The sequence below is a fragment of the Carcharhinus amblyrhynchos genome, chromosome 24 (assembly GCF_965287045.1).
Source record: "Carcharhinus amblyrhynchos chromosome 24, sCarAmb.v2.hapA, whole genome shotgun sequence".
Lineage (NCBI taxonomy): Eukaryota > Metazoa > Chordata > Chondrichthyes > Carcharhiniformes > Carcharhinidae > Carcharhinus > Carcharhinus amblyrhynchos.
Window position 1 is genome coordinate 43,566,062 of NC_137347.1, and position 53,660 is coordinate 43,619,721.

General features: G+C 42.8%; 3 protein-coding genes across 6 annotated transcripts; 1 reads left to right on the plus strand and 2 right to left on the minus strand.

Moving 5' to 3' along the window:
• Nucleotides 1-434: 434 nt before the first annotated feature.
• fabp10a (fatty acid binding protein 10a, liver basic) lies at nt 435-6,910 on the plus strand. Its single transcript, XM_080211176.1, has 4 exons — nt 435-501; nt 4,648-4,820; nt 6,047-6,136; nt 6,860-6,910. Exons 1-4 carry the CDS (start codon nt 435-437, stop codon nt 6,908-6,910), a joined length of 381 nt encoding a protein of 126 aa, XP_080067302.1.
• A 2,918-nt stretch (nt 6,911-9,828) lies between these two features.
• LOC145357736 (gap junction beta-2 protein-like) lies at nt 9,829-10,815 on the minus strand. The gene has a single exon (XM_080211177.1). It carries the CDS (start codon nt 10,804-10,806, stop codon nt 10,138-10,140), a length of 669 nt encoding a protein of 222 aa, XP_080067303.1. The 5' UTR covers nt 10,807-10,815; the 3' UTR covers nt 9,829-10,137.
• Nucleotides 10,816-13,678: 2,863 nt separating this feature from the next.
• On the minus strand, nt 13,679-21,856 carry LOC145357749 (gap junction beta-2 protein-like). Of its 4 annotated transcripts, none has more exons than XM_080211205.1 (4): nt 21,672-21,856; nt 20,763-20,873; nt 18,778-18,870; nt 13,679-17,019 (listed from the first exon to the last, which is right to left on the minus strand). In XM_080211205.1, exon 4 carries the CDS (start codon nt 17,006-17,008, stop codon nt 16,232-16,234), a length of 777 nt encoding a protein of 258 aa, XP_080067331.1. In that variant the 5' UTR covers nt 17,009-17,019; nt 18,778-18,870; nt 20,763-20,873; nt 21,672-21,856; the 3' UTR covers nt 13,679-16,231. The 4 variants fall into 4 exon arrangements, with proteins under 4 accessions (XP_080067331.1, XP_080067332.1, XP_080067334.1 ...); XM_080211206.1 differs by having other exon boundaries at nt 13,679-17,570; XM_080211208.1 differs by lacking the exon at nt 18,778-18,870.
• Nucleotides 21,857-53,660: the final 31,804 nt, after the last annotated feature.

Consider the following 53,660-nt stretch of genomic DNA (forward strand, 5'->3'; position numbering starts at 1 on the left):
GATGTTTGACAATTTGTAATCATATGTAATCATGAACCATAAGATCTCTCAGCAATCATACACCTTCTACAGTCAAATCATTGGACTTCTTAAAGATACAAAATGACTAGTACTAAGATATTACTTATTTTGAATCCAGCACTACTTTCCAAAGGGTATTGACCTTGAAAAGTGAACAATTTGCCAGCTTTCAGCATTGAATGAATTATAATCAATGTGAGGTTACCCACATCAAGAGCAATTTTGTGGTTTGCTCAGACAGGTCTCGTATTGATTACTTTTCAGTTAATGATTAGATCAGTTCAACCAAGTTATTAACAAATCTGGATCCACCAATAGATGCTGTCTGATATAAATACTGATCAAAAAAGTCAAATTCCACTTATCCTTTTCCCTAACCTCGTGCAGCCAAGAGGAAGATCAGAGCTGGTAAAATGGCATTCTCCGGAACGTGGCAGGTTTACTCCCAGGAGAATATTGAAGATTTTATGCGAGCTCTCTGTAAGTCACAGTAACAACAAGAATAATGACGAATGGTTGGGGGTATAAATGGGAATCTGGTCACAAATTGTATTCAAAATTGTGCTGGCTTTCTGAACTTTTTTTTATGCTTGGGTTACTACTTGAATTTATTTGCATGAACATAAATGAACCATCATAATTGGCAGCATATTAGAAAGAATGATTTATAAAATGCATTAAAAATATTTCTATTTAAGAGTGGTAACCTGGTGCAGTTTTATCAAAATAGGCTTATCACAAAAATTAAGCATTTTTAGTCAGTGTCCAATCAAGAACCTCAGAGGAACCTAATTTAAATGAATGAAAATGACTCTAAAATAATTATACAGAACCATCGATAAGTAACATCAGTGTCAAGTAATCACATTCTATGGCAATTAATAATCAACTTTTAATATTTAAAAGCTTAATTTTAAGAAAGCCTTGTTTTAAACAGATGAAATTAGTGAATCGCACTGTAGTGATTAGTTCCAACTGGCACAAGGCCAGTTTTTTAGAAAAGGGGGTAATTGCTCATGACGTTTTTAAACTAATGCAAAAGTTTGTGGAAACTTGCATGTTGCTGAATGTAATTTATGTTTGAAATTCCCCAATAGTTTGCAACCAGCTTCACTGGGAATGAATAGGACATACACTCACTTTAGCTTGATACATTCCCTTTCCAATGATAATGTGGAAGATCATTTTGGTTTTTGTTAGGCACAAAAACATTGTCAAAAAAGATGGCTGGAAGTTTGTTAGATCCAGCCAGACTCAAAGTCAATGGACTCAGGTGAGCCTTGTCCAAACTGAGACACAACATGCATATGCATTGCATCTGGATTTTGTTTTGTTTGTTCGTGGGCAAAACCATCTCAAATTTAAAAGGTGAGACACCTTGAATGACTATGGCCCACTTGGTGAAGGTGCTCCCACAGCACTGTTAGGAGGAGAATCCTAGCATTATGACCCAATGATAGGGAAGGAACAGCAATATATTTCCAAGTCAGGGTGGCGTGTCATTTTGGGGTGGTGGAATTCTCAAGTATCTGCTGCCCTCGTCTTTCTGGTGATGAAGATTGTGTGTTTGGAAAGTGCTGTCAAAGGCAAACCACCACCTGCAAGCTCCCCTCACCCCCCCATCCTAACTTTCCTTTGAAATTTAGTTAATGGGATGTGGGCATCGCTGGCAAAGCCAGTATCATTGGTGCATCCCTAATTTCTCTTGAAGCAGAGTGGCTTGCCAGGCCATTTAAGAGGGCAGTTAAGAGTTGTGGGTTTGGAGTCACATGTAGGCCAGACCAGGTAAGGATGGCAGATTTCCTTCCCTAAAGGGACATTGATGAACCAGATTTGTTTTTACAACAGTCAGCGAGAGCAGTCTTGGTCACTGTGACTATGATCATAGAATCATAGAACCCAACATGCAGAAAGAGGCCCTTTGGCCCATCGAGTCTACGCCGAACACAATCCCACCCAGGCCCTACCCCCATATCCCTACATATTTTACTCACTAATCCCTCTAAACCTACACATCCCAGGACACAAAGGGGCAATTTCTTAGCATGGCCAATCAACCTAACCCACACACCTTTGGACAGTGGGAGGAAACCGGAGCACCTGGAGGAAACCCACGCAGACACGAGGATAATGTGCAAACTCCACACAGACAGTGACCCGAGCTGGGAATCGAACCCAGGTCCCTGGAGCTGTGAAGCAGCAGTGCTGACCACTGTGCTACTGTGCCGCCCTTTTTAAAGGAAATAAACCTTCTTCCTTCCCATCTTTTAAACTACTCAAGAAACTAGAATCATAGAATCATTCCAGATTCGTTAATTGAATTTTGACTACACAAGCCTTGGTGGGATTTGAACTCATGTTACCACAGCCTGGGCCTCTGGATAGTCCAGTGAGATTGCAACTACACCACTATCTCTCTCACAGACTTGGAACTATATTACTGTTCCTTCACTACCACTGAGTGAAAATCCTGGAACTCCTTCCTGATGGCACTGTGCAGTTCTGAAGAAAGGTTGCATTGAACCCTTGAATAAGTCTGTCAAATTCTGCTGAAATGAGATGAAAGGATTGTTTTGAAATTAACAAGCCTCTAATTTGAACGCTAAGCAGCTCTCCTTCAGAACAGTGGACAGTGCCCACCTGGCCCTGGCACTGCCCACTGGGCACTTTGGCAGCAAAGTGGATAGTGCAAAGGTGGGCCAAAAAGGGTGGGGCCTGAGGTGGGTGGGGCCTGAAATGGGGTGGGGCAGTGCGGAGGTGGTGGGGGGAGATCTGCAGGGGAGGAGGGAAGGGGGCAGTTCTGCAGAGAGGAGGTTGGTTGGTGGGGGTTGATAGGGGCAGGAGGAGACATTCAGTTACATCATGGCTGAACGGTGGCCGAACTCCATGGAACTCCTGTCTCCCCACATATCACTTAATGCCCTGCTTAACAGAAATCTTACAATCTCAGATTTTAAAGGTACAATTGACCGTGTGTCAACTGCCATTTATAAAGGTCAGTTCCAAATTTCTACCACTCTTTTGGTGGGATTTTCTGGCTGCACCCACCCCAAGACTAGAAAATCCCACCCGAGGTCAATGGACCTTTGCATGGTCCTGTCCTGCTCGCTACGATTCCCATGGTGGGTGGAAAATTCCATCCCTTGTGTATAGAAATGTTTCCTAATGTTACTCCTCAAGGGCCTGACTATAATCTTTAGCCTCTGTCCCTGAGTCCAAATCCCAACCCAGTAGAAACAGTTCTTTTCTATGTCCTCTACTCCCTTCAATGCCTTGAAAACTTGGATCAAATTACTCTTCTACATTCGAGGGAATAGTCTGTGTATCTTTCTTTGTTAATTAACCCTCAGAGTCCAGATACCATTTTGGTAAAAGCTCTTCCTCCAAAGTCAGTGTGTCCTTCTAAAGCTGTGGTATGCAGAACTGAAACCAATATTCAAGATGTGGTCAAACCAGGCTCAGTATAACTGCAGCAGATGTGTAGTCTAGGTGGATTAGCCATGCTAACTGTGCAGTGGCAGAGATGTTAGCGCTGCAGCCTCACAGCACCAGGGATCTGGGTTCAATTCCCAGCTTGGGTGACTGTCTGTGTGGAGTTTGCATGTTCTCCTGGTGTCTGTGTGGGTTTCCTCCATGTGCTCCGGTTTCTTCCCAAAATCCGGAATACATGCTGGTTAGATGCATTGGCCTTGCTAAATTCGCCCTCAGTGTTACCCAAACAGGTACTGGAGTGTGACAACTAAGGGATATTCACAGTAACTTCATTGCAGTATTAATGTAAGCCTACTTGTGACACTAATAAATAAACTAAAACTAAATTAAACATAGGATGGAGGTTGGGGGTGGGCCTGGGTAGGATGCTCTTTCAGAGAATCAATGGGCCAAATGGCCTCCTTCTGCATGGTTAGGATTCTATCTTTCTATGACTTCTACCTCCTTATATTCTAGTCCTTGAGATATAAAACCCAATATTTCACCCATCTATTTGATTATTTTTGTACCTGGCCAAGACTTTTTTTGATCTCTGTTCCTTGAATGGTTAATGGTACTGGGAATCATAGAATCAAAGAGGCCATTTGGCCCAACAACAATCCCACCCAGGCCCTACTCCTATAACTCCACGTATTTACTCTGCCAATCTCCCAGGCATTAAAGGGTATTTTAACATGGCCAATCAACCTAACCCGCACATCTTTGAAATGTGGGAGGAAAACGGAACAGCCAGAGGAACGTGTAGACTCCACCAGCCCAGAATTGAATCCTGGTCCCTGGTGCTGTGAGGCAGCAGTGCCAATCACTGTCTGTGTTGACCAGCTCTTTCACTGAATAAACTTGGTGAGTCTTTGGGAAATCTGCTGCAGGTTGGATATTGGAACAGTTTTTAGTTGCCCCAGTTCTTATTTAAAATGCCAATTATTACACACAAGACAGATTAGTCATTACTCCTCTCACAGAAAATGGTATATGAATGCAGAGGTCAGGTACCAATGATAAGTGGTTTATTGGCAGCCTTAGCTGATTTGAAAGCCTTGGCCACCAGCATAAACTCTTTAAGTTGTATTTTACATATCCGGTAAAGATATTTTCTATTTCAGATAAATTGTTCTATTTTTTTCAATAATTCAGCTCTTCCAGAGGATATAATAAAGGTTGGAAAAGACATCAAGCCAATCATTGAAATCAAACAAACTGGAGACAATTTTGTTGTTACAACAAAGAATCCACGTGATTCGGTAACAAATCAATTTACCATCGGAAAAGAGGCCGAGATCATCTCAATGGATGGGAAAAAGCTGAAGGTATTTCCAGTCTCGTTTCACTAATGGTCACTCTGTGCTTATTGTATATCGTCAGACTTTTACATCTCTACACATTAGGATTTTACACTCAGGCGAGACTGGAAATTCCCACCCAAGGTGAATGGAGATTTCCATTGTTGGATCCTCACCTCCGCCATTTCCATGGCAGGCGAGGTGGTAGCGCTCTGGTCATTATTTCAAATTCAAGAGCGTGGTAGAAAATGTAGTTTAGACTGTAGTTAAATGGATAGAACGAGGGGTCACGGGCTTAGGGTGAGGGGGGCTAGGTATAAGACAAATATTAGAGGGCAGTTTTTCACACAAAGGGTAGTGGGGGTGTGGAATGCACTGCCGAGTAAGGTGGTGGAAGCAGGCACGCTAGGGTTGTTTAAGAGTCACTTAGACAGCCATATGAGCGGGCTACATATAGGGGGATATAATAGGCCTTACTAAACATTGTAGGCTTGGGAATACGTTTTGCCTCAGGGATATTAGTCTTTGCCTGTTTAATAATGAATTTTTTTGTCTCCACAGGCATTTAAGTCCAGCAAGGGGCATGCATGCGGCAGGTTGTAGTGGGCTGCTCTTGGACGTTGCTTCGGGAGTTGCCTATTGCTTCATGTCGTTAGTGTGCTTAAACTGGACCATCTCGAGGGCAACATGACAGCTCAGAGACTATCTCTGTTGCTGTGCGGACACATGGGTTTGGGCCTGTGTCTGTGGGAGTTTGCACGTTCTCCCCGTGGTTGCGTGGGTTTCCTCCGGGTGCTCCGGTTTCCTCCCACATCCCCAAAGATGTGCTTTTAGGCTGATTGATTGGGTACTAAATTGTCCCTAAATTGGACCTCCCTGATCCTCGCACGTTAGGCGTAGACTAAAATCATGAATAGGTCACTGAGACAGTGGGACGGCGGCGCGGGCTCGTTGGGCCGAAGGGCCTGTTTCCCATGCTGTGTTGTTCTTTGTTCTTTGTTCTTTGTTCTTTGACTGTCTCCCAATGATCTGTTGTCAAATGTGCCCCCAATCACAGGTATAAATAGCAGAGATTTGTTTTGTGAGTGAGTGCAAGTGTCCCTTAGTATCACCAAGATATTTCAATTAAATCCACTTGTAAACCAAGTTTACAGTCCCATGGCCCAATGGAAACAAAGATGTTTAATTCCCCAGCGTGTATTTCTCTGGTTGAGAATGGTTTGTTTATGCTTACAATAATTTTCCTTGCACAGTGTACTGTTCAAATGGAAGAAGGGAAGCTAATATGCAAGTTGCAAAACTTTCTCCATATCCAGGAGGTACAGGGATCTGAAATGATTGAAGTAAGTATTAGATTATATCACTCCTCTGTTTGCTACTTGCTGTGCAGCTTTTGACAAGTGCAGACTATCAGTCACACCTCAGAATGAGTTTTAGAAAGCAATAGTTACAGAAAATCCATCTAGAAATGACTTTGAAGTAAATTATAATTGGGAAAAAGACACATTACCAACTCCAAACGATAGTCCAGGAGAAACCTGGAAAATAATTGGCATTTTCTATCAAAGTTGTCATCTTTGTAGCAATGTGAACATTGGGTGGTTTCACTATCTGGAAGGTCTCGGTCTCTCGGCCCTATTACCCACTGGTTGCAATGAACATCTCAAGTTAATATGAATAAATTCCCTGTTAACTGCAACATGTTTCAGATCCATGCACTTGGTTGAACACTTGAAGAACAAAGTTGTTTTGTTCATTGTGGCAATTTTTATAGTTATTGCTTGGAAAGCAGAGTGGTAATTTTGAAAACTGTTGTCTTTATTCAATTAGCTCTGTGTATCTGAGACTCACCAGTGTCCATGGCATCCAATGTTGCAACAAGCCTAAAGAAGGAAAATGCAATTTCCTCGCTTATGTCACATTGTGATAAGCCCAGAACAATCTAATATATCTTGATTATCACGTATTGGATTGGTTCTATATTACAACATGTTAAAATGTTGTGTGCACATTGCTTTGCCATTTTGCAATTGCGTTGACTCATTTAACCCCTATTTTTTTAACAGAAGCTCACTGCAGGCACCACCACTATGATTAGAAAAAGCCGACGCATTTAACCAGAATGGAATGAATCTCCTGTGATCTATTGAAATAAATGAAAGAAATTCTGCCGTTCCTGTGTGTGCTTTTATTTTGGTTCCCAGAACACCAAGGATAGATTCGGTAAAATAACATTAAAGTGTAAAAGGTCACTGGAAAAGGATCCCAAAGACATTGGCCAGAATGTTTCCAGTCTCTCAGGCCCCACCACCACTGCCATCAAGGACAGAGAATTCGACGCTAAATCAAAGCTCCATTCACTGCAGCAGGACTGGAGAATCCCAGCTGCAGATGAGGTTGGAAAATTCCAGCCGTTATTTGTAGTTCTTTCAGCAATGATAGATTTGGAAAACCTTCCTCTTTATTTTCACATGATACAAATTTGAATACTGGTATCTATATATCTCTTATTGAAATGTTTTAGGAGCGAGCTTAACCATGGGATATACCAGAATGCAGAATGCCTTTTGAATTAGATAATGTAATGCTCACATTGCGATTGGATCTCTGATGTGGCCATCAAGTGGGAACATGTGCTAACGATCAACATATTGGCGGCGCGGGCTTGTTGGGCTGAAGGGCCTGTTTCCTGTGCCAGGTTGTTCTTTCTTCTTTGTTGTTCTTTATATTTGAATTGCACATGGCCTAGGCAATGGCCTAGTGCTATTACTGCTGGACTACCAATTCAGAAACTCAGCTAATGTTCTGGGGACCAGGGTTCAAATCCTGCCACAGCAGATGGTGGAATTTGAATTCAATAAAAAAGTATCTGGAAATAAGAATCTACTGATGACCATGAAACCATTGTCAATTGTCAGAAAAACTCATCTAATTCACTAATGTCCTTTATGGAAGGAAATCTGTCATCCTTACCCAGTCTAGCCTACATGTGACTCCAGAGCCACATAATGTGGTTGACTCTCAACTACCCTCTGAAATGGCCTAGCAAGCCACTCAGTTGTATCAATTAGTACAAAGTCTCAACAAAGAAATGAAACTGGACGGACAACCTGGCATCAACCAAGGCGCTAGTTGCATTGCGGGTCAACCCATGGCAATGGACTACAGCGATTCAAAGAGGCAGTTCCTCCACACTTACAACTGCATGACTGTTGACATTGTGATTGTTGGTAAGAACTGAGACAGGCTAGAATCACATCACGGTGACTGGACATTCTTCTCTTGACAATAAATTTCTAATGCCTTGCACAAGTAACAATCAGGGGGAATGTTCCCATCACAGAAATCAAAGCAGTGTGGGGGTGGGGGCAGAGCGGGGGCGGTGTGGGGGTGGGGCAGTGTGGGAGTGGGGGCGGTGCGGTGCGGTGGTGGGGGCAGTGTGGGTGTGGGAACAGTGCAGGGGTGGGGGCGGTGTGGAGGAGTTGGGAGGGGTGGGGGTGAACCATGCAAAGATCCATTGACCTGGGGCAGGATTTTCCAGTTCCTGGGCGAACGCAGCTGGAAAATCCCAGCTTCGGTCTTTTGCATTTACACCTCATGACCATTTATAATCTGGTACTTGATATGTTACACGTAATACCTTGCAGATCCAAAACAATCTTTGAGGAAAGAACATCAGAACTAGGAGCAGGAGTAGGCCATCTCGCCCTTCGAGCCTGCCCCGCCATTCAATAAGATCATGGCTGATCTGAAGTGGATCAGTTCCACTTTCCCGCTTTCTCCCCATAACCCTTAATTCCCCTGTCTATCAGAAACCTAAAGATAGACATTAATCTTGAATTATATGGATGAATCACTAAAAGAGTTTCTGTGGTTGACTGTCTCTCCACTGAGTTGCTGGGTCATAAGGATGATGTAATTTTGAGATTTGACCTCTGGCCCATCTGAACTGGAGTGGCAGTAAGAGCCATACAGTTAGAGAAATAGTCCCGAAAACTATTCACACCTGCCCATTAGCCAGCAGCCACCTTGTGGTTAATACTGATCACTCGATGAGGTACACAGGGACAAGTGGACAAGTGCTTGCAGATTCATATGTTCAGCAGCAAGAAGAAAGAAGAAAATGTGTGGAGGAACATATCAGGAAGAAGAAGCAGTGAAGGGGCCCTGTAGTGAGATTAGAAATCAGTGTCCAGCCTATCGCAAATCTTCCAGGCAACTTTTTTCATTAACCACGAGGTTAATTACAATGTAGAAATTCACATTTTCGTATCGTTAGCAAGGCTGGGACTGTAATCTCCGGGCTCACTGGTGTCTCCCCACCACTCCTCCCACTCCCACCCTCCCCCCACCAACTGGGAGAGATTCCCACCAGCGGAGATTAAAGCTGGTTCCCATAAGCGAGGATTAGGAGTGATTCCCCCACTGGTGGGGACAGAGACCATTCAGATTCAGGAAGTTGGGGGCAGTGGGGGTACTCCTTGGGCTGTAGCAACTTGGTACCCTGACACTGCCATCGGGCACCATGCAGAGCCAAGGGGTGGGGCCTATTGGTGGTGGTGGGGAGAGGGGGACACGCTGCACACTCTGCATTAGGGATCAGTGGGGCTGGGAGGGAGGGACAATCGAGGCTGGCCATGGAGGGGGGTGGTCGGGCTGCAATTGGGAGGGACGTGAGAAATCAGAGCTGGCCACGGGCATGGGGGGTCAAGCTGGACATGGGAGGAAGGGTCGGACTGCACATGGGGGTGTGAGAAATCAGAGCTGGCCATGGGGGGGTTGGTGATTGGAGCTGGCAGAGTCGGGGGGTGGTGGCTGGTGTGTTGGGTAAGCCAGCGATCAGTAGATCATTGAGGAATCCATCAGGAGGCCTGGATTTTGGAGGCTGGTGATGGGGTGGGTGGGCGGGACTAGTGCGCTTGTGCCCGTCTCCCTACTGACAGATTGGCACATGTACAGTGACCCGCCCAACACGCTGATGCCAGCCTCTCCAGAATGGTTAACCCATTGCCCCCATCCCCCTTCCGCTGTGAATCCCCCAGAGTGCCGGGGATTCATTCAACTACATGTGTCCAAAAACCAGGTGAGAAAACCTCCCATTTTCCCATTTATTGGGCACTTAGTTTTTTGGGGGAGGATCGCCCCCTAATTTTTGAACTATTAGTCCTAAATTTTTGTTCACATTCAAATTTTAAATAAGTTTGCAGAGCTAAATGCATATTGAATATTTCCTGGAACTGTTTTACTGAGAATGCACATCTGTATTTGTACAAATCACCATTCAGATCCCAGCAGGTTGTCTCCATGTTTTGTTATTTATAAGGAAGGTTAGCTGTTCTATTTTTTATTGCTCTTTACTGGGAAGGGACTGCTTATACCGAAAAACACAGTATCGTACAAACAGGTAGCACAGTTCAGCAAGATTTAACATCATGCACACAGCTGAAGTCACTAACATAAAAATTGTACAGATTGTTTTTTCCGTTGGCCTGGAAATGAAGCAATCCACAGTATTAGGACAGGGATATTCACTGCATTTGACAAGTCTGAGCATCTTGTAGCCTTCATAAATCCAATAAAATAAACACATAAATACAACTTCAAACGATATTTTGAAGAAAATGCTAACCAAGTAAGTTCGAAGAAGGGGGGCATCGATTTTTACTGTCTGCAAACCTGCATTCTGATCAAAGATTTTGATATTCTTCTTGGATTTTTTCCTTTGATAAACGTGCATACCAATGAGAAATGATGGAATGGACACAAAGAGGAGCTGGAAAACCCATAGCCTGATGTGGGAGATGGGGAAGAAACGATCGTAGCACACATTCCTGCAACCAGGCTGCTGTGTGTTGCACACAAAGTCACTCTGTTCGTCTCCCCAGACAGTCTCAGCTGCCACCACCAAGACCAAGACGCGGAAAATGAAAACGACAGAGAACCAGACTTTCCCCAACGGTGTTGAGTATTTGTTCACGCCACCCAGCAGAGACTGAAGAGAATGCCAATCCATTTTGGATCACCTTAGGAACAAAAAGCATTCGTTACTTTACTGCAGTTAGGAATCTGGTAGGAACATGGAAATTGCTAAAATAGTAAACTCCCTCTAGCTCATCTGCTACCATCCTGTTAATTGCATGACACAAGGAAAATGGAGCATTGAGTTATCACGACACAACAATTAGTCTACAACAGTTTCAGACATGAGGTGATATAGACCCCAATGGAATATTTGAGCAACCATCAACCCAAAGTCACTAGTTTCTCCTAAGCTTGCTAGATTTGTTTATGTTATGTCCTCATGTATTCCATCCCCAAAATATCTGCTTCCCAAATTGCTGTAAATGTGCATATTTTAAATATAAATATAAAACTGGCTGGTAAATAAAACCAAGAACAGAATGGATGCAAAATTGGGTGGAAATTTGATGTAACCCATCTCCCTCCTATTTTCTGATTAACGACACTAATTCTTGCATCTAACCTGGCATGTCTAAATGCTATATTTTTTAAAAGTTGGTTTATGTAGCTGCTTATCAAAGTCTCTTGGTGTGTTAGCATCAAAGCTAACATAGCAACAAAGAATATTCTAGAATTCCTTTCAATAATTGGTCCTGTTGCTGCAAATTGAAGGGAGAAGGTGGAAGACTGAAATTTCCCACTTTGCAGTTCCTAATCACAGGAAGTAATACAAAGTAAAGATGAGGTTCCTTACATGAAGGAGAACATCTGGAGAAAGAATGCAATAGTGTTGGCTGTGTATACTCCCTGTTCGCTGACTAACAGACTGTAGAATGATTGTTCCATCAATTCCAAATAAGACATTCTTTAAAAAGTTAAAGTTTGTTTATTAGTCACAAGTAGGCTTATTGCAATGAAGTTAGTGTGAAATTTCCCTTGTCACCACGCTCTAGCACCTAATCAGCTCAAAGCAAGTAACCAGCACAGCTTTCAGACTGTGGGAGAAGACAGGAATACGTGGAGGAAACCCACACAGACATGGGGAGAACGTGCGATCTTCACACAGACAGTGACCCTAGCCAGGAATTGAACCTGGGTCCCTGAGGCAGCAGCGCTAACCACTGTGCCACCATGCCATCCCAGGGTTCAACTCTCGGTTGAAAGCTTCTATTGAACAAGACCAACAGGAACTCCACTTGGGGTTAGAAGCAAACTGTTTGTGTATCAGCTGGAATTCAACAAAAGTCTTTCATACCAAACCTCCAAAATCCAGGTTAAATACCCGCTATATTAAATGTATATCCATTACTGTAAAGGAAAATAGCCATTTGTCCATCAAACCAGCACAGATCATAACGAATTTCCATAAATATCCATTCAAGTGAATAACAGTTTTATGCAATTTCTTTGGCAAAAATAAAACAAAAAAGCACCAATGTTTATCCTTAAAAACGTTTCTCAATGAAAACTAACTTCCATCCCAACAAATTAAATCACAGCACAGGTAAACAGCAGTATTCTTTTAAAAATAGCATGGAATTCGACACAAGGATATTTAAATAAATCTAAGGATTGAAATGAACAAATTCAGGTTATTTTTACAGATTTGACACCAATTCCTGGGCCACAGTTAGTACCTGACTATTGACTAATTTTCTGAGTATTTGTTGCATCAAGAGTTAACATATATCTTCAATCTTAAGACGTTCACAAAAGCTATTGAATGTAAAAGTTTAGTCTTATAAAGGCCCTACAGGATCATTGAATACAATCTTGCTGTGTTTATAACTCAGTCCACAATTGCCCTCACTCCATGGGTTGAGGCAATGGGGATCTTGCCCCCCTATCTGGAAGACCGGCAGAAGACCAGCTCCCCCGGCTGCAACACCACTTTGAGAAAGGCTGCCAGCATGAAGCGTCAAACAGGCTCTTGAGTGGCCAGTGAACAGCCTTCCTCACGATCAAGGACCCCAAGGAGGGAAATCCCACACTTTTGACAACTTTTGGCCACAGGCTGATTTTATCATTCATTTTATTTACTCTTTTGATAGGGTGTGGAGATCACTGGGAAGGCCAGGATTTTCTCCCATCCCTAATCACCTTTCAACGAGAGACTGCCATTTCTGAGGACAGATTAGAGTCAACTATTGCACAGAATCTGGAATCGTGTGTAGGCCTGAGAGGGTAAGGATATATCCTTCCCTGAAAGACATTAGTGAACCAGATGGGTTTTTACAAAAATCCTTTACATATTCCTGTTTTATTAATTGTGTTTAAATTCCACTAGCTGAACCCACAACTAAAACATTAATTGAGACCCCTGAATTAGCAATCATTATTACTACGCCACTGACTCAACCCACACTGAGGGCAGTGCCAACTGGACCAGTAGCAGCTGCTAGTAATGTGCCCAGGGGAGAGGTCTATGATCACCAAGGGGATGAGGCCAAAGCTGAGTGCGGATGGGATGGGGGTCACAGGGTGGGGTTCACAGGAGGTGGGATGAAGGAGGTTGGCAGCAAGCACAGGATGGTGGTTCTCAGCACTGATGGTCCATTTGCCAGTGCCAAGTCTCTCAATCAGGAACAGAATACCTTTGAATGAGAGACTCGCTCCTGCTCCTGAGCAGGGTTTTACTTTCCGTGCTCATTGCATAACGATACCCTGCCTCGCGGGAAACCAATGATGGGATAAGGTCCCTCAGTGGGCAATAATTGGAACAGAGTGGGAAGGCTGTGAGCCTTTTTGCCAAGGATTTAATCAAAGCAGGATTGGAATGCGGGTCCGGTACTCACCCTGTAGCTTCCCCTCCCCTCCCCCAACCCACTCAAAACCCACCTCAGGGGAAGGACAGTAAATGTTGCCCCTTTAGATTCGAATTCAGATATAATCCAAGCCACAGTTTAATTTAAATAAAAGCAGTTTATTACAACATATCATCATCTTTATATGACTAGGTACAGAACTACATTCCTAAAAGATTACTGTGCTTTTGCAATCCCAACAAACATAACAATTGCGTTGTATATTCCCATTATATCTAGGAGTTAAAGTCTTTCAGTTTTTTAGCTCAATATCCAGACTGCCCTCAGAATAATGGAGAGGAAACACTCTGGATCTATTCCCCAGATGAAAGAAGGATAACAAAAATCTGTAAACCTATTCATAAATAGTCAATCGAATAACAAACTAAATGGAAAATAGAATTCATCTTTTCACAATCTGCAATGTAATCTTTTATTATCTGTTGTTCACTTTTCAATGATCATTCATTACACAAGTGCTAAGGCAAGCGTACCAAGGAGAGAGGTTCTAGTTACGCTTCTTGAACTTTTCACATTTCACTGTTGAAGATACTTTAACATTGAAGGAATGTCGGTCGCAGCAAATCTACAGCATTCCACCATTGGTGGCACATTTAACATGAAAGACCTGAAGTTCTGGAGATCTAAAAGAGATACAGACCCAGATTTCCAGCAGGGATCCACATAGGAATGAAACTTAAGCAGCCAGATTCCCACATCAGCTGTGCAAAACCATAGGTGTCAGATTGTATGAGAAGTGGCATCAAGAAATATAAACAAGAAAGAGTGGTACATATACCATAGACCATTAAATGGTGAAAAAATTGCAGCATACTGGATGCTGTTGTGCAAGAATCACAAGGAGTTGGTTTGCAGGTACAGCAGGTAATGAAGAAGGCAAATGGAATTTTGTCCTTCGTTGCTAGAGGGAAGGAGTTTAAAAACAGTGAGATTATGTTGCACTGTATAAGGTGCTGGTGAGGCCACACCTGGAGTACTGTGTACAGTTTTGGTCTCCTTACTTGAGAAAGGATATACTGGCACTGGAGGGGGTGCAGAGGAGATTCACTAGGTTGATTCCGGAGTTGAGAGGATTGGCTTATGAGGAGAGACTGAGTAGACTGGGGCTATACTCATTGGAATTCAGAAGAATGAGGGGAGATCTATAGAAACATATAAGATTATGAAGGGAATAGATAAGATAGAAGGAGGGAAGTTGATTCCACTGGCCGATGAAACTAGAACTAGGGGGCACGACCTCAAAATAAAGGGAACCAGATTTAGGACTGAGTTGAGGAGGAACTTCTTTTCACAAAGGGTTGTGAATCTGTGGAATTCCTGCCCAGTGAAGCAGTTGAGCATAGAGCATAGAACATAGAACAGTACAGTACAGGCGCTTCAGCCCTCGATGCTCTGCCGAGCTATGTCCGAACCCAAGATCAAGCCATCACACTCCCTATCATTCTGGAGTGCTCCATGTGCCTACCCAATAACCCCTTGAAAATTCCTGAAGTGTCCAACTCTACTATCACAGTAGGTAGTGCATTCCACACCCCAACCACTCTCTGAGTAAAGAATCTATCTCGGACATCCCTCCTATATCTCCCACCATAAACCTTATAGTTATGCACCCTAGTAACAGCAAATCCACCCGAGGAAATAGTCTCTGAACGTCCACTCTATCTATCCCCCTCACCATTTTATAAGCTTCCATTAAGCCACCTCTCATCCTCCTCCGCTCTAAAGAGAAAAGCCCCAACTCCCTCAACCTTTCCTCATAAGACCTACCCTTCAAAACAGGCAGCATCCTGGTAAATCTCCTTTGCACTCTCTCCAATGCTTCCACATCCTTCTTATAGTGATGCGACCAGAACTGCACACAATATTCCAAATGTGGTCTCACCATGGTCCTGTATAGTTGCAGCATAATCCCATGACTCTTAAACTCAAACCTCCTGTTGAGGCTACTTCATTGAATGTTTTTAAGGCAAGGATAGATACACTTTTGAACAATAAAGGAATTAAAGATTATGGTGAGCAGATGTGTAAGTGGAGCTGAGTCCACAAAAAGCTCAGCCATGATCTTATTGAATGGCGGAGCAGGTTTAAGGGGCCCGATGGCCTACTCCTGCTCCGAGTTCTTATGTTCTTACAGACATTATGGGCCAACGTGTGAGTGTGCTCCATGGGCTGCCAATGGCAGGCCCCACTCCTTTACACATCAACCTTCGCTCATTTACATGAACTTCACCCAACTCCCAATTATCAAGTATTTTAGACTCAATTATATAGTTTTGTATAAAATATTTCATTTAATCTAATTCTTTGATGCCCTGACATCCTTCTTCTACTCAAAACATGGGACTTCTAATCTGCTTCAGGTTCCTTATCTTCTCTGTGCAAATCATTTGATTTATAATCTTTCTTTGGTATATTTGATAGAGGTTACATTCCCAGAGGTCCAAACAGCATTACTGAAAAAAGGTAGCGATTACATGCTCACAAATGTCTAACATGTAACAGCAACAAATGGAATAATCTGAAATAAAAATAAATAGAATGCATAAAAGGTGCAAGTTCATCATTTCTTCCTGAAAATATTACATTGCAAAGTTACACAATGAAATACGTACAAATTGTATAATTCTAACTAATTCACAGATTATTGTTTTTTTAACATATAGAAGTGTGATCTGAAGTGCTGGACTCGTCATCATTGAATTTTGCTATGCTGATATTTGAGGATTTAAGTGCAACTGTTGTTCTTTTGTCCTGTTCATTGCTTTCCATTGCGGAAGCCAAGCTTTGCTTCCAATGCATAATGCAGTACTTTACAGACAAATAGCACAATTCAGCAATATTTAGCAAGATGCACGCAGCTGAAGTCACTAACATAAAAACAGTAAAAACTGTTTTTTCCGTTGGCCTGGAAATGAAGCAATCCACAGTATTAGGACAGGGATATTCACTGCATTTGACAAGTCTGAGCATCTTGTAGCCTTCATAAATCCAATAAAATAAATACATAAATACAACTTCAAACGACATTTTGAAGAAAATGCTAACCAAGTAAGTTCGAAGAAGGGGGGCATCGATTTTTATTTTCTGCAAACCTGCATTCTGATTAAAGATTTTGATATTCTTCTTGGATTTTTTCCTTTGATAAACGTGCATACCAATGAGAAATGATGGAATGGACACAAAGAGGAGCTGGAAAACCCATAGCCTGATGTGGGAGATGGGAAAGAAATGATCGTAGCACACATTCCTGCAACCAGGCTGCTGTGTGTTGCACACAAAGTCACTCTGTTCATCTCCCCAGACAGTCTCAGCTGCCACCACCAAGACCAAGATGCGGAAAATGAAAATGACCGCGATCCATACTTTCCCCAGGGACGTTGAATGCTTGTTGACCCCATTCAGCAGAGAATGAAGGAAATACCATCCCATTCTTGATCACTCTAGAAATAAACAGCACCAGTTACTTTACCACAGCAGGAAGTCTAGAATTTATCTACTCATCATTTAAAATTTTGCACGTGCACGCACTTGCTGGTCAACTTCTAGTGATGATTTTTGGCCACACATTTATGTCAGTATTCAGCAGTGAAGCTACCCCGTCTAACATTTACAACAGAAACCCTGTATGCAAACAGTTTACAGTCACAATGTTGCTGCAGACTCTGGCTGGTAGATGGCACGTTGGAACACATTTCATTAAATCATGGCTACTGCCTGTGGTCTGTTGACCAGTGAATCATCCTGTTGACAATATGAAGACGAAGATCATGCCCAAAGCTTTCCATCTTGTGAATTTCCAATTTCTATAGGAACTAACAAATGCCTCTGCAGGGAAATGTGGGTGTTATTTACATGGACAGAGGTTAGAAATGGAGCAGAGAGATGAGAGTCATGTCTTCAACCGTTTTCCCTCAACATCTGGTGCTATACCCTCTTGTTAGGATTGTGAGTAAACTGCTCTCTTTATCAGTGAGAGGTTTGAGCACAAAATCTGAGAAAGAAAATAAAGGTAATATTCTCTGTAAGTACCTGAAAGGCATAAAAATTACAACTGTTAGCTGGAACAAAACTCAGTCAGAATATATACCTGGTCTCTATTTAATATGTCTATCTCTCTTTAACTTTCACAGTTCTTCCCTCAGGAATCTCTGATTATTTTAGCATCATTCACAATGCAAAAATATATTTATCTTTCTAGCGTCATGCTCCTGCAGCTGATAATTTTTGCTGGGTATTTGTCCATAGGAAAATTGGCACCCCTCCAGTTCCATACCCAAATGGTACTTCTCATGTATGCATCAGCAAACTATTTCATTTGTGCAGTCAAATCAGCACAAGATTGTGAATTTTCTGTACAAGGTTATCTTTACATTTAACTTTAAAGACAAGGTGAATAAGCTGTTTAAATGATACAAGCGGCAACAAATTCATTGTGATGTTTCCTATTTTAGAAGATGGTGCAGCGTGACTTTATTCTTGAGAAGGTGTTAGTGAGCTGCCTTGAACTGCTTCAGTCCCTAAGGTTTGGTACACCCACAGGTGTAGGGAAGGAGTTCCAAGGTTTTGACCCAGTGACAGCAAAGGAACAGTGATATATTTCCAAGTCAGGATGGTGAGTGACTTGGAGGGGAACTTGCAGGTAATGGTTTCACATGTGTCTGCTGACATTGTCCTTCTAGATGGTAGCAGCCCTGGGTTTTGGAAGGTGGTGTCTAAGGAGCCTTGCTGAGCTCTTGTAGAGTCACAGAACTAGACAGCATGGAAACAGGCCCTTCGGCCCAACTTGTCCATGCTGATCAGGTTTCCAAAACTGGTACACATTGCTGCTACGGTATGGGTGGAGGGAGTGAATGTTTGTGAAAGAGGTGTAAGTCAAGTGAACTGCTTTGTCCTGAATAGTGTCAAGCTCCTTGAGTGTTGATGGAGCTGTACTCATCCAGGCAAGTGGGAAGTATTCCATCACACTCCTGACTTGTGCCTTGTAGATTGTGGACAGGCTTTGGCAAGTCAGGAAGTGAGTTACTCTCTGCAGGATTCCCAGCCCCTGCCCTGATCTTGTAGCCACAGTATTTATATAGTTAGTCCAGTTCGGTTTCTGGTCAATGATTATCCCCAGAATATTTGTTTTTCCAAAGTCTTTAAAATTGAATAAATACTCAAAATAAAGGTAAAAACTTTAATCACATGGAGTTTCCTACCAGGTGATGCCAGGCGTCTGTATCTGTGCAGGGCACTGAGTTAGGTTAAGCTGATAACAACACAATGTTGCTCATTGCACGAGGATTGATAAACTATTGATTAAAAAGTACAAAAAATTAAAAACTCAAAAAAAAGGCTGTGCTGTTATTCTAATTCTGTTTTGAGTTTTGACCTAGAGCCTGTCAAATGTTAAAAAAAGGATAATTTTTGACATGCAAATTAAAATCCAGCTGTTGTGCAAGATGCCACTGTGAACAAACTGGGTGCATGTATAGATACATAGAAGATAGGAGCAGGAGGAGGCCATTCAGCCCTTCCAGCCTGCTCCGCCATTCATCACCATCATGGCTGATCCTCCAACTCAATAGGCTAATCCTGCTTTCTTCCCATAACCTTTGATCCCATTTTCCTCAAGTGCTATATCCAGCCACCTCTTGAATACATTCAATGGCGCACCAATATCTCTATAATAGTGTCTCTATATTGTAATAGTATCTCTAGATTATAACAGTGGGTGCAAATATTCATTTCAAATTTTTTTGGACATTCCAAGACTGAAAAAATCCATCAAATAAAACCAGCTTCATTTGTATTAGAAAGTGAATAGTAATCTGATCATTTGAAGGGCTTAGCACTGCTGCCTCACAGCGCGGTTCAATTCCTGGCTTGGGTCACTGTCTGTGTAGAGTTTGTACGTTCCCCGCGTCTGTGTGGGTTTCCTCCAGCTGCTTCAATTTCCACCCACAGTCGAAAGATACGCGGGTTAGGTTGATTGGACATGCTAAATTGCCTTTTAGTGTCAGGGCGACTAGCTAGGGTAAATGCACAGGGTAATGGGAATAGGGCCTGGGTGGGATTGTGGTCAGTGCCGATTTGATGGGCCGAATGGTCTCCTTCTGCACTGTAGAGATTTTATGAACAATTTCTCAAATTAATTCCTTCTGATCACTCATTACATGAAACAACTACTTTAACACACCAGGTCAATGCAGCATAACGATTATAACAGATAATAACTGTAATTTCTGGTAGAATTAGATGTTTATTAGGAAACTGGACTGCTGTTTTTCTTTTCTCAGGATTGTATTTGAATCAAAATTAAAATTGCCAGGTACAATATGTTATTACACACCAATTCCTGAACAGTTCAAATCTAAATGTTCGACAAAAAACTGCAATTTTTTAAAAGATTATCTAAACAGCCTTCTGTGATGCACCACACAAATCAATAATCCTTGTCCTGCCAAGGGCTATATTCATATTAAAAGCTAAACATGTGTAGTAGGCGCATATGACTTCAGCTTATGCCAACATTCCCATATTCAACATTCAGGCAAGTACGTGTTTCCGTGGACTGTTTCTGTCCATCTACATGGGGCAGATCACCTGGGAGCCTCAGTGCAGCAGGGAGGGCATTGTGCTTTGCGAAAACTATAAAGGGATAAAACTAACAATAATCATTGAAGCAAAAGAAAAAAAATATTTAAAAAACTAAAGAAAAATAGATGACTAATAATAATAATCAGTTAAAAAAGCAGAAAAATCCTTTAACAAAGCAGTCTATTTAAACTGTCTTTCACATAGCTTTCAATTTTTTCACAACTTAAATGGATAATTTTGTGTAGTAACGAGTTCCATATTCTCATCAATCTCTGGATAAAAAGGTTTCTCTTGAGTTCACTATTGGATTTATTGGCAACTGTCATTTATTTATGACCATTAATGTTGGTTCCCCCCACACATGGAAACATCTTCTCTACATCTACATCAAACAGACCCCTTAACAACCTCAATCAGGTCACCCCTCCATCTGCTCTCCTCACGAGAAAAGTGTACCCAGCTTGTTTAACTGCTCCATTCAACACTGGTATCAAATTGCAAAATGTTTTCAAAAAGATGATTAAAGGTAAATATTTCTTTCTATAAATAGATGAACGGTGCTTTTTACCTATAAAGCATAGGTCTGAAAATAAATTCAACTTACCTTGTTCTAAATTTAGAATTATTTCGCAGGAGAAAGTACAGTGTGAAAACAGCGTCCGCAATAACCCAGACTGATATACAGACCGAAACCAGGGAGCTTTCTCCAATGTGCCTATAATCAGAAGCAGAATCAACTTGGATAAAACCCAAAGAGGCAAATCACAAATGAAGAATGTAGGTGGACTGGCTATAAAGGAACATTGTTCCTCTTAATGTTCTTCTATTGTTCCTCTAAAGCTACAAAGACATCATTCTACACTAATTTCCTTTTCCCTGCATTCTCACTGTACAAACTCAGGATTTGTCTCCAACCCTAACTCATTCTTTCACAAGGCCTTCAAACTGCAGAATTCCTGGATTCCTCAGCTATTCCCTTCTCCTGCATGGAGATTTTCCAAATTCAAACTTGTGATAGCTTGTTGTTTCGATTCCTCAATTACATGGACATTCGTTCCATGTATGTCGGAGCCAGTTCTCTTTATGTAATCCTGTTAGCACGATGTTCAACTCCTTTCTCCAGTACTTAACCAGCCTTCCCTCAAATTATTCTCTACTATTTGCCTTAACCACTCCCGTTACTGAATTCCACACATAAAGAAATTTCATCTGAATTCCCAATAGATTCATTAACAACACCCATATATTTATGATCCCTAGTTTTTGCTTCCCTATAATTGGAAATATCTTCTCAGTTTTTCGCTATCCAAACACTTCTTAGCTTTAAAAGATCCTTCACTTTTCAAGAAATAATCTTCCCTGGTAATTACAACCTCTCAGTTCTGGTATCGTATTTGGAGATCATTTTAAAAAAGATGTTTAAAGGCAAAAATTTATGGGAAAATTCCATATCTAAATGGATTGTGCTTTTAAATTGACAAGAATCACAGGGCATAAAATAAATTCAGCTTACCTTGTCCTAAGGTTAAAATTACAGTTTCACTGTGGAAAGCACTGAGTGAAAACACCACCTGTAATATTCCAGGCTAATATCAAGACTGAAGCTTTCTTTGCTGAACGTGCCGACAATCAGCTGCAGAACCAGTTGAAATTAAAAAAAAGAGATATCTCAAATGCAGAATGTAGATGGACCGGCTACAGGAGAACCATTATTCTGACATAAGATACCTTAGCAGTCTGGGTCAGACAAATGTTGTAAAAGTATTGTCACCTTTGCCATCACTAACACATCATTATAATAAATTGACACAGGTGTGTGATGAGTTGTTTGGAAGCAACGTAATAGACAGTCAGGGTTGCTGATGAAAGAACATTCTTCTTGTTTTGGGGAGTGGCACAAATAATGCTCCTAATTTGAGATGAAAGTACATTATAGGGAAACTGCACAGTTGATTTTCAATTACAACATTTTCTTTCCCCTTTAAGGTGGAGCACCTTATTGTTGGACTCCTGACAGTTAGTTGGTGGAAGAGGAGGCCAGTAGACAATCTTAACTCAGTTTCAGACATCATTTTAAAATATAACTCCTAAATCTATTCCCCAACACCAGTGTCAGTGCATGTCCAAATATATTTTTTCAATTATCCAATAAATACCCTACACCTGTATATACTTAAGCTTGATTTGTATAATTACATTTATCACATCAAGTATGTTTAACTGTTTTATATTATTACTGCAGTATCTACACAGAGATTACTGCTGTTGTTCAAACAAAAAAAAAAGTGGGCTTGGACTGACACTTGCCAAACAATAAGTATTTTGGGCCAAAATTCTGCTTTGTTGGTTTAAAAGCTGCAAAGTTCTGGCATAGGAGACTGTAATTTGGGGCATAATATCCAGAGTTATCTAAAATACCCAGTGAAGTCGACTGCAATTAGCAGTAGCTTACAATAGGCCCATCGTTCAAGGAGCCAAATGATGGAATAATGAGATCAAATGCTGCCAACCCAGAAATTCCTACATGCCAGAATTATAACTAACTTTCATCAAGCTTGTGAAATGCAGGAAAAGATACCTGCATAACTTGTCAAACAAGGAAGTGACAGGCTTTGAAAGTCCAAGCTTTGGCAACAGCAATTACAAAAGCATTTTCTCAGCCATATGAAGGAATTCAGCAAAATACCTTTCATCAGTTTCAGATAATCTTCTTCTCCATCTTGTAACCAAGCCCTTTTCATAGAGCTGAGGGGAAGGGTTTTCATTTGTGTTAAACAGGGGGCACAGGAGTTGGGAGAAGAGAACAAAGAAGATGATCAACTCAGAAAAACCCTTCCATCAAAGTCCACACACTGCCTATCCCCAGACGGTACCTCAGAAAAAGTCTTCTTAGGAGGCAACGGGTCAGTCAGGATGTATAAAAGGAATTTTGGTGTGCTACAACAAATCCTTCTCAAACATCCTGTTAATCTGTATATTGACAGCATGCAATGGGTCAAATACTGCTGCCATGCTGTATCATTCTGCTGTTACACTAAGGTGGCATCCAAGATTGATATTACCAAAATATAACACTCAGGGGGGTTTGAACTAGTTTGGCAGAGGGGTGGCATCCAAAGAGTAGGGAGACAAAAGAGAAGTTTGAGGATAGTGCAGAAATTAGAGAGAGCACATTAAGTCGTAAAGGCAGTGTCAGTAATCCTAGTGCCAGACAGATCATGCAAAGGAAAGACAGAGAGCAAGGGAAGTCCACACTAAACTGTGTTTATTTCAATGCAAGAAGCCTGACGGGCAAGGCAGATGAACTCAGGGCATGGATGGGTACATGGGACTGGGATATTATAGCTATTACTGAAACATGGCTAAGGGAAGGACAGAACAGGCAGGATACAGATGCTATAGGAAAGATAGAACAGGCGGTAAGAGAGGAGGGGGAGTCGCATTTTTGATTCAGGAAAACAACACAGCCGTACTTAGAGGGGATATATCCGAGGGTTCGGCCACTGAGTCTGTATGGGTCGAACTGAGAAATAAGAAGAGGGAAACCACTTTGATGGGGTTGTACTACAGGTCTCCAAATAGTCAGTGGGAAAATGAAGAGCAAATATGTAAGGAGATTACAGATAGCTCCAAGAAAAATAGGATGGTTAGAGTAGGAGATTTTAACTTTCTCAACATTGACTGGGACAGCCATAGTATTAGAGGCTATTAGAGAGAAATTTGCTGAGTGTATTCAGGAGGAATTTCTCATTCAGTATGTGGATGGCCCGATTAGAGAGGGGCTAAACTTGACCTCCTCTTGGGAAATAAGGAAGGGCAGGTGACAATGTGTTAGTGAGAGACCAGTGACCATAATTCTATTAGTTTTAAGATAGCCATGGAGAACGATAAGTCTGGCCCAAAATTTAAAATTCTAAATTGGGGCAAGGCCAATTTTGATGGTATCAGTCAGGAACTTTCAAAAGTTAACTGGGGGAGTCTATGGGAAGGAAAGGAGACATCGGGGTAAGTGGGACATTGTGGGAGGCTAAGGAGGAAATTGCGGGTCCCCAGCAGAAATATTTAACCATCGGTAGTCAAGGGTGAGGTGCCTGAGGATTGAAGAGTGGCAAATGTCATACCTTTGTTTAGAAGGGCTGCAGGGAAAAGCCTGGGAACTACAGGCTAGTGAGCCTCACATCTGTGGTGGGTAAGTTGTTGGAAGGTATTTTGAGAGACAGAATCTACAGGCATTTAGAGATGCAAAGATTGATTAGGGACAGTCGGCGTGGCTTTGTGAGTGGAAAATCATGTCTCACAAATTTGATTGAGTCTTTTGAAGGGTAACCAAGAAAGTAGATAAGGGCAGTGCAGTTGATGTTGTCTACATGGACTTTAGCAAGGCCTTTGACAACCTACCGCATGGTAGGTTGTTGCATATGGTTAAATCTCAGGGTGAGGTATCTAAATGGATACAAAATTGGCTTTGTGACAGAAGCCAGAGGGTGGTTGTAGAGGGTTTTTCAAACTGGAGACCTGTGACCAGCGGCGTGCCTGAGAGATCAGTGCTGGGCCCACTGTTATTTGTCATTTATTTTAATGATGTGGATGAGAATATAGAAGGCATCGTTAGTAAGTTTGCAGATGACACCAAGATTGGTGGCATAGTGGACAGTGAAGAAAGTCACCTCCAATTGCAATTGATTTTGATCAGTAGGTCCCGTGGGCTGACAAATGGCAGATGATTTAGATTTTTAATTTTAATTTAGGTTTAATTTAGATCTTAATTTAATTTAAATTTTAATTTAGATAAATGCAAAGTGATGCATTTTGATAGATTGAACCAGGGCAGGACTTACTCAGTTAATGGTAGGGCACTGGGGAGAGTTACAGAACAAAGAGATCTAGGGGTACATGTTCATAGCTCCTTGAAAGTGGAGTCACAGGTGGACAGAGTGGTGAAGAAGACATTCGGCATGCTTCGTTTCATCAGTCTGAACATTGAATACAGGAGGACAGACATCTTGTTGAAATTGTACAAGACATTGGTAAGGCCACACTTGGAATACTGTGTACAGTTCTGGTCACCCTTTTATAGAAAGGATATTTTTAAACTAGAAAGGGTGCAGAAGAGATTTACTATGATGCTACTGGGATTTGATGGTTTGAGTTATAAGGAGAGACTGGATATACTGGGACTTTTTTCTCTGGAGCATAGAAAGCTCAGGGGTGATATTATAGAGGTCTATAAAATAATGACAGGCACAGATCAGCTAGATAGTCAATATCTTTTCCCAAAGGTAGGGAAGTCTAAAACCAGAGGGCATAGGTTTAAGGTAAGAGGGGAGAGATACAGAAGTGTCCAGAGGGGCAATTTTTTTCACACAGAGGGTGGTGAATGTTTGGAACAAGCTGCCAGAGGTAGTAGTAGAGGCGGGTACAATTTTGTCTTTTGAAAAGCATTTAGACGGTTACATGGGTAAGATAGGTATGGAGGGATATGGGCCTAATGCAGGCAGTTGGGATTAACTTTGGGGTTTTAAAAATAAAGGTGGCATGGACAAGTTGGGCTGAAGGGCCTGTTTCCACACTGTAAGCCTCCATGGCTCTATTTCTTGGCTTTTAAGGCAAAGGGTGGAATTTTCAGAACCTTCTCCTCTCTGGCCAGAGCCTTCCCTCTGATTGCCTGCTCTACCAGTGGGATATCACGTCAGTCCAGAACATGCCCAGGCCAATGTAATGTCACATGTCAGATTTACATGCAAGAAGGCCTGGGGTGATCAGATGGAAGATAGAGGCCTCCAGCAACATGGACCCTATAACACCATGTAGGGATTAAAATCATTGAATGCAGTAGATTTCCCTGGGAAGCTGCTGTGAAGATGCTTCAGTGCATTTCCCACACTTACAGATGGGCAGCACAAACAGGCTGACCAATGGTCAGAGGGTGAGAACTCTGACAACCACAAGTTATAACATCAGGTGTGAATGTTTGAATGGTGCACACACCAGGGAGCATGCAGGGGGCAGGTAGATACTAGCTTCAGGGAGGTGGTCACACCACAGGTCCAGACAGGTAGATGGGAGACTGCCAGGAGAGGCAGGCGTGTAAGGCAGGAGTCTCCTGTGGCTATCCACCTCTCAAACAGGTATACCATTTGGATATTGTAGGAGAGACAGCTTCTCGGGGGAATATACCAGCAGCAACCAGGTCTGTGGCACCAAACGGGTTCTGCTGTAGAGCAAGATCGGGCTAAGTCCAAGTGAGTGATAGCAGTCGGAGACTCAATAGTCAGGGGCATGTCTGTGGCCATGAGTGAGACTCTAAGAGCATGTGTTGCTGCCCTAGTACCGGGATCCTGGTGTCACTGAGCAGGTACAGAGCAATCTGAAATGGGAGGGTAAGCAGACAAATGTCATTGTCCACATTGGCACTAATGTCATAGGCAGAGGGAAGAGATCCTGCAAAGACAATTCAGGGAGTTGTAGGGAGCTAAAAAAGCAGGAGCTCTAGGGTAGTAATCTTAGAATTATTCCCTGTGCCATCTGATCATAAGGCTTGGAAGAGGGAGATGGTACAACTGAACATGTGGCTAAAGAGCTGGTGTGGGGTGGGGGGGGCGGTTTCAATAAATGGATCACTGGGATGTCTTCTCGGGAAAGTGAGACCCGTACAAGAAGGATAGGTTGCACATGAAATGGACGGGCACCAATATCCTGGATGGGAGGTTTGTTAGTGCTGTTCGGGAGAGTTTAAAGTCATATGGCGGGGAATGAGAACCAGAATAGCAAGAGAGTAAGTAGAGGGACTGGGGAAAAAAGGGAGACTGAGATAAACATAGCACAGAGTAAGAGCAGGCAGAGGGAAGTCACAGGGCTCAGCGGGATTGGAGATCTGGAACGTGTTTTCTTCAACACAAGAAATATAACAGGTAAAACTGATGAACTAAGAGCCTGGATTACTGCATGGAATTATGGTGTTATTGCAATTATGGAGAAATGGTTAAAAGAGGGATAGGACTGGCAGCTTAACATTCCAGAGTATAATTGATTTAGACGGGACAGGAGGGGGAAAAAGGAGGTGGAGAAGTTGCATTGCTGATTAGTGAGCAGTTCACAGCTCTGTTGAGGGAAGACACATTGGAGGGATCTTGTAGAGAGGCATTAAGCATGGAGCTCAGGAATAGGAAGGGTGAAATTACAATATCGGGAGTGTACTGTAGACTTCCCAACTGCCCGCAGGAGACAGAGAAGCAGTTGCATAGTCAGATACTGAGAAGTTGTGAACAAAAGAATAGTTGTGGTCGGTGATTTTAACTGGGATATTAACTGGGATTCCCTACAGCCGGGGGCTCAGACGAAGACCAATTTGTTAGATGTGTCCAGAGGGGCTTTTTGATACAATATGTTGACAATCCAACCAGGGAGGGGGCTATATTAGACTTGGTATTGGGGAATGAGCTGGGCCGGGTGATCGATGTTTCAGTGGGGGAGCATTTTGAGCTTAGTGACCGTAATTCCGTAAGATTTCGGGTAATGATGGATAAGAACAAGATTGGCCCTCAGGTGAGGGGGCTTAATTGGGTGAGAGTCAATTAGACAGGAACTGGGGAACGTGGATTGGGAGCGGATGTTTGAGGGCAAATCTACATCTGACATGTGGGAGGCTTTTAAAGATCAGTTGATTAAAGTGCAGGACAGGCATGTCCCTGCAAAAATTAAAGATAGAACTGGCAAGATTTGGGAACCATGGATGACAAGGGAAACTATAAGCTTAATCAAAGGAAAAAAGGAAGCATATGATAGGTCTGGACATCTAAATACTGATGAAGCCCTTGAGGAATAATAGTGAAAGTAGGAAGGAAGTTAAGTGTGGAGTTAGGGAGACTAAAAGTGGCCATGAAATGCAAACAGGGTCAAAGAGAATCCCAAGGTTTTTTATGCATATATTAGGAGCAAGAGGGTAGTAAAAGAAGAGTAAGTCCACTCAAGAACAATGAAGGGGACTTATGCGTAGAGCCACAGGAAGTGATGAGATCCTTAATGAGTACTTTGTATCAGTATTCATCGAGGAGAAGCACATGACAGATCAAGGTTAGGTGTGTGAATGCTCTAGAGAATGTCAATGTATTGGAGGTGGAAGTGTTGAGTATTTTTTATTGTGTTAAAGTAGACAAGTCCCCCGAGGCCAGATGGGATCTATCCCAGGTTACTGTGCGTGGCAAAAGAAGAAATGGCTGGGGTCTTAACAGATATCTTCACATTGTCTTTGACCACAAGGAAAGTTCCAGAAGACTGGAGAATAGCCATTGTTGTTCCCTTGTTTAAGAAAGGAAGCAGGGAGAATCCACAAAATTATAGGCCTAATGAGCCTGAGATCAGTGATGGGGAAGCTTTAGGAGAAGATAATGAGAGACAGGATATTTGCACTTTTGAAAGAAAATGGACTAGTTAGTGACAGGCAGCATGGTTTGCATGGGGAAGGTCATGGCTTATCAATTTGATTGAGTTTTTTGAGGATGTGACAAAGATAATTGATGAGGGAAGGGTTGTGGATGTAACTTATATGGAGTTTAGTAAGGCATTGACAAGACTCACATGGTAGACTAGTACTAAAACTAAAATCACGTGGGATTTGGGGTGGGCTGGCTAGATGGATACAAAACTGGCTTGGTCATAGATTCCAGTAAGAAGTCTCACAAACACCAGGTTAAAGTCCAACAGGTTTATTTGGTAGCACAAGCTACTAGCTTTTGGAACGCTGCTCTTTCATCAGATAAGTGGGAGCTCTGTTCACAGACAGGGCATATAAAGACACAAACTAAATTTATAAAATACTGGTTGGAATGCAAGTCTTTACAGGTAATCAAGTCTTAATGGTACAGGCAATGTGAGTGGATAGAGCGTTAGGCACAGGTTAGAGAGATGTATATTGTCTCCAGCCAGGACAGTTAGTGAGATTTTGTAAGTCCAGGCAAGTCTGGGGGTATTTTGTAAATTGAGTTTGTGTCTTTATTTGACCTGTTTGTGAACAGAACTCCTACTTACCTGATGAAGGGGCAGCGCTCCGAAAGCTAGTGGCTTGTGCTACCAAATAAACCTGTTGGACTTTAACCTGGTGTTGTGAAACTTCTTACTGTGATTACCCCAGTCTAACACTGGCATCTCCACATCTTGGTCATAGAAGACAGAGAGTGGAAGGGTATTTTTCAGAATGGAGATCTGTAGCTAGTGGTGTTCCACAGGGATCAGTGCTGGGACTTCCATCGTTTATTGTATATAGAATGATCTGGAGGAAAATGGGGTGGTCTGATTAGTAAGTTTGCGGGTGACATGAAGATTGTGATAGTACTGGGGATTGTCAGAGAATACAAAATAATATAGATATATTGGACATTTGAGCAGAGAACATAGAATATAGAACAGTACAGCACAGTACAGGCCCTTCAGCCCTCAATGTTGTGCTGAGCTTTGTCCAAACCGAAGATCAAGCTATCCCACTCCCTATAATTCTGGTGTGCTCCATGTGCCTATCCAATAACCGCTTAAAAGTTCCTAAAGTGTCCAACTCCACTATTACAGCAGGCAGTGTATTCCACACCCCAACCACTCCCTGAGTAAAGAATCTACCTCGGACATCCCTCCTATATCTCTCACCATGAACCTTATAGTTATGCACCCTAGTAACAGCTATATCCACCCGAGGAAATAGTCTCTGCATGTCCACTCTATCTATCCCCCTTATCATCTTATAAGCCTCTATTAAGTCACCTCTCATCCTCCTCCGCTCTAAAGAGAAAAGCCCCAGCTCCCTCAACCTCTCCTCATAAGACCTACCCTCCAAACCAGGCAGCATCCTGGTAAATCTACTCTGCACTCTCGCCAATGCTTCCACATCCTTCTTATACACAACATTCCAAATGTGGTCTCACCAACGTCTGGTATAATTGCAGCATAAGCCCACGGCTCTTAAATTCAAACCCCCTGTGAATAAACGCTAACACACTATAAGCCTTCTTCATGGCTCTATCCACTTGAGTGGCAACCTTCAAAGATCTGTGGATATGAACCCCAAGATCTCTCTGTTCCTCCACATTCCTCAGAATCCTGCCATTGACCCTGTAATCTGCATTCAAGTTCGTCCTACCAAAATGAATCATCTCGCACTTATCAGGGTTAAACTCCATCTGCCACCTTTCGGCCCAGCTCTGCATCCTATCAATGTCTTTTTGCAGCCTGCAAGAGACCACTCCACTACTCATCCACTACTCCACCAATCTTGGTGTCATCAGCAAATTTACTAACCCACCCTTCAGCCCCCTCTTCTAAGTCATTGATAAAAATCACAAATAGCAGTGGATCCAGCACTGACCCCTGTGGTACACCGCTGGTAACTGGCCTCCAGTCTGAAAGCGGCAGATGGAGTTTAATCTGGACAAATGTGAGGTGAAACATTTAGGAGGATCAAACTTAGGTGTGAATTATACTGTAACTGGCTGAACCTTTAGGAACTTTAGCGTACAGAGGGATCTAGGCGTGCAGGTCCACTGTTCTCCAAAAGTGGCAAAACAGGTGGTCAAGGTGATAAAAAAGGCAAATGGCATGCTGGCCTTCATCAGCCGGGGCACTGAGTGCAAGAGTTGGGAAATCATGTTGCAGCTATATAAAACTTTGGTTAGGCTGCATTTGGAATATTGCATTCATTTCTGGTCATCACACTACTGGAAGGGTGTGGAAGGTTTGGAGAGAGAGCAAAGAAAGTTCACCGGTATGTTACCTGGTCTTGAGGGTGTTGGCTATGAGGAGAGGTTGAATAAGTTGGGATTGTTTTCACTGGAAAGACGGAGGCTGAGGGGAGATCTGATAGCGGTCTACATAATTATGAGAAAGATGGACAGGGTGGATAGTCAGAGGATTTTTTGAAGTGTGGAAGTGTCAATTACAATGAGGCACAGGTTCAAGGTGAGAGGGGGAAAGTTTAGGGGAGATGTGCAGGGGAAGTCTTTCTCGCGGAGAGTGGTGGATGCCTGGAACGTGCTGCCAGAGGAAGCAGGCACGTTAGCAACATTTAAGAAAGGTCTGGATGGGTACATGAATAGGGAGGGAATAGGGGGATATAGACCAAGTAAGGGCAAAAGATTTTTTTTTGTTAGGGCATCGTGATCGGTACAGGCTTGGAGGACTGAAGGGCTTGTTCCTGTGCTGTACTTTTCTTTGGTCTTTAATTACTAATGAGGTATGCCTACATAATCATTATAATTAGAGAAGTATACAGAGGCTATAACTGGTTAACTATAGTCATCTGACATAAATGAAATAATCAGAACTATAAGTTGCAGGTGAGTGAAGTACAGAGGGATCTAGGTGTTCTAGCGTGCGACTCACAAAATGATTGTAGGCAGGTCCAACAGGTGGTTAAGAAGACAAACAGCATTTTGATCTTTATTGCAAAGAGGTTGGAGTTTAAAATAGGAAGGTTTTATTCCAATTGTATATCCGCCACAGTCACAGAATGGAAAATTCCACGCAAAGATTTATGCTTTCAGAAGTTTAGACTTATTGATGAGGGTGATCAAAAACATAAGAGACAAAATAATCTAAGGTAGGTTGTTTTTAAAAGGAGATTGTAACTATTCCAGTGAATTATTCACATCAATAATTACTGTGTTGATGGCTGTATTTTTTTGTGTTTGAAGATGTGTGGGATCTTGAGTCCACTCTCACCGTGTGTGAGGTTGTTGATGGGGGCTCAAGATGCTGAGGAACCCGGAAACCCAGATCTCAATGGTGAGATCACAACTTCTGATTTCTGGCAGCCCTGCCAGCGAAGTGATAGGTTCACACCCAAAACAGGTGTGAACCTGATTTAAATACATTTCCAGGTATTTCAATATGATTAGCCTGCCCCGCCTTGCCTTATATTCACACTGTATCAACATGACGTCAAACTGGTGAGGCTTACAACAGGTTCACCAGACATGAACCTGTTGTGGTGATCTCCCCCTCCCCCCCCCCCGGGGACATAAAGGTGAGTATAACCTCGAGGGAGAGGGATATGGCCAGGCAGTGGCCTGCCAGGTTGACACCATGCCCATGCTAACCTGACAGTGCCAACATGTGCCAGAGAGGGCGAACCCCACTGGGAGCCTCACGGGGAGGGAAATGGGATTAATTTGTATATGTGGTGGCCGGGAACGGACATGGGAGCTGGGGATGGGGGTTGGAGGATGGGGGGTGCGTGTTGGCACTGACTGTTGTGGGGGATGAAGGGGGAATGGGGGAGAGGTGCCAGCCATGACTGTTGGGCATGGGGGGGACAAGTGGCAGCTCTGATATGGGGGATGGGGGAGCCCCTGAGACCTCCTTGGTGGGCTGGGAGATCATTGTTGTTTTGATGGGGGCGCTCGATCTCAGTACAGCTGGGCTTTGATGGAGTTCTGAGGGCCTGACCCCTACATGATGGCCTGAAACACACCCACGCTTTCTTTTGTGACAGAGTGTGGTGAGATCTGGAGAGAAACACACAGGGGGCGATCTTACCAAAAAGATTCTAAGTACCGAACAAGCATGAAAATAGGAGATAAATCAATGGCACCGACTCCTGCATCCCCCTCCCAGCCGATCGCCGCCCTGGATGACTCCCCCCATCCCCCAGCCGATCACTGCCCCCGATGCCCTCCCCAGTCGATTGCCAGCTCCGATTCCACCCCCTTGCCCCCAAGTGATTCCTGCCCGGCAGAGTATACAGTTCCCCACGGCCTGCCTCCTTTTCAGGCCCCGCCCCTTCAGGCACCATCCCACTCCTTGGCACTGCCCGGTGCCAGGCTGGTGCTGCCAGGATGTCAGGCTGGCCCTGCCCAAGAGGAACTATCTGCCCCTGACTAGCTGGGGGACCTCAGTGGCCTCCTGTCCCACCGGCGAGGCCTTCACATCTGGGCTCCACTGCTGGGGGCTATACATGATCCTCGCTGGTGAGGACTTCCGCCAGTGAGGCTGTTAAGGCAAGGGAACCTGGACTATTACATCCTGATATCACTAATAATATTGAAATGAGAAAATGAATGTTGATGTTACCCTCGCACCCTTCCTGAGCGCGAGGCTGACTACGTCAGCAGGTCAGGGCCAGCAATATCATGAGAGACGAGAAACAGGGTGCCAACTGGGCTTTTCACCTCTCATGCAACTTTACTGGAACCAACACTGTCAAATTCTGTTAAGATCACCCCTTGAACCCTTTATTGGAAATATAACCAGTCTTGATGATCTCTCTGAGAAATATTAAAATAAACTCTCCTACACATTTGAATCCAAAAGCCTTTCTCGGGTCAGGAGCTTTCTGCTGAGATCCGTGCCTCTGCTTTGGGGCTGACACAACAACTTACAAATCTATCACTCCTTTAGCTTCGAAAAACATCACACGGCACTCCACAGAGGCGTAATCTCAAAGATCGGCACCAAGCCAAAGGAAGTGAGGCCAAAAGCTGGTCAAAGAGGTGGATTCTGAATACGGTTTCACTTGCCAACTCATGTGATCAGCCACGAGATTTTCCCTGCTGGCAGTGAATCATCTTTAGCTGTCTATTCTGTTCAAGCTAATTGTACATAAGCTTTCTTGGCATTCTGGAGCTTTCTGTTATAGTATATTCTGATCAGTGCAGCTGTTCTTTTGTCAACATGGACATGGGTGTCGTTGGCTGGCCAGCATTTATTGCCCATCCCGAGTTATCCTTGGAGGGCAGTTGAGAGTCAACCACATTGCTCTGGAGTCACATGTAGGCCAGACCAGGTAAGGACAGCAGATTTCCTTCCCTAAAGGATGTTCATGAACCAGATGGTTTTTCCGACAATCGACAATGGTTTTATGATCATCAGTAGATTCTTAATGGCAGATTTTTTAAAAAAATTAAAATTCCCACCATCTGCCAAGGAGGAATTCAAACCTGAGCCCCCAGAACATTCGCTGAGTTTCTGGATTAATAGTCTAGCAATAATACCATTGGGCCATCACCTCTGATCGCCTTGTCGCTGAGTAGACCACAAGCCTCAACAAAGATCACAGAGGAGTTCATAGGTGGGCTTCTATTCACAAATCCCTGCATGTGCATTCAAGATGATCTACAGCTTTAACCAGCTTTCCATGGCATCAAGGATTCATTGTCTCAACATAAACCTGCGAAAAGAAACTGTACTTCAGCTGTCGACGAGTGCTGTAACAAGCCAACTATCATCATTGGAATAAAGATTATCAGCCATTGATCAATGCAATACCAGAGTGTTAGAAACTTCTCACACTGACCCTACCGAGGGTATGTTTGAACTTCAACTTTATGAAGCAACTTCTATCTTGAGCTGATATTAAATGGTTGTCTATATCTTTGAGGGAGATTCACAAGGCTTTAGTTTAAAATCGGATTAGGACTCACACATCAAAAAGGAGCCTCTGTGTCTTCCTTGAACCTTCTATAAAAATAACCATAGAACAGACACTGCTGCCCGCTCTGTCTAAACATTTAATAGATAACCATTTGAGGAATTCTGCCTTTAGAGATGAATGCAGATCTCTGTCCTGGTCATAGAACCAAAATTACTGCCAGACAATGTAAGAGAGATAAACAGGAAACAAAGAAATGCGGATGTTGAAAAAATGAAATGAAAACTGGAAATGCTGGAAAATCTCAGCAGGTCCAACAGCATCTCTGTGGAGAGAAAATAGAACCAACGATTTGAGTTTGGATGACCCTTCATCAGAGCTGGTTTTTATTTTAGCTTTTACCACTCATGAGGTTTTGAATCTGGATGACCCAGATGTATCTCAGCTTGGAATGGCTCCTGTTCTGATCAAGACCACAAGAAACTATAAAGGGTTGTGAATGCAGCCTAGTCCATCACACAAACCAGCCGCCCATCCATTGACACTGTCTACACTTCCCGCTGCCTCGGGAAAAGCAGCCAGCATTATCAATGATCCCCCGCACTCTGGACATTCTTTCTTCCATCGGGAAAAAGATATAAAAGTCTGAGATCACGTACCAACTGACTCAAGAACAGCTTCTTTCCTGCTGCTATCAGAATTTGAATGGATCTACCTTATATTAAGTTGATCTTTCTCTATACTCTCGCTACAACTGTAACACTACATTCTGCACTCTCTCCTCTCTTTCTCTATGAACACTATGTTTTGTCTGTACAGCATACAAGAAACAATACTTTTCACTGTATACTAATACATGACAATAATAAATCAAAACAAATCAGTTGAAGGTTAAAAAGAGAAATGTATAGGTTAAAAAAAGCAAGAGAAGATGGCCATGCTAAGCTGGCAGCCAGAAGGGCCAGGGCCTTTACACACCAGAGTCTGACAATTCTGGGTCTCTGCACATGCACAGTGGCCCCGAACTATCAGCCTCCTGTTTGCTGGCCAGCTTGATCACTGGCCAGCCTGGGAACCCTGCAGTGCTGCCCCTCCCAACACCCCCATAGCCCAATCGTGGCTCCCCCATCCATTCACGGGCCTGCCCCAATCTCTCCCACCATACCACAATACCCCGATCTCCAGCTTCTCCACCCCCCCCGCACCAGCAGTGAAAATCCATCCACCCTCTCCCCCAGCAGACATCCCCATGGGAGGCAGACCCCCCCCACCACTGGAGGCATTCACCCCAGCAGACCCCCCCCACCACCGTCCTCTCCGTCCCCAGCTCACCCCGTTTGTTGGCTTCTCTCCAGTCCTGACCATTCCCCATGAGGAGTGGCAGCAGGAAACCCCACCTCCATGGATCACCCCCTTGGCATTGCCCCATGCCTGATGGGCAGTGCCAAGGTGTCACCTGGGCATGGGCATTTTGCTCTTGGGCAGTGCCAGGGTGCCCATGCCCAGAGGGCATCAACTTCCTGATGCCGACCCCTCGGGGACTCCTATTGGCCCTCCCTTCACTCCAGCAGAGTCTCCCACTACTTCCCCGAAAGTAGGGAGCTAAACTGAACCCCACCAGAGTGAAACTGTACTGGCGGGGTGGGAGATGCTAGTGGGCCCGAGACCGGCCCGGAGACTTCAGTCCCAGGCCCACTAATCACATTTAAATAACATTGAAATAAGATTTAAATCACTTACCTGCAGTTCCCACCAGCTTCCAGCATGGTCCCGACTGTGCCAGATAGCCAGAGCTCGGAGGTGTGCACACGACGGGAATGCATGAGTGAATCCCACAAATCACCCCCCTGCCCCACCCCCCCATTGAATCTAGAAGCAGGAGGAGACCATTTGGCCCTTCGAGCCTGCTCTGCTATTCATTTTAATCATGGCTGATCATCGAATTCAATATCCTGATTTCCCCTGTCCTCCCATATCCCTTGATCCCGTTAGCCCCAAGCGCTATGTCTAATTTCTTCTTGAAATCAGATAAAGTGTTGGCCTCAACTACATTCTTACATTGCTGTGGCTCTAGAGTTATATGTAGGCCAGACCAGATAAGGATAGCAGATTTTCTTCCCTAAAGGACATTAGTAAACCAGATGGATTTTTGTAACAATTGGCAGTGGTTTCATAGATATCAGTAGATTCTTAATTCCAGATATTTTTAACAGAATTCAAATTCTACCTAAATTCTAACATCCGCCATTGCAGGATTCGAACCCAGGTTCCCAGAACACATTAGCTGAGTTTCTGGATTAATAGTAATACCACTAAGCCATTGCCTAGACAAGAACAACAATGAGACAAAGAGGATGTAACAGACGCAGTATTTAAAAACGAACAGAACCATTGGAGTGGAGAACACACAGGCAGGACAAAAAACAGGAAATGACTCAATGGCAGGAGTGCTTTTGCAATATGAGAAAAGCAAATAAATTGGAACCATTAGTGATTATGGGAAATGTTGCTCTGGTGGAAGACACCTTCATAAATTAAAGGAGTATTGTTTCTTCTGGGAATGGACAAGAATTATGAGAGTGGTAAAAACTAAAATAAATACCAGCTCTGACGAAGGGTCATCCAGACTCGAAATGTTGGCTCTATACTCTTTCCACAGATACTGTCAGACCCATTGAGATTTCCCAGCATTTTCTGTTTTTGATTATGAGAGTGGTGTTATTTGCTTTTCATTGGTGTTGCACAAAGTAACATGGTGATTCAATTATAACATCACATGATGTGATTATAGACAAATATAAAGAGGTGTGTCCAACACCTTTTTATGATAATGCTGTTCCTCTCTGTCAGTGATTATGATACAAACAGCCCTTACATCCACAGAGTTACTGGCCTCCAAATTCAGTGCTGTTACAGCTATTTTCTGGCAGTTTAAAGTTTATTTATTGATGTCATAAATAGGCTTACATTAACACGGCAATGAAGTTACTGTGAAAATTCCCTAGTCACCACACTCCGGTGCCTGTTTGGGTACACTGAAGGAGAATTTAACATGGCCAATGCACCGAAACACGTCTTTCGGGAGGAAACCCACGCAGACATGGGGATAACATGCAGACTCTACACAATGACCCAAGCTGAGAATAGAACCTGGGTCCCTGGCAGTGCTGACCACAGACTTGCAGTCCTGCTCAAATCACTTAACTGAGTTTCCCGTTGGCTGTCCTATACCATATAGGACAAAAGGACATGTGATGATACATTATCAAAATAAGGGGCAGTCCTCTAAAATATGAGATAGTTGATCACTCTGCCCTGTGCCCAGTTTGTGCCTCTGGTGTGAGGTATTTGAATGCAATATCATGCACTGCAGCTTTGGGTGTTATGTCAAGTTGTATTTAAACATGTCAAAAGAACACACATTATTAATTATCAGTCGTACCTGACATGTTTTTATGGTACAAAATTTCTGACAAAGCAAGCTTGTCTATTTATAATCACATTCCTTTTCAGCTGTTTGGCATGCACATCATTTAAATGTGAACTTACGCTCATTCATTTTGCAACCATTAATCATTTGTTCATGGTCCACAGTCACATAGCAAAAATCTGACAGTGTGCTAACAATAGTTTACTCATAGTGTACAGTCTGCACCATAGCCTGCTAAAATGTCCTATCAATGTAAGCAATAGATCATTCCATTTAAAGAAGATGTTCTCTTAGTCTGTGGAAGGGTCATTTAGATTTGAAATGTTAACTCTGCTTGTCTTCACATATGCAGCCAGATCTGCTGAGTTTATCCAGCATTTTCTGATCTTAGTTCTCTTGGCCATTCTCTCCTCTAATGATCTTTAGACATTGAATGCTGAAGCTTACCTGAACACCATTTCCTAGTTTATCTTTAATCTTCTATTCTTTTTTGAATTTGATGATGTCCTAGCCCCTCACCGTGGTTCCTTAAAAAAAACTCTAAAGTACTGGGTAATGAGTTTTTGTGAGAAAATATTTGTCTCTTACAACTGTTGCACTATTATAGTGGCTGATGTGCTACAAATTAAATTTAAACTGATAATATCCTCACATCCTTTAAAAAGTACCTGGATGAGCACCTGGCACATCATAACATTCAAAACTATGGCCAAGTGCTTGTAAATGGGTTGAGGTGGGAGGTCAGGTGTTTCTCACATGTTGGCGCAGACGCGATGGGCTGAATGACCTTTTCTGCACTGTATGATTCTATAATAGCCTGAGATCCCGCTCCTTCAGCATAAACACAGGAATTCCAGGGTTGGAATTTGCATAGCTACAGCAATCCATTCTTATCTGTCCGGGCACATCAGCTGCCTGAACCAAGTTAATCCTCAAGGCAGAGTGAAGTCTAGAAGGCCCAAATTTGCAGGAGGTTGTTTTTATCGCTCTGGTGGAGGGAGGGAGGGAGAAGGAAGTCATTGGAGGAACTGCAGCAAGGTACCACAATCAGCAACCTTGGTGTATGATGGTGGCCATGTGTTTACTTGGAACTTACACTGAGATTAATGGTGAGAATAACAAGAAGTCACCAGCATGAGGGGTAAAGCAGACGACAAATGCCAGAGTACAGGCATGCACTGGAAATTGCGGTCCAGGTTACCCTGCACCTTTACACATCCTGCTAACAGTACATCACTGACAGACTCAGTATTAAAATCAATGTAAGGACAGGAAGTTGAGATACACGTCCTGCACTAAACACAGGAAAATAATTTTGTATTCAGGTGTAAGTGAATTTATAACAGTGTGACAGTAGCAAGTATCTGCTCAAAACCCAGCGAAAGCTCTCCGAACGGCTGTCAGTGATAATGATGAACAGAAAACCTCATTCCTGGGTTAAAATCCCAGCCATCTTTGTGCTTTTGAAGCATGGTTTACCAATAATGCCCATGTAAGTTTCTTCTGCATCTTATCTGCACCAGTAGATGAGGTAGTTGACTGGAAGCTAAGTACTTCCTGATTGGAAAAAACGGAAAATATCAGAGAAGAAATCACCAGGACTGCTCTTGTGGTTTGAGCAAGTCCCAGATTCAAGGCACCGAAAAAGGTACGTCAATAAGGAAATACCATAAGTGAATTGGCACTGATGTTTAACAGGTGTTTCCCCACTCACTCTTGAACAATATATTCGTGTGTGTGTGCTTTCTTCCATTAAGAAAGTATTTGGCTTCCAGGCAATTAACCGTGGAGTGAGAAATTCAAATTAAAATAATCCAGCAGCAATTTATTTACAAACAAAATCTTCATTCATTTCACGCTATTGTTCTGGATGTCACTGAAGAAAGAATAACTAACACACACACATACACAAAGACCAATTACAGATGAATATCAAATCAAGTATGGGCTGGAATTCTCCAGCTGTTCACACCCCACAACCACTGCCTCCTTTTAATTTGTCCCTAAGTTAATTTGAGTTTGTTTACTTGTTTGGTGCCTTAAAAGAGCCCTCCACAACCGCTGCCAGTAAGAACGAGAATTTGGCACTCAGCCAAATCTCCATTCACAGCAGCAGGAGTGCAGAATCTCAGTTGTGCACGAGGTCAGTGAATCCGGCCTATAATACTTATAAATGTAAATTGAGATTAGTCGATAGTCAGCCAGACACATTTTGAAATCAAGGTCTAGTGTTGTCAAAAGTGAAGGTCTTGAGGCTGAGAGTTGTCTTTGCAAATTGTCCAAGGTTGCTTTGTCAGATGGTGAATTGGATTTGCAGAGAGTAGTTTCTAACTGTGTAATCGTGGCACTTTTAGCTGCAGGAGACTATTGGCTCTTTTGAAATGTACCTCTCCCTAGTTGCAGCTTTTTAAGATGGATCTTCAAGATGATTCAGTCTCAATGCAACTTTCTACCTTTTTTATAAAAGCATGATGGTTGCTGTTATGCTGAATCATTGTTCCATATAAGGCAAGTGGTTTTGCAGTTTTGAATTCTGTTTATCATTGTGGAGTTCAAAAGAGTGAAAGCTGTTCACACCTTACAGCAACTCAAAACTTAGTGTCTTTATGTTTGGAAGAAAAGGCATCAAGTCAATCAGTTTCTGCATGCTCTATGAACAGTCAGTGATTTCAAGTCCCTTCAGTGCAGAAGGAGGCCATTTGGCCCATCAAGTCTGCACCAACTCTCTGACAGAGATAACTCTCTGATAGAGTTATCCAGGCCCTCTACCCCACCCAATCCCCGTAACCCCACATACTTACCATGGCTAATCCATTTAACCTACACATCTTGGGACTTTGCAAAGCAAATTTAGCATGGCCAATTCATCTAACCCACACATGGGAGGAAACTGGAGCACCTGGAGGAAACTCACGCAGACATGGGGAGAACGTGCAAACTCCACACAGTCACCCAAGGCTGGAATCAAACCCAGGTCCCTGGCACTGTGAGAAAGCAGTGCTAATCACTGTGCCACCTGTGGGTGCACCCAGCAGACTTGCAGTCTTGCTCAAATTACTTAACTGAGACTCCTAGGCTCAGTCACCCACTGATTGCCCTATACTGTTCATGAAAAAATGACATGGGATTAAATTATCAAAATAAGAGACAATCTCTTGAAACACCAGACAGTTGGTCACCCAGCACTGTGCCCAGTTTGTGCCTCTGGTGCGAGGTTTTTGAATGCAATATCATGCACTGCAGCTTTGGGTGTTACGTCAAGTTGTATTTAAACATGTCAAAAGAACACACATTATTAATTATCAGTTGTGCCTGACATGTTTTTATGGTACAAAATTTCTGACAAAGCAAGCTTGTCTATTTATAATCACATTCCTTTTCAGTTGTTTGCCATGGCTAATCCATCTAACTTACACAACTTGGGACACTCAGGGGCAATGTACCATGGCCAAGCCACCTAACCTGCGCATCTTTGGACTGAGCTTATGTTTGAGGTTATCGCTTCTTTGTCCGGCTGAAGGAATTTCAGCCCAAATTCACAAGGGCAGTCATGTGACCCACACCGTTTTTAAGCTCCATCCAAGGTCTTAACTTTTCAAATAGTTTCTAAAAATTTGTAATGTCACAACTGTGCACTGTTCCAGAATAAATATGGTTTGAAAATTATAAAAAAATTCAATTGCATCAATTGGCCCCTCAACCTCAACAAAATTTTCTCAGTTGCAAGTAGCCATCAAAAAAAAGTGGAGTATTGAAAAGCATTTCATCTATTGGCAGAATGTTCAATAATACTATTTTTGATAAGCGAGGGGATTAAGGGTTATGGGGAGAGGGCGGGAATGTGGAACTGAGCCACGACAGATCAGCCATGATCTTATTGAATGGCGGGGCAGGCTCGAGGGGCTAGATGGCCTACTCCTGCTCCTATTTCTTATGTTAAAATATTCATGTTATTCCTTGTAGTCATTTGATGAAATTAAGATTTTTATATTGTAATGATATTGTGCCTTTAAGAAATGTTTCTCTGCAGGACTTCTAGCAGTTTCCAGAGCATAGAACATAGCTAATTAACCATTTCTCTCATCACTCCCAAAGTGGCACTGATGAGCTATGCAATATAAGAACAGGAAGTAGGCCATTAAACTTCTCAACTTTGTTCTGCCATTCAATCAGATCAAGGGGTCTGTGACCTAATTCCATATGCCAACCTTTGACCCACTTCCCTTCATACATTTGGGTAACAAGGCCTATCACTCTCAGTTTTAAAATTGATTAAAATACTATTACATAGAACATAGAACATAGAACATTACAGCGCAGAACAGGCCCTTCGGCCCACGATGTTGCGCCGACCAGTTACAAAAACAATGACCCACTAGCCTATACCAATCCCTTTTCGTCCATAAACCTATCCAGAGATCTCTTAAACGCCCCCAAACTAGACGCATTTACAACTGCAGCAGGCAGGGCATTCCAATCCCTCACCACCCGCTGGGTAAAGAACCTACCCCTGACATCCGTCCTGTAGCTACCCCCCCTTAATTTAAAGCCATGCCCCCTCGTGCTAGCTTTCTCCATCCGAGGAAAAAGGCTATCACTATCCACCCTATCTAAACCTCTAATCATCTTATATGTTTCAATAAGATCCCCTCTTAGCCGCCTTCTTTCCAACGAAAACAACCCTAGATCCCTCAGTCTCTCCTCATAGGACCTCCCCACCATACCAGGCAACATCCTAGTAAACCTCCTCTGCACCCTCTCCAACGCCTCCACATCCTTCTTGTAATGCGGGGACCAGAACTGCACACAGTACTCCAAGTGCGGCCGCACTAGAGTAGTGTACAGTTGCAACATTACACTGCGACTCCTAAATTCAATCCCCCTACCAATAAACGCCAAGACACCGTACGCCTTCTTGACAACCTTATCTACTTGATTCCCAACTTTCAGGGATCTATGTACACACACACCTAGATCCCTCTGTTCATCCACACTATTCAAAGTCCTCCCGTTAGCCCTATACTCGACACATCTGTTGCTCCTACCAAAGTGAATTACCTCACACTTCTCCGCATTAAATTCCATCCGCCACCTCTCGGCCCAGCTCTGCAACCTATCTAAGTCTCCCTGCAGACTATGACACCCTTCCTCACAATCTACCACACCTCCAACTTTGGTGTCATCAGCAAATTTACTAATCCACCCAACTATACCCTCATCCAGATCATTAATAAAAATTACAAACAACAGTGGCCCCAAAACAGATCCCTGAGGCACACCACTCGTAACTGCACTCCATGATGAATATTTACCATCCACCACCACCCTCTGTCTCCTATCTGATAGCCAATTCCTGATCCAACTTCCTAGATTACCCACAATCCCATACATCTGCATTTTCTGCAGAAGCCTACCATGGTGAACCTTATCGAACGCCTTACTAAAATCCATGTATACCACGTCAACTGCCTTACCCCTATCCACCTCTTTGGTCACCTTCTCAAAAAACTCAATAAGGTTAGTAAGGCACGACCTACCTGCTACAAAACCATGCTGACTATTTCTAATCAATTCATTACACTCCAAATAACTATAAATCCTATCCCTAATAATTTTTTCTAAAACCTTGCCCACAACAGAAGTAAGACTCACCGGTCTATAATTCCCGGCAAAGTCTCTGTTCCCCTTCTTAAACAATGGGACAACATTCGCTATCCTCCAATCCTCCGGGACTACACCAGAGACCAGAGACCAATTTGCAGAAGAGAATTAAAAACTTGTACCACATTTGGGCTGGAGTTAACAGGGGACTCGACCTCTCACTGACAGGCCACTGGGCCCCATATCACCTCATTTCAGGAAGGCTCATCGAATTAATGGGCAGTGATGGGCCTTCCACACACCTTGATCCTGGGGAAGTCCTGTCTGCCTGTGGCTGCCAGTCAATCAGAGACCATTGAGCAGCAGCCCCATGAGGGAGGCAGTAGCTGCTGCCAGTGTAACAGCCACCCAGAGCCACGGATCATCATTGGAACTCAGGCCATAAATGAATGATAGTGGTCGGGGTGCTGCTGGGTGCGTGTTATAGAGGGTGGTCAGCAGTGAGAGGCGGGGGTGGCTCACATTCCTCGATCAGTGACTCAATGCCTTTGAATTCTTTTTTGCTTGTCATACTCCCTGAATGGCTAGCTCTCTGCCCACCATCATGCCAGCTGTGATGGGATGAGGCTTTAATGGGTTAATTGCCACTTAAGAGCCTCAATTGGTGGTAGTGTGGGAAAGCCACTTATGCTAATCTATCACCCCCCCCGCCAACCAATCCATGAACTTGTGCATTAACCTTTTCGAGGCAACTCATTAAATGTTTTCTGGCTATCAAAGAATACATTTACTATTTCTTCTTTATCTATCCCACTGATTATATCCTCAAAAACTAATACATTTGTCAAACAGGGTTTACCTGATAGACCTAGTCCGATTGTAATATTCATTTTTGTGCATTGTTTAGCTTTCTTTAATAACAGATTCTAGCACTTTTTCATTGCCTGATATCAGGCTAACTTGCCTGTAGATTCCTGTTTTTCCTCTCCCTTATTTCTAGACTGGTCCAGAATCTGCGTAATTTTGGAAAATCATAGCAGCATATCTACTATCTGCAGCAATCTCTTTTTGAACCCTAGGATACAGGCCAGCAGCTCCTGGAGATTTGTTGGATTTTAGTGTTTTGAGGTTCACATTATCACTGAGATTCATACCAAATACTGCTCAGTTGTGCGTAGGCAGAATGTCCTTTTTGATTCATAGCAGAATCCTGTCATTGGAAAGCACCGTTTATGTAGCTACTGCATAGTAGCAGCGCAAAATGACTTTGTCACAGTTGAGACATGAAAGTTTAAATATATATATAGTCATCAGCTGGGATGTTTTATGAAGTTGTTTTCTTTGAGCTTTTTCAAAATGCACAATGGTTGAGAGAGAGAATGATGCAGCTGATCACCTGATGGGTTGTAGCAGTTTCAAAGTAAAAATGACCACAGGGACAATAAGTCTTCTCCAGCTAACTTCAAACAAATGAAAACCTTTGCAAGTCTTAATCTCCCATAATGGAGCTAATGGCCAAAGCACTCGCAATTTTGAAACAGAAGTCTCAACAAAAGGAGAGACTGTTTACCAAGTCAATCCAGTGTCTCTTAGACCTCCAACTAAACACCTCAAGGTTCCAGCCATGGAAACATACATCATCAAGGAGGTATGTCACCTCCAGTGGAATTGAATTCGAGAAGTTACCATCTGTGGAGTCTGCAAGTTCTCCCTGTGTTTGTGTGGGTTTCCTCCAGGTGCTCCGGTTTCCTCCCACAGTCCACAGACATACTGGTTAAGTGCATTGGCCCTTAGTGTACCCGAACAGGTGCTGGAGTGTGGCAAGAGCAGATTTTCACAGTAACTTAATTGCAGTGTTAATGTAAGCCTGCTTGTGACACTAATAAATACTTTAAACCTCGAATGTGAATAGAACTCCAGGCAACTGCCTGTGCTGTCGTACATGGCAGAAGTGAAGCCATGATCACTGACAGGAATTCACTTCTCTGCTTTTAGACTAAGTCAAATGTCAGATTAAGGTCATGTGTAATGCCGTTTCTTGTCAGCTTGGACCTTGTATGTCTCTCTTGTGGGGATTATGAATAGGATTTAATTTGAATTGTTATTTTGGAGCAAGCAAGGAGATGGGTTGAGAGTCCACTCTGATCATTAGCTTTGTGACTTGAAGAATGGAGTAAACATATAAAAACTTTTTTTAAAACATCCTGTGCTGTTTACTATCAAGCCAATGGCAGCAGAAAGAATCTGACCTTCATCAAACCTGCCATCTGTTGGAACACTGGAACTAGTATCTCCAAGCTAACTCATTCTACGTGCCATGCCTTGATTTGATTTGATATGATTTATTACCATCTCATATATTAACATACAGTGAAAAGTATTGTTTCTTGCATGTTATACAGACAAAACATACCGTCCATAGACAAGGGAACAAGACTGCAGAATGTAGTGTTAGTCATAGCTAGGTTGTAGCGGAAGATCGACTTAATGCAAGGTAAGTGCATTCAAAAGTCTGACAGCAGCAGGGAAGAAGCTGTTTTTGTATCGGTTGGTACGTGACCTCAGACTTTTGTATCTTTTTCCTGAAGGAAGGTGGAAGAGAGAATGTCCAGGGTGCATGGGGCCCTTAATTATGCTGGCTGCGAAGTGTAGACACAGTCAATGGATGGGAGGCTGGTTTGCACGATGGATTGGACTACATTCACAACCTTTTATAGTACCTTGTGGTCTTGGGCAGAGCAGGAGCCATACCAAGCTGTGATACAGCCATAAAAAATGCTTTCTATGGTGCATCTGTAAAAGTTGGTGAGAGTCGTAGTAGACATGCCAAATTTCCTTAGTCTTTTCCCATTGTGACAATCTCACTCTGGGGAGACAGAGCATTTTACAACCAGTCAACCTCCCCTTCTAGTTCTGATTTTGGACACCTGTAAAACCCATACTTACATTTTATTGTGATTGTGTGTTCCCTGAACTCTCTTCCTTTCTCTTATCCTCCATTTATAGTATGTGTAAAAATATTTATGTATTTAAAATGTATTTATAAAATGCAAATCGCCTCTCCCTATGTGTGTAAAAATAAACCAACCCTTTTTTTTCACCATATCTCAAGTTTGCAGTGCAAGCAATTAATAGAAGATTGCACCATTTCCAGATTTAAGAGTTGGGGAAAATATGCCACCATCTATAAAAGGGGAATAAAAAAAATTCTCTTTATGGATAGGTAGAGAGTGGAAAAAATCAGACCAGTTTAAATTGTTTGTGGCAACTTGCTTAACCTGGTGTTTAAATTTTGGAGAGACTTTACCTTCTCAGGGTAATTTGAGGTAGACCAAGTACTTTTCACGTCCAGTGTGATACCAGGTATGTTGGCTGTACATCCCAGTGATTGGCTGTTGGAATCAAATATCATGTTCCTTTGCTTGTTCATCATAGGCAGTATGTAAAACCATTCTCAACCAGGCTGCACTTGTACAACCCAAATTAAAACCTCTACTGTTAGATGAGATTCTGCAATTGGGCAGCATTTGTGTTCTAACAGCAACACTAACAACCAATTTAAGATAATGAACTTGTAACTTCGCTGATTTACGCTTGCTATAAGTGACATACAGTCATACACAAGGACCTGTTCTCTGCAAATAAAAAGGAGTATGTTCAGGCCTTGTGTTTTTTCATGAATTACCTGGGAACTTGGGGAGCCTGTAGTTCCCCATGGTTTTTTTCATGGCAATACCTCAGCCAATCAAAATTGACTTGCAAGCCAATCAGTTCCCACTCTCCTTTAGTGAAAATAGTTGGCTTTTTTTGTCCTAATGAGTACAAGATGAAAAGCTTCAGCAACACGTCTCTCTTCTCAGCAATTTATATAGCATTCCATAGTATAGGTAGCTCAGAAACAGGCCATTTGGCCTAATCAGTCTGTACTTGGATTTATACTTCACCACACCCGCCTCACTTCCTTTCCCATCTAACTTATCAATATAACCTTTTTTTCTCCTCCCTCAAATGCTAATCCAGCTTCTCATTAAATGCATCTATTCTATTTACATCACCCACTTTCTGTGGTTGGGGGCTCCACATTCTCATCAATCTCTGCATAATTTCTGCTTTTCCAATTTGATATCTTGGTGATAATCGTATGTTGATGGCATGAGTTCTGCTCTGTTCCACAAGTGGATTTTTTTGTCTACTAAATCATAACCCTTCATTATGGTTCAACCTCTATTAGGTCACACCTCAGCCTTGTGTTTTAAAGAGAAAAAGATTCCAGTCAATCACACGTGTTATCTGGAGCTGGTGGCAGAAAATGATCTCTTACAGTATCTAATGTGATAAAAACTTAAAGCGGAAGAATGTTATGGAACGTTATAATCAGTGGGAAAGCAATGACTTTATTATATAAGCTATTTCAAAAGGTTATTGGATATATATTTAATTCCTGAGATATTGAAATTACTTAGATGGACAAAAATAGCTTTTTATGATCCTGCACTGCTTAAGTTCTTATGCACTGTTAACAAGCAGTGACATCTAGTGTTTGTGATGATTTGGGTATGTCAATGTTACACTTATCTGATCAATTCTGATCACACATTGATGCTTGGTCTGAGTTCTTGTCGACTGTCTGCTGCCTGATCGTGATCGCAAGACAGAAACAAAGGCTTCTACCTTCTCAGTAATCAGATCATGAAAAAATTGACTATCCATAAAACACAATGTGTGGGATAAAGAGGTTTGGAGGAACAGCAGACACTTGCATTTATATAGCATCTTTAATTTGGTAAAGCACTCTAAGAAGCTTCACATGAGTATAATCTTTGATTTGATTTATTATTGTCACATGTATACAGCGAAAAGTATTGTTTCTTGTGTGTTATACAGACAAAGCACATCATTCATAGAGAAGAAAAGGAGAGGGTGCAGAATGTAATGTGTAGAGAAAGATCAACTTATGTGAGGTAAATCCGTTCAGAAATTCGATGGCAGCAGGGAAGAAGCTATTCTTGAGTCAGTTGGTACATGACCTCAGACTTCTATATCTTTTTCCCAAAGGAAGAAGGGGAAGAGAGTACATTCCGGGTACATGGGGTCCTTAATCATGCTGGCTGCTTTTCCGAGGCAGCAAGAAGTGTAGACAGTGTCAGTGGATGGGAGGCTGGCTTGCGTGATGGATTGGGCTACATTCATGCCTTTTGTAGTTTCTTGCAGTCTTGGGCAGAGCAGGAGCCCATACCAAGCTGTGATACAATCAGAAAGAATGCTTTTTATGATGCTTGAGTTTAGAAGAATGAGGGGAGGTCTCATTGAGACGTATAAGATGATGAATGGGATGGATAGGATAGAGGTGGAAAGACTCTTCCCGCTCAAAAAAGACAGTAGGACTAGGGGGCACAGCCTCAAGATAAAAGGGGGGCGGTTTAGAACGGAGTTGAGGAGGAACTTCTTCACTCAAAGGGTGGTGAATCTCTGGAATTCTCTGCCCGTTGAAGTGGTGGAGGCTGCCTCGCTAAATATTTTTAAGACGCGGGTTGATGGGTTTTTGATAGGAGAGGGGATTAAGGGTTATGGGGAGAGGGCGGGAAAGTGGAACTGAGCAGCGACAGATCAGCCATGATCTTATTGAATGGCGGGGCAGGCTCGAAGGGCTGGATGGCCTACTCCTGCTCCTATTTCTTATGTTCTTATGTTCTTATGCTGTAAAAGTTGGTGAGAGTCGTAGCTGACATGCTGAATTTCCAATGTCATGCCAAAATCAGCCAAGGATGAACACAATGTGATGAACACAAGGGGTCACAGGTTCAAGATGAGGGGAGCAAGGTTTAACACAGATATCAGAGGGACGTACTTTACATTGAAGGTGGTGGGGGCCTGGAATGCACTGCCAGGCAAGGTGGTAGAGGTGGACATACTGGGGTCATTTAAGACTTATCTGGATAGCCACGTAAACAGACTGGGAATGAAGGGATACAAACGAATAGTCTAGTTGGAAGCATGAGCGGCGCAGGCTTGGAGGGCCGAAGGGCCTGTTTCCTGTACTGTATTGTTCTTTGTTCTTTGACTCTGAATCAAAGGAGCAGACATTAGAGAGATGAGCAAAGGCTGGAAGAGATAGGTTTTCATGATAGATGAATGGGACTGCCTTGGAAAAGCAGCCAGCATAACCAAGGACCCCCACGCACCCGTGACATACTTTCTTCACCTTCTGCCATTGGAAAAAAAATACAAAAGTCTGAGGTCGAGTACCGACCGACTCAAGGACAGTTTCTTCCCTGCTACTGTCAGACTTTTGATTGGATCTACTTTATGTTAAGTTGATCTTTCTCTACATGCTAGCTATGACTGTAACACTCTACTCTGCACCCTCTCCTTCCTTCTCCCCTATACTCTATGAATGATATGTCTGTATAGTGTGCAAGAAGCAATGCTTTTCACTTTATCCCAATACATGTAACAATAATAAATCAAATCAAATATCACAACCCTGTTATTTTCAATAGCAGGCTATATGAAACATGTTCTATTTTTACCTCTGAAAAAGGCAGTTGTTATTGTGTTGTCAGTTTCCACTGTTTTTCCTTATTTTAACTACCCCAATTCTCTCCTTAGATTAGGCCATGAGACTTAGGAGTAGAAATAGGCCATTTGGCTATTTTGTTTTGAATTATATTTAGCATAATTCAACACTAACATTTCTAATTTAATTATTTAGTATCCAGATGATTTTATTATGTGATGACCATGGCGATTAAAATCATTCAAGACATTGTTTAGCTCAGGAAATGATTTGGTTATCAATGCACTATTTTTTCACTTTGAGATATTATTACAATGCAAACTCATAACATCACAACTCCTCAGCTATAAACAAAGTGCAGAAAGTTGCATCATGCATGTGCCAATGTATGACATAATGCCAATCTATTTAAATCAGACTCTAATGTAAGGATTCCAGATCCAGCATTACTGTTTTACTTAAATATCTTGTGAAACCAAAGCAATTAACTTTGCACCTGCCACCCCCACATCTCAGTTCCCTAGCCATCACTTCCATCCCCCTCCCTGACCACGTATTAGGTAAATACATTTTTTCAGAATCTGTGTCCTGTCTGACTTTTAAACTGAGATACCGACCCGATATTCTGTCCCATTACAATGATCATCTAAGTAGTCTCACAACACCAGGTTAAAGTCCAACAGGTTTATTTGGTAGCACAAGCTTTCAGAACGCAGCACCTTCATCCAGTGAGTGCCAAATTTGTTGCACAAACTGGGCATATATAGACACAAACTCAATTACAAAATAATGATTGGAATGCGAGTCTTAACAGGTAATCAGGTCACAGGTGCAGACAATGTGAGTGGAGAGAGGGTTAAAGAGGTGTCACAGAGTCATTGCGTCAGAGGTTTGCAGCATGGAAACAGGCCCTTCGGCCCAACTTGTCCATGCTGCCCTTTTTTTTAAAACCCCTAAGCTAATCCCGATTACCTGCATTTGGCCCATATCCCTCTATACCCATCGTACCCATGTAACTATCTAAATGCTTTATAAAAGACAAAATTGTACCCGCCTCTACTACTACCTCTGGCAGCTTGTTCCAGCTTGTCCTTGTGTGTGAAAAAACTGCCCGTCTGGTCACTTTTGTATCTCTCACCTTAAACCTATGCCCTCTAGTTTTAGACTCCCCTACTTTTGGGAAAAGACACTGACTATCTACCTTGTCTATGTCCCTCATTATTTTATAGACTTCTTTGAGATCACCCCTCAGCTTCCTACGTTCCTGAGAAAACAGTCCCAGTCTATCCAGCCTCTCCTTATAACTCAATCCATCAACTCCCGGTAGCATCCGAGTAAATCTTTTCTGCACTGTTTCTAGTTTAAAAATATCCTTTCTACAATAGGGTGACCAGAATTGCACACAGTATTCCAAGTGTGGCCTTACCAATGTCTTGTACAACTTCAACAAGATATCCCAACTCCTGTATTCAATGTTCTGTGTGAATTGTTTCAAGCTGGGACAGTTAGTGACATTTTGCAAGCCCAGGCAAGTCATGGGGGGTTACAGATAGTGTGACATTAACCCAGGATCCCAATTGAGGCCGTCCTCATGGGCTTGTGGTACGTGAAGTGCACCCAGACACATGGAACAGCCATGGGGGACCAAATTTGCACCGCAATATGCCAACATCTTCATGCACAGTTCAAACAAGACTTCTTCATCGCACAGAACCTTCAACTGATGCTATACACTAGATGCCTTGATGACATTTTCTTCCTTTGGACTCATGGCGAACAACTACATGATGACATCAACAAGTTCCATCCCACCATCTGACTCACCATGGACTATCCTCCAGAATCGGTTGCATTCTTGGACACATGCATCACCATCAAGGATGGTCACCTCAGCACCTCACGATGCTCCACTTCTCCACCTTCCACCCTAAACACGTTAAAGAAGCCATCCCTACAGACAAGCCCTCTGTATACACAGGATCTGCTCGGGTGACGAGAATCACAACAGACACATACAGGCGCCCTGGTAAGAGCAGAATATGGCGCTCAACTCATCAATCGACAGCTCCAATGCGCCACAGTGAAAAACCGCACAGACCTCCTCAGAAGACAAACACACGACATAGTGAACAGAGTACCCTTTGTTGTCCAGTACATTCCCAGAAAGGAGAAGCTACGACATCTTCTCCGGAGCCTTCAAATGGCATCAACGAAGACAACATCTCACCAAGACCATCCCCACACCCCCAATACTTGCCTTAAGACGACTGCACAACCTCAAACAGACCACTGTGCACAGCAAATTATGATGTGGGTATGCCGGCGTTGGACTGGCGTAAACACAGTAAAAAGTCTGACAACACCAGGTTTTAGTCCAACCTATTTATTTGATAATATTCTCACAAGCTTTCGAGGGGACAGCCTCTTCGTCAGGTGAATGGAGAGTTCTGGAATCTCTGTCTGAGGCCAGAACTCTCCATTCACCTGACGAAGACGCTGTCCCCTCGAAAGCTTGTGAGAATATTATCAAATAAATAGGTTGGACTAAAACCTGGTGTTGTCAGACTTTTTACTGTGTTCACAGCAAATTACCCAGCCTTCAGGAGAACAGTGACTACAACACCACACAACCCTGCCACAACAACCTCTGCAAGACCGGATCATCGACACAGATGCCATCATCTCATGTGAGAACACCATCCACCAGGTACAGGGTACATACTCTGAGACTCGGCCAACATTGTCTACCTGGTACGCTGCAGGAAAGGATGTCCCGAGGCATGGTACATTGGCGAGACCATGCAGACGCTATGTCAACGGATGAATGGACACCGCTCGACAATCACCAGGCAGAAGTGTTCCCTTCCTGTTGGGGAAACTTCAGCGGTCATGGGTATTCAGCCTCTGATCTTCGGGTGAACATACTCCAAGGCGGCCTTCAAGACACACGACAATGCAAAACCGCCAAGCAGAAACTGATAGCCAAGTTCTGCACACATGAGGACGGCCTCAAGTGGGATCTTGGGTTCATGACACACTATCTGTAACCCCCACAACTTGCCTGGGCTTGCAAAATCTCACTAACTGTCCTGGATTAAAACAATTCACACTTCTTTCACCCTCTCTCCACTCACATAGTCTGCACCTGTAAAGACTTGATTACTGTTAAGACTCGCATTCCAACCATTATCTTGTAATTGAGTTTGTGTTTATATATGCCCTGTTTGTAAAACAAATCCTGCACTCACCTGATGAAGGAGTGGTACTCCAAAAGCTCGTGCTACTAAATAAACCTGCTGGACTTTAACCTGGTATTGTGAGACTACTTACTGTGCCTACCCCAGTCCAACGCCGGCATTTCCACATAATGATCACCTAATTGTAGCTTCATAATATTACCAATCACAGCCCCTGCTTTTCAGCACATCTGCTCCTGAAATCTTTAACAATGCCATTGTTGCCTCTAAACTCAAATATCCCAATGCTTAAATACAAACAAATTACTGTGGATGCTGGAAATCCAAAGAAAAAATGAAAATGCTTGAAAAACTCAACAGGTCTGGCAGCATCTGTGGGCAGAGAGAAAGAGTTAATGTTTCACGTT

Excerpts from the sequence above, each read along its gene's own strand:
- fabp10a (XM_080211176.1), top strand. The coding sequence starts at position 435 with ATGGCATTCTCCGGAACGTGGCAGGTTTACTCCCAGGAGAATATTGAA. Across the intron at positions 4,821-6,046 it reads TGGATGGGAAAAAGCTGAAG|TGTACTGTTCAAATGGAAGA; the intron begins GTATTTCCAGTC and ends TTCCTTGCACAG. Across the intron at positions 6,137-6,859 it reads AGGGATCTGAAATGATTGAA|AAGCTCACTGCAGGCACCAC; the intron begins GTAAGTATTAGA and ends TTTTTTTAACAG.
- LOC145357736 (XM_080211177.1), bottom strand. The coding sequence starts at position 10,806 with ATGGATTGGCATTCTCTTCAGTCTCTGCTGGGTGGCGTGAACAAATAC.
- LOC145357749 (XM_080211208.1), bottom strand. The coding sequence starts at position 17,008 with ATGGGATGGTATTTCCTTCATTCTCTGCTGAATGGGGTCAACAAGCAT.